We start from the raw sequence: 70,761 nt of genomic DNA on the forward strand, positions 1-70,761 counted from the left end.
GGCCCGACCCATGAACAAGTCTACTTGGGTTATATGAAAATAACTTTTGATAAAACGTCATCTTCACATTTCTTGCAATGGAGGGAGCTTTTTTTTTCCCCTTTTTACCTTTGTGATGCCTAATGGTGCCTAATTGGCCCAAATAATATTATAAAAATATGTCCAAAACTTGTAGTGCTTTATTGAATTCCAACAAGGGCGGAGCCAGGAATCTTTTATAAGGGGGGCCAAAACCTAAAGTGAGTGGGGAATTAGAGAGGTGAATATATATATAAGTGGGGATTTCTGGGCCATAGGGCGCGGGCCATGGCTCTGCCCCTAAATTCCAAAGTGTGGCCGTTTCTTGTGAAAATGGCAATGATACCAAACAAGGCTATTATGATCAAGATCAAAGCGGTTATAACTTGTAAAGGTGCCAATTAGCTCACTTGGTAAGGTTTTTAACTGTTGTAGTAGACACTTAGGCGCTGCATTTGGAAATGATGCAAATGGTGTAAATCCCAGTTCAGGGTAAATTTGCACTCTGGTTCACTTTTGTTCGTGTTTGACAACATTACATTTATTCATTGACAAATGCATATTTACATTGATAATAAGATGTAAAAGTACGTCAATAAAAAAAAAGGTAAATTTGCATTCAAGTGAGCTTTTGATATAAAAAAAGCATATGCTTTATTGGAATTCATGTTTGCATCCATTACAGCTAAAAGTTTGTTTGGTAAGAACATAAATCTATCAGTGTAAAACTAACCCAATTTTACAATTTATATAAATCGTTTTACACTCTACATATTTGCATTCACAGTTATTTACATCATTTCCAATGCAGCATTAAGATCAAATTTCACCCTTACCAAGGTTGCGGGGTCATTATGGGCAAGGAATGGGCTACCTCTATTTCTAGCCCATGAAAAAAAGGTTGCAACTTATTTCTTGACAAGAAAGGAACTTAGACTTGCATCTTACCTTGCCCATAAAATAAAAACTTAATATCCGTTGGTGTAAATGCACATACTAAAGATAAACGAGTAAAAATGAAACTAGAGATATTTTATTCATTTTTTTTTTGTGCATGGAAACCAATTCAAGTATCCGTATAGATGATAAATGATTGATTACAAGAATGGTGCTTAGACTTATATATGCTTTTGCCAAGAAAATAAAGATTTAATATATGCTAAGTACCTACCCTTTGAGATGTAATAATTCCTAGCATTTGGCAAGTGCCAATGCACAACCAATGCGAATTTGTACCCTTGGCACAGTTTTGCAAGTTTTTTTTTTTTATTAGAATGTGTTTTTGTATTAAAATTGAAAGTAAACATGCCTTTTCAACCGTTTTTGCCTTCAAAATGGAGGCAAAGTTTGTATGATCAAATGTAAAAATAAGTTGCCTTTAGCCTTAAGATTCATGTTTGCAGTCATTATAATCAAACAAGACAGTAATTTTCTCATTGCAATCCAAACCAAGTTTCCATCCTTCCATTTTAGGTTGGGTTTGAGTTGGTTGAGTCAATTTTGGGTCAGGTTGACAAAGGCTAGATTTTAGCCTTAAATATTTAGGTTTTAGTTGGATCCATAGATCAAATGGATCAGTGGTTCAATCATCTGGGTCAGTTGGCTTTAAACCAAGTCAATGGACCATCCCACCTGATCCAAAACAATGTCATAATGTCATTTAGGTCAATGCCTATTTTGAGATATGCCCGGTTTTTTTAATAATCAGCTGTACATGGGTGTTTGTTGAAATGCCTATATGGATCCGATAAGACATGCTTTTTTTAAAAAACGTCCATGATTTCAAACATTTCCTAAATTAACATGAATTTGAACAAATTGAACGATCTAAACATTAAACTGAATTAATCCAAAATGATCAAAAATATTCATTAGACTGTATTGTATGATCGGATTGACCAAAATATATTTGTGTATGTAAGATTTATTTTAAAAACCGTTTCATTAAAAACAATGTTGCAATTTTTTTCATGCATTTATTAAGCTGAAGATTAGATTGACATATTGTAATATTGGGTTGAGGTAGAATTGGATTATCAAATTGAGTGTCAGATTGGTTCTTGGGGTTGGTTTTCTTTACCCTTCCTTGCCCCTGAATTGATGTCAGCCTTCCCCAACTTGGACCGAGTTGCACTCAATACTGACGAGGGTATTTTTGTTATTTAAAAGGAGGGTATTAAGGTAAATAAAATAATAAAAGGTTGTGTGGCATGATGAAATTTTGTGAGAAACAAGGGGTTTTTCTTATTCTTATGGAAATTAAGGAAGCCTCGGTTTTAGAAGAAGGCGAAAAATCCCGGGCTTTGGTTGGACATTTAGGCAGAGAGAGAGAGAGAGAGAAATAACGATTTTTTTTCTCTCTCTAGCTCGATTGTTGGGTATGCAAAAGAGAGATTAGAGAGAAGAGACGGGGGTGAGGATAGAGAGAGAGAGAGAGAAGACTCTGCGGAAGAGCTTTGACCCTCTCTCGTCCATGGCGGGTTCACACCCAGTATTCCTCCTTTCATCCTCTTCTTCTTCCTGAACTCTTCGTTCATTCCATCAAGACGCTATTTTATCTTCTGACCCACCTCGGTTTTTCTTCAGGTTTCTCTTCCTCTGAATGTTAATTGATAAATCTTGTGGGTTTTCTGAAATTCGAAATCCAAGTCCTGCTTTGTTGATTCAAGAGGTTTTAACAATTCTTGCGAAAGGAAGATCATTCCGTTGCTCGTTCTCTTTAGCATTTCCTTCCTTCAAAACCGTCCAAAGCTCAGCGAAGATTTTGGGTTCTTGTCGGTATAGCTGGATCTTCAAACCATCTGCAAGAAAAAGAGAAAAAAAAGTGAGATTTGAAGATTAGTTTCTTGAATTTTTTTCTGTTGGAATCTACGTTGTCCTGACCTGATTTGGATGTTTTGACATTGGAAAGGAAAAATCAATTTTTGCAAGTTGAATACAAGTTAGGTTTTCTTGGTTCTGGATTTTTTTCGTCTAGGAGCAGAAAGAGAAACAATTTTCGGAAGATTTTGATCGATCCGTCCCAAACTTTCAACAAGTCTGTTCAAAGATCACAAAAAAGTTGGAAATTTGAGGATTTGAAAGATGGGAAATTGTTGTACGACGACGGGATCTATTTCGGGCAAGAAAAGGGGGAAGAAAAAACAGAACCCGTTTTCCGCTGATTATGCAGGGAGTTATTCATCCGGAGGTGGGAATAAACTATCGGTCTTGAAAGATCCAACCGGTCGCGACATTGGGAGCACATACGAGCTGGGTCGCGAGCTTGGGAGGGGAGAATTTGGGATAACGTATCTTTGCACCGATAAATCTTCAGGGCAACAATTCGCCTGCAAATCGATTTCAAAAAAGAAGCTGAGAACAGCAGTGGATATCGAAGATGTGAGAAGAGAGGTAGAAATCATGAAACATTTGCCTAAGCACCCAAATATCGTGAGCTTGAAGGACACATACGAGGATGACAATGCCGTTCATCTGGTGATGGAGTTGTGTGAGGGTGGGGAGCTGTTTGATCGGATCGTCGCCAGGGGACATTACACCGAACGGGCTGCTGCTGTCGTTACTCGAACTATTGTCGAAGTTGTTCAGGTTAGATCTCAACTACCCTCTTTTAGATGAATTGGTATCAGATGCATTAGATCTCACGTTTGACTTTCAATTTCTTTCCTGGACTTCATGGGTCTTGATTTAATTATGTTCGGTTTTAATACCGAGGAGGTTCTTGTTGATTATTTTAGTTTAGGAGAATCTTGAGTTTCTAATTATTATAGAATCTTTGTTTGTTTATTGCTATTAATCTTGCTAATGATGAGTTTTATTTTGAGGAATAACTTTTTAATTTGTAGGAAATAAAATCCTTTGGTCCTCTTTACTGGTTTCATATATTCTATCCTTCCATAGAATCCATTTGGGTAATTTTCTCTTTATGCTTTCTGCTTTTAGCCTATATTGAGTAGTTTCCCGAACTGATTGTGGTCTTCCAATGATCCTTCCTACATTCTTTAGTATCGCATCACTTAGAACTACTCAAAGAGTTACCTCTTCCTGCTTTCTTCACATACCATCGCGAAAAAGTGAAACCTTAGACTTATTTTGTCTTTCTGTTACGTCTTCTGTAGTCAATTCTGGTTATCTTCAGGCTATTCACAATTCCATGTCAGAAAATTCCCACTAAGTTATGTTCTTTATTCCTTATTCTCTGGTTTTGTTTTATTTGTTCCCCTAACAACCTTTAACAAACTATCATGTTAGTTGGAACCTTCTCATTTATTTTTGCAATGCCAATTGTTTATTAGCAACTCCCAAGGCTGCTTTATTATGATTTCTTTTTCAGTCCTTCACAGAAATAATAGATGTGATACTCGAAACAGTATCTGAATCTTCATCTTGAGTCTCCAATATTCCATGTTGGGTGTTATCACCAAATATTCAATGGGCTAAAAATATAACTGAGTTGCTAGTTCTGTTCTTTGTTACCCTCTCTTAATTTTTCACCTGTTTAAGTAGTGCTCTTTACCGTCTTTATGGTTCTTCTAACTATTTTCTTGTTTTCTTAAACTTGAGACTGAATTCTGCATTCGGCTTAATGTTAAGAAAATTGTATTTGGCATGTTTGGTAAAATGGAGCTAAATTAATTGTTTTTGTCATTATTGCATCCCAGATGTGCCATAAGCATGGAGTGATGCATAGGGATCTCAAGCCTGAAAACTTTTTGTTTGGAAACAAAAAGGAAACAGCACCCCTGAAGGCAATTGATTTTGGATTGTCAGTGTTCTTTAAACCTGGTAATGCCTTTTAAATACTAATACATTTCTTATTCTGTTTTGTGTAATTTACTTGGTTGCTTTAGGTGCTACAATTTTGTTCTTGAGATTTTTTTTTTCTTTCCCTGGATTGTGGTTGAATTTTTGTCATTTTCTACAGGTGAACGGTTTACTGAGATAGTAGGAAGTCCTTATTACATGGCTCCAGAGGTGCTAAAACGGAATTATGGCCCTGAAGTAGATGTCTGGAGTGCAGGAGTGATCCTATACATCCTACTTTGTGGGGTTCCACCTTTCTGGGCAGGTGGGTTTCTCCATTTCTAAGGGGCCAGGTTGTTCTAGCTTGTATGAAGGAATACAGGTTGGAAACAACAAAGGTGTCTATCCATTCATCAGTTTGTAAATGAAGTTCATTTTGGAAATTTCCTGAGTTAGAATATACAAACTTGAAAGAAAATGAAAAATGAGCAGTTGCATCTTTTTTTTTTCATGGGGCTAAAAGCTATTCTATCTGTTCCCAAATTATTTACACAACCACACACTTATAAAGTTATGGATTTCTTTTCATTCATCACATCTTATTTTTGGATGTTATCCTTTCTGAAGATTCTTCTGGTATCTAATGCAGAAACTGAACAAGGAGTTGCACAGGCAATTATTCGCTCTGTGATAGATTTTAAGAGAGATCCTTGGCCCAAAGTTTCTGATAATGCAAAAGACCTTGTGAAAAGGATGCTTGATCCTGATCCAAAGCGGCGGATGACGGCTCAAGAGGTGCTTGGTAATGTTCAGTTCTTTTAAACTTGTACTATTTTATGCTCATGGAGTTTAATGTTTGAATGCAAAAATAGGAACTTTTTCCAGTAAGGACTAGACGGAAACATGTACAAATTAAACTTTCTTCTCTCTGAATGCAGATCATCCTTGGTTACAAAATGCAAAGAAAGCTCCAAATGTGTCTTTGGGTGAGACTGTGAAAGCAAGGCTTAAGCAATTCTCTGTAATGAACAAACTTAAGAAAAGAGCTTTGAGGGTGAGGATTCCAACTTTGGCTAGATTACTTATTGATGACTATTTGTGTATTAAATAACATTTGTGAGGCACCCTTTAATGGTTGTTGTCCAAGAATATTACAAACTTGATTGATTACTGACACTTCTTTGGCATTTTACCCACACAGGTGATGGCTGAGTTTTTGTCTGTAGAGGAAGTGGCTGGTATAAAGGAGGCATTTCAAATGATGGACACTGGTAACTGTGGCAAGATAAACCTTGATCAACTGAAAGTTGGTCTGCAAAAACTTGGCCAGCAGATCCCTGATCCTGATCTTCAGATTCTAATGGAAGCTGTAAGTAATATGTCATAGCCCCCAAAATTTTCCCTCTTATGAGCTGTCATTCTTATAAGTTTAATGTGTACAAACCAACAAGCTTCCCTTCAAATTCTATCATCACATTTGAGTATTTGTATTTTTATTGATCACTTTGCTTCCAATTGACATATTTCATGGAGCTGGTTGTTTTTCTGCAGGCTGATGTAGATAGGGATGGATATTTGGACTATGGGGAGTTTGTTGCAGTTTCAGTTCACCTACGAAAGATGGCCAATGATGAGCACTTGCGGAAAGCCTTTGATTTCTTTGATCAAAATCAGAGTGGATATATAGAGATTGAAGAGCTACGGGAAGCCTTGGCTGATGAAGAAGGTGCCAACAACGAGGAAGTCATTAATGCCATAATTAATGATGTAGACACAGACAAGGTTGGTGTTGTATCATCATCATCATCATTCTTTCCATTTGAGCCATATTCTAATTCTTGGTGTTTGAAATCATGAATTATATTTATATGCCCAGTTCTTAGTTCTTATTATCCATAATATGCAGAAATACAAATTCATACCTGTTGCATTGTCTTGCAGGATGGGCGTATTAGTTACGAGGAGTTTACTGCTATGATGAAGGCAGGTACAGATTGGAGGAAAGCATCAAGGCAATATTCACGAGAACGGTTCAATAGTTTGAGTTTGAAGTTGATGAAGGATGGGTCTTTACAACTGAGAGTAGATGAGACAGGAAAACAAAAGTAATTGTGAAAATTTTCTAGGAAAGAAATTTCTTTCTTTTTGGTGAGTCTACAAAATTCTTTCTTTTTTTTTCTTTTTCTATTTTTTGTTCATTTCTTTGATTGTGATTTTTCTCCTATTTCTTTTTTCATCTAGAGGATGAGTAGGATTGGGGGATTGGTGTGTTTGTGTGTGGCTACACATAGCAAATAGCTCTTTGTTTCTAAGAGAATTGCAGAGCTGCTGGAGAAAAGAGAGTAAAAGGCCCAATGTTTGTTATGGTGGTTGTAAATATATCAATTTGGCTGATAGACTCCCCTTTAATGAAGAATCATTGTGTGTGGGTGCTGCTTATAGCTGCAGCCCATGTGTACTGTTGGCCAAAGAAACAGCACATGGAATTGTTTGGTTAGTCGCTTTACTTGAAGTTCTATTACTTTTCTTTTGGCGTGTTTTGAGTTTTATGTGGTCTCAACTTGGACTTTGGTTTGTTGGCTTCAGGATCAGTTAAGCTTCTTCTTAAAGTTTAGCTGTAGACTTGTCCTGGTCGTCCTTCCTCTGTTCATGTTCAACCTTTTCGGCTCTTCCATTGAAGATTCATCTATGTATTTGTACATACTGTTTTTTATTTTTCATTTTAACCAATCCAAACCAAATGCTTAATGCTTAGAAGTTAGAATATGGCGAAGAGAAGGAAAAAGGGTAAAGTAGGATGTGTGACTTGTCCGGGGACGTAACGTAATGGGGGGGGGGAGGGATTGAACCTCAGCTTTGCAACTCTAAATGGGATCCAGTTAGTTAATTTCTGTTACAACGGTCACAAATGGCAAGTAATACTTTCGGTTTCAAGTTTCAATGGTCGCAATTTAAGCTGGATTCAGTATGTTTGGACGAGCTCTGTACATTAGGAACATCTCAAGTGGGTACTGTATTGGATAGGATTCTTGTGACAGGAGATCCGGAGTCCGTTTGGACTCGGAGAGATGTTCCCCTTTCGAGTTCCTCCATTTTATGTTCCTCTCATTAAGAAAGTTTGGCGTGATGTATTCAATTGATCATACCAGCGCTAGTGCACCCCGTTTCACATCAGAATTTAGCTTAGCCTTGATCCATTACTGATCTATCAAAGAATAAAAAAAAAGAAAGAATTTAGCTTAATCCTGCCTACTTCACAGGCCACTATATAAATTTGTTTATTTAACATAATAAACACTGAATTGAAACCAAAGTGAGTACAAACTGTCAAATGAATCAGAGGGATGTCATCAAACGAAAACAGAGGTTAAGATTTGTGGCATTAATTTCGAGTTGGCATCTACCCCAACTGTATGGTGGAGCTAAGATTTATGGGGGTGGACTGAACAGTAAAAATCCCTTTTTTGAATCTCCTATAATGAAGGAATAAGCCTGGAGTTGACTTGCTAGTTTATTAGGTTCCAAGCCAGCCCTCATTTCAGCTATTTGTTATTGAGGCGATGCCATCTGGACCCATGTGAGTCTTAATCAAATGCCCCTTGTGATCCTTAGATATCCATCGAAATGCACGATTTCATCTTTTTCTTAAGCCATCAAAGTTTATTTTAAGGGTTTTTACTGTTCGATCCAACTCCACAAATCTTAGTTTTACCGTATAATTGGGGTAGGTGCCAGATCGAAATTGATGTCAATATACGGACAGGTATTGGTGTTTAGGTGAAGGTGTTTAAAATTTTGAATTGTTATAGGCCTGGGGTAGAATTCAGAATTCCGAGGTGGAGTACAGTCTATTTATCCCTTCAAAAAACAACTTTTAAAGCTCTTCAAGATCAAGGCAATACCACGTGGAGAAGATTGCAAGCAAATTGATCGAGAGTATCATCGTCAGGTTTCATATGCCCATATTCTGTGAGGAAGACAGATCGAAGGTCATTCCACCAGCTTTTGAGATTGAAGACTATTCCATGGGAGTTCTGATTTTTTGGATTGTTCTTTTACTGGTCTGTGTTAGCCTTGGTGTTTCTTTCTTCTTACCAAAAATAAAAAAAAAAAGAAAAAAAGAAAAACAATTTGCATTCCGAACAGTTCAGTTTTGCAGGTATTTGGTGAACACATTTCTTCATTGATAATCACAGTAAATTTGTTCTTCTGATATATTTGCGTTTTAAATTCAAAACTGGTTTGGTTGATGTAGAAAGCTAGATTCCACTCTTGAAATTCTTGTTCGTATTGGTAACAAGTAACAACCAAATACATTTGAATTTAAAACTTATAAATAAATAAAACCTGCCTCACCCCAACTTTAGTGGTTTAGAATGATTCGGACGTGAGTTTGTGGGTCAGTTTTAATTCGCAAACTTACTTTTTTTTTTTTTTCATGAAAGAAGATTAGAAGAGTAGAAGAAAAGTGAAAAGGCAAATGGGGAGAAATAATTACGGAGACAATTCATTCATGGAGATAAGAACATCTTATCCAAAAAGGAAAAGGTGTATTAAAGTTTTTAGAGACGTTACTGGTGAAAAGTGACTCTCGACCCTCACGAGTGGGACACGTACTGGTAAACGTGTCCGGCAAACAAAAAATGGAGAAATGTCACAGATGACAGGCAAGAGAAGAGACTAAGAACGATACATTTTTCCCAGAAAAAATGGCTTTTAAGGTTTTTTGTCGGAAGAGGTAAGCGGAGAAATCTATTACTTATTGTCTTATTCACAAAAAAGATTTACGGACGGTGAACCCAGAAACCATGAGCTTCCTCTGAACAACTCAAGAATGGATGCAGAAATGGTTGTAATGGCCTGGCTCGTTGTCTCACTCGTTCCTTTTTAACTTGTTAACTTGGTTTAAAACATGAATATATGCATTGTTCTGTCGATCAGCAGAACAGAGGCGGCCTAGCTCATTTAGATGGCGAAAGAGTAGAATCCTCACGAATACGCAGTGGACGAAAGGAGTCAACAAATTTCTTGCCTTTGGGGAAATCATCTTTCATCTTCGGTAGGGGTGCTAATGAGTAGGGTGGGCCCGGTTTGGATACTTGGGTTCGGCCTGGTTTGGATTGGTCAATCAGGTCTGGCAAAATTGCATAAGCCAACAAATTTGCATATGCGTGCATGCGTCTATGTATCTGATTGACTACTTGTGTATGTGTGTGTATAATTGGGCAAAGGTTGGACTGGGCTTCGGGATTTCGGTCCCAGACCCATCCAGAAAGGTGAGAAATGTTGGGCCAAGCCTTTGCAAAATTTTGGGCTGGGACTGGGCCAGGGTTGGGCGAAGGATAGACTCAGACAGAGTTGATTATTTAGTAGGAGGTTCTAGCCTCTGGATATATAATTTTGTCATGATTAATAATCGGTCTGGGATTAGGGGTGCAAATGGATGGGATCATGATTCGATTTGGATCACCCCTATCCGATCCAATATATTATTTATATTGTATTTTTATAAATTTATTATATTATTTATTTTTTTTATAAAAAAACATATATATGATGAAAATAATTAAAAAGTACTTGTATTTTTATTTTTTCTTTATTTAAATTAATATATTTTATTTTTAATAATTTATTAATTTTTAAAGAAAACAAGTTGGATCAAATTAGATCTAAAGATCCAATAGGATTTGAATTCAGATCGAGTCCTATCAAATCCAATCGAATTTTCGGATTGGATCAGATCTGACATGAACAGTGTTGGATCATATTCGAATCCGATCCGATCCATTTGCATCCCTATTTGTGACTGTGATACCTTGTCCCAACCCAACCCTATATCTTTGATAACTCAGTGAAACTAATCAACCAAATTATGTCCTCATTTTTGCGTTTGATGGTAGTGTAAACCTGAACCAATACAAATTTCACACCCGGTTCAATTTTGCATCTCTTTCTTTTTTGTAACTACGACTTAGTATGGAAGGGGCACAAATACAAATATGCAGAGTGCAAAACTTTAGGCTCAGTTTGGAAGCAGTACAAATGCAAATATGTACAGCATGAATACATATAAAATAATACAAAATATAAGGTTTTGCACTCTACATTTTTGCATTTGTACTCCTTCCAAACTCAGCCTTATATTTTGTATTATTTTTTATGTATTTGCACTGTACATACAAAAACGCAGAGTGCAAAACATTGTATTTTGTATGTATTTGCAACGTATATATATTTGTATTTGTACTCTTTCTAAACTGAGCCATAGTTTGGAAAGAGTACAATAAATGCATACAAAATAATACAGAATACAAGGTTTTGCACTCTATATATTTGTATTGGTACTCCTTCCAAGGTTTTAGGGCCACACCATCATCCTTCCTTATCCTACCTCACTCTCAAACAAATAACCCTCCTACTTCCGTTCTCTTGCATATATGGTGGGACCATACCATTTTATTTCTTATTTTGCTTTCACAAACAAACAATGCAGGGTCAAATCTGAAGCAAAAGTAACAAAGTTTGTACTGCAACTAAACACAATCTTAATAAAAGTATTAACTTTTTGTATAAAAAAAGTATTAACTTTACCTTTCAAAATATATGTTCTGAAATTGCCAAAATTATTCTTATTTATAATTTATTAAATACATTTTTTTATCTCAAAAATTTGATTATCATGATAGAAAGTTTTGTTCCTTAGAGGGTATTCTCTTGCCCATTTGACTTCGTTATGACTACATGCAAAATGTCATATGATTTGTCTCAAAATTTGATTTGGGCACATCACACCATGGTTGATCTAATTTGATATGGACACACCATCATGGGCAATTTAATTTGACATGCCCATACCACACTTTGTATCTGGTAATGCATGGGGTAGTGATGGAAATATCAAGAAGACTATTATTATTTGGCATAAAGCTATAAATAGATTCAAAATTTTATAGTATAAGTAGACCCAAATTTGATTCATTTATATTCAAATTAGGATCTCATCTAATGGAATTTGGTTCTAAATAAGTTAAACAGAAAATGACTAAAATATTATATATTAATAAAATAAACTAATAAAAAGAGGGCATATCATAATAAAAGTGATATAATGTTTTGCGAGTTTGATTAGTGTTAGGCCATGTTTGGGAGTGCTTAAAAATAAGCATCTATTCAAAATAAGTGCTTATTTGGGCCTGAACCACACCATTAAGCCCTCATTGGTGTTTGGGTAATAAGCGCAAAATAAGTGCTTATTTTAAAAATAAGGACTTGTTTTTTAAGTTCAAATTTCAGATTTTTTTCAAGCATTTATTCAATTTTTTTCAAAATTATCCTTAGTTGAATTTTATACATTTATAAAAGTACTTCCACTGAAGTGCTTTTATAAAAATACTTTCGTAAAAATGTTTTCATAAAAAATACTTTTATAAAAGTGCTTTCATAAAAATTGAAAGAAAATGAAAAAAAAATAGTCACAATTACTTATTGGAGGAAAAAGCTACCAAACGCCCAAGATGAAATAAGTACTTATTTTTTATAGTAAGCACTTAAAAAATTAGGTGCCAAATATAAATAAGTATTTATTAGAATAAATACTTGTTTTTAAGCACTTATTGTTAAATATGGAATGAACCTTTTGGTAAGAAAGCGTCAGCAATGGACAACCCACCAAACATTTTGTCACAACAAGCTCCATATGTTATTAACCAAATACAAGACCATGCTTCGTTGGCCACCTCAGTTTCAATCAATCAATCAATCAATATATATATATATATATATATATATATATATATAGGGAGACCAGATCTGCTCCTCATACTTGACGCCTCACATGCATTGGGAACATCTTCCATACTTATTAGTTATAATTCACGGAAGATGTTTCCAATACATGGTGGATGTGCCTGTGAGACATCCATTTGTGAGAAGCAGATCCCATCACATATATAGGCAGCTCCAGTAGCCAAAGGTCTTATCTAGTTTTCTACTTTCTAGCTCCTAGCTGCTTTACTACTTGTGTTTGTCTTTGAGTTCGAGGAGATATGAATCCTCAGCATGGTTATAAGCTTTAGCTACCCACCACAAATATCTCTGTCAAACATTATTATTCAAATTAAATTGATTCATTCGGTCTATGCATGACATAGTGGCATAATATGGCTGCAGCAAATCTGTTGAAAAAGCTTATCGCCAAACAAGATACATGAGGGAAAGGAGGTGGCCAGCCACAGCCCATAGGGCAAGATGCTTCTTAAATAGATTAATTCTTTAATCCTTAGATTGAGTTGAGGGAGAACTTTTTAGACGTCAGATTGGGATTTACTGTAACACCCATACCCCACCTTACCTTGTCACATGACCCATCCTAGCTACTTCTTATACAAATTAATCCACTAATCAGAAAGTTGCACCTAGCATAGCCATATGGATGAGCCCTTAAACATCAATTCTTTGTATAATCACCCTTCAGGCTTCGATCACCTCTTAAATTCACTTCATTAATAAACTAATAAGAATTTCCCAAGGTATTTATCAAAGAAGGGAAGACAATAATCTCACAAACACAGCTTAAAACAGTGTGTGTGTATTTTGTCTGAATGTTTCTGCTTCTAATGTGCGACTCCAAACTATTTGTCAAGCCACAACATCATGTTACAGGCGATTTGTTCTCTACCTACCACTTGACTGGTACAAGAAGTCCAGCCCATGAGAACGACACCAGCACTGAACCTAAGCTGATGGGCTGAATTGAATGACCTGAGATGTAGAGGACAATTTTGACTTGGGAATAACATAATTCTATACTTCATGGGAACTCCCGACCCCCTGTTGATTTGGGCCAATCATGATAAGCCACATCAGCTACATATGCATGGGTCCCACGTTTCAGACGTACATTGTGTATGGTGATGACCTGGGATCACCTCACTATTAGGAAAAGGAAAAAAAAAACTAATGAACCTGGATATAGATGTTTGGAGTTTCAAGTTGGACCCGGCTGTCCTCCAGCTTAAAGCAAACAAATCATTCAAAGATACTCTTGAGGATGGTAACAATTTTTAAGTCTCTATGATATTTGTTTTTTCAATAATTTATTTAATTATTATGATTCGTGATGCCGTATGCTAATTTTTAGTTAAAAAGCCTGATTTTATTTTCCTTTTTTTATCTTATATGAGGCTGTGCATTGTCCACCAAACTTTTTTCAACGATAAAAAATGAGAATATCTCGATTTTACTTTCCATCTTTACCCTCAATAATTTTTGTTTTCCAATATTTTTGTTTTTTTATCATTCAAGTAAGTATTTGATCTTATCATAACGGTAGTGACTTTGTTGTTATCTACTATTTTCATTTAACTCATTGCAACCATCCATAAATTCTCATCAATTACACACATGAAACATAAGGACTACTAAATGGTGATTGGATATCTCATAACCAATAATTTATCGTTATTTATGTTTTCACTGAAATCATATATCAATCAATTATTCTATAAATTCACCCTGATATTTAGAATAAAAATTAAAAATTCATGAATCTCACTTAGGATTAACATAGTGCACGTGAAATCATCTAAACACCAAAACTTGAAAAGAATACAAAAGACACCTCTTATTGATTTAATGTTAATTTTAGTTAGATAATAAGAATCCTATTATGGGCTTAATATTAATTTAGTACTAAAAGAAATGAGAATGTTGCAATTGGTTTGGTCAAAACACCCTGATTTTATTTTCTAACTTTACTCTCAACTTTCTATTTTCTTCCCATTGTATATATTGCAATTGCAAAATAATTATGAAAAACATAAAATGAAGAAAATAATATAAATTACAAAAAGCAAAGAAATACATAGAAAATTTACAAAAAAAAAAAATATAGAATTCATAGAAATTTCTATACCATACTAAGAATTTGAGAATGTCGCAATTGGTTTGGTCAAAACGCCCTAATTTTACTTTCCAACTTTACCCTCCACTTTCTATTTTTTCCCATTGTATATATGTCATTGCAAAATAATTATGAAAAATCACATAAAATGAAGAAATAATATAAATTACAAAAAACAAAGAAATACATAGAAAATTTACAAAAAATATAGAAAATCATAAAAGTTAAAGAAAATAACATAAATTACAAATCTACACCATACCAAAAAATGAGAATGTTACAATTGGTTTGGTCAAAAAACCCTGATTTTACTATCCAACTTTACTCTCAACTTTCTATTTTTTCCGATTGTATATATTATCATTGCAAAATATTTATGAAAAAACACAAAAAATGAAGAAAGTAATATAAATTATAAAAAACAAAGAAACATACAGAAAATTTAAATATATATATATATAATCATAAAAATTGAAGAAAAAACATAAATTACAAAAAACAAAGAAAAACTATGGATTACAAAAAATGAACAAAAATTATGGAATAAAATAAGAATTTATATCTACTACCATATATAAAAAAATGAGAATGATTCATTTAGTGTGGTCAAAAGACCCTAATTTTTCATACCAATTCTACCGCTTAGTTTTTTGTTTTTTCCAACATATCCCAATTCTATATGAGGGTGCATGATAGTAGTTGGAAAAAAATAACCATTGTCTTTTCTAAAAAGCCATTGGGAGGGCACCTAACCCATCAACCCGTTAATGACCCATTTTGGGTTCAACCCAACCCAACCTGCCCAACCCATTAATTTTTTTCATAATATATAAGTTCTAGAAAAATATAACTATAAAAATACATAATATACAAATAAAGATAGAAAATGTAGAAAATAACATAAATTGAAGAAAAAATAAAAAATGCAAAATAATTATGAAAAACATAGAAAATGAAGAAAATAATATAAATTACAAAAACAAAGAAATACACAAAAAAATGTAGAAAATCATAAAAATTGATGAAAAATAATAGAAATTACAATAAACAAAGAAAACCATAAGTTACATAAAAAAATAGAAATTATAGAATAAAACAAAAAATTATAGAAAATATAAAAAAATGAAAAATTATAACAAAAATACAGAAATTTCATTCCATGGGCCCTAGACATGTTTGTTAGTTGGACCCACGTCTTATAAGGGTATTTGGCCACTGGGACTATATGTTATCATGTGTGTGGTTGTTAAGTAGGGCCTACAACTCATGTCCTCAATCGTTTGCAACACTGTGATACATTATGAATCGTTCGATTGTTTTATTTTTGGAGAAATGTGCGGAGGTGATCAACGTGCCTAATAGTGGTTGGTAGATAAATTTTGCTTCAAACTAATTTCTTTATCTCCTTTTAGTTAAAAAGTAAGAAGAAAATGTTTTTAGGCTTACATGTAAATTATTTAATAGTTATCTTAGATAATGACTTCTGCTATTCAATAGTTAATTGAGTAAATTAACATAATAGCTTAGTTTACTTCTAACCATCAATAGTAATTATTTTCATAGGTTTTAAGTTATTACGAAACATGAGATTGGTTAAGAGTGGCATCTCCAATTCTCCATAAGTTTTGTGTTTCATTGGGATGAACTATATCTATATATAATGTTGTTGAATGTAAATTTATCATTGATTTGGTGCATTAATGTTTCAATCTAATGCATTTGCAACCAACATTTTATAATTATAAAATTCAGATCTTGGCATTTTATAATTATAATCGGTTGACCGGTTTGGTTAACCATCAGTTCAATTTGTCAGTTTTTTATTATTTACAATATATATTATAAAAATATATAATAAACTATTAGAAATATATATATATATAATATTATATTATAAATAATAAATAATATATTATATTATATATATATATTTATATATAAATATATGTATACCGGTTGGTCAGTTAACCGCTGGTTTTCTATTTTGGTTAACTAAAACTAAATCGATACCTTTGGTTTTTTTTTTTTAAATACCAAACCAAAATGGGCCGACTAGTTTGGTTAACTAAACTCTCAGTTTGGTTTCGGTCAGTTTTTTGGCCAGTTCGATTTTTCTTGCTCACCCCTACAGAAAACTGGTGTATTTATTTTGCATAATTTGGAAGGAGTGCAAATACAAATATGTATAATGCAAATACATCTATTTATATAAATATAACAAAATAGTTCACGTCACCATGCCTCTCCTTGCTCCAAACCCCCTTCCTAATTTTCTTTTTTTCTTGAATTATTTATTTTTAATTCCACATAATTACCCATTAAACCAATAAGGAAATACCATAGGCTTAACTATTTCTAAAATCCATAAAGAAAGAGGGATTTTGCTTTTCTAATGCTTAGCCAAGTGGCACCACTTTTCCCCATTTTCTCCTAAATTCTCTCTATTTCCTATTTATCTCCTAACTTATCTAACTCCTATTTATCTCTTAAACTATCTCTAATTCCTATTTATTCTCTCCCCCACTTTTTATCTACATCTATCTAAAGAAAGTTTCAATTAATTTCAGAACTATTTAAATATTATAAAGAAATTATATACTAACTTTAAAATATTTATTCAAAACAAAAAATTAATTATAATAGATTTAATAATATTCAAATTATTAGTAATTCTATATTTTTACAAAATTCATCATGAAACAATGTAGTGACAATATAAATTATAATTTTATGAATTATTCAATTTAAATGTTATTCAAATAATAAAATTTTAACATTAAAAATAAAACATTATATAAATATTTTAATAACTAAATATCGTTAATAAAAAAACATTAAAATAGCTAAATAATTATATAACAAAATATTTAATATTATGTAATAACATTAAAATAAATAAAAACTTTAAATATTTTACATACTATATAAATAACAAAATATAACATGATTAAATTTTAAACAGCTAAAATAACAATATTATGTAATAACAATATTTTACATACTATATAAATGTTTCAAGTGGGCTTTTGATAAAAAAAGCATATGCTTTAGAATAAACCCATTAATTTACTACTGATGTGGAATCTCATCATTGGTTCCACAGCCCAATGAACAGTAAAGTGTTCAGGTAATATGAATTCTTTGTTTTTCTTTTCTCCTGTTCTTTTTCTGATGTTGTTGTGTTAATTGGTGTTATAACGAATCTTTGGTTTACTAAAAAAAGGGAAAATTCCTGATAGGTACTTGTACTTTAGGTCGAGAGCCAATTTAGTACCCGAACTTTAAAACATGACAATCTAGTACCCAAACTTTCATTTTGCGAGAATTTAGTATCAGGCGTTAACTCACCCTTAGTTAGAAGAATCACGTAATACCAGGTGCGGGTTAAAAATTTTCAAAATACCAAAACTAACCTTTATCAAAATATACAAACCATTTTACCTATACTGAAACACGCTCATCATCTCACTATTCAAGTGTTGTATCAATGGCGGTGGTGTCGACATTCCTCTCCTTTTCCTCTTCCTCGAACCCAACTTCTCGTTCTCTTCCTCTTCCTCACATCCACCCCCTCCTACTCCTCCATGCTCACTACTATGGCCCCTTCCACCATTTTCCATAGATTCGTCATCGTCGTCTTCGCTGTCGAAATCCTCCTCCTCTTCATGGCCGCTTCAGTCCTCATCTTTAACCCCTCGGTCTCCCCCCTTCTTAAGCCTTTCGGGTTGCTAATAACAAAAGGACCCTCGGACAAATGGAAGCAATTTGTTGTTGCTGATGATTTGCCAATTCCGCTGCCACCTCCGACGGATGGTGGCCACCGCCAGCTCCACCTCCCAGACCACCACTGCCACAGCTGTTGTGGTAGGTGCACATCTCCCTGAAGAAGAGATGCTTAGAATTGAGAAGCTTCTAGACATCCTCTTTCTCCCGTCTGCTCCACCATCTTCCCCCGCGAGTCCTTGCTCCTTCTTGTCGCTCAATATTAGTTGTTGCGGCTTCGCTTTGGTGGCATAAGGAGGGTATCCATGCTGCTTCATAGACTGAGACTACGAATGATGATTGGCATCTTGACCTGCAAATGACACCATTTGGGGGTGCTGCTATTGCTGGTGGCATTGGTGAGGATGGTGCTGTTGCTGCGCTTGGTGCAAAGGCATCTCCAGCCCAACCATCCTAGGAGACAAATCGGAGATCATTCATCCCGCCATACTATTAACCTCCATCAAAGATCAAACCACTACTACAGAGATAAAACAAAGGAGCTGAAATATCCAACGACAAAAAGCTCTCTCCTTTTTGTTTCTATTTCTTCGTTTCAAAGGATAATCTGAAAAAATAAAACAGAACCCAATAACCAAATCTACCTAAAAGACCCGGCAATGGAGGATTAAGAATTTGGGGTATTGAGAACTCAATTACTTTCTTTTTAGGTGTTTCCTTTCTCTTAATATGATCGGAGGAGCCTTAGTTTGATTGTTCTGCAAAATGTTCTCGGAGTCGATTGTCTTTATTTGTTCGATTATCTTCTTTTCTTCTTACTTCGACGATTGCCGATTCTGATGTGTTTACTCTCTCTCTCTCTCTCTCGATGGCTCTATGATTGTTTAATGTTGCCCCTATGGTGCAAATTTTCTATCGGTGTCTTTTTTCTCCTCTGTTTTTTGATGTCCTTCTTCCTTCTAGTTTCCTGATTAGGTGATTCAATTTGATCAATCTGATTGACCTTTTAAATAATGGGAAAAGTATGAATTTTTATTTCAGTTTCCATATATTCCTTCTACATTTGCTTTTTCGCATTGGTGTGGTGGTTCTGTGTTGAGGTTTTAATCGTTGGACCATATAAAAGTTCTATTCAGATTAGCAATCCTTGTTTACGAGGTTATTCTCCAACTCCTTATTGCAACTTGAGTCGTGCAGGATTTGAATTCTATTGAAACGTTTCTTCCTAGCCTTGAAGCTAGGAATTAAATTCAATGGAAAGTCAGGGGCAGAAGTGAGTAGAGCTGGTAGATCAATTACCCGCAGATAAGCGAGCTTGTAGCTCGTTGGACTTCAAGCCCGGTTCTTCGAGTTCATTTGTTCAAACCCGGATGGCTTCTACCAACTCTGCCTCTAAAGCACCTGACTACAAGATGGAGACTTCATCCTCTGCTTGTCGATCCGAAGGAGAAGCCGAGAAGGATTCTGCTTTTGGGTCTTGTGATTCCGATGGATTGGATGACCCAGAACAAAGACACAGGAGCTTTCGTGAATATCATCCTTGGATATCGTTCAGTGACCAAGCCAAATTCAAAATGAAAGTTCCAAACTGCAAGTCGGAGATCGTCCATGAATATCATCCGCAGTAATCGGATGTGCTCATACATGTACGGAGCACATAAATGTACAAAGCACATATAGTGAGAGATCGCCCAGACCACCACTGCCACAAGTCGAGCACATACATGTATGGGAAGTAACTGGTTCACTTGAAATAGCGGGTATTTAGATCTCTTTGTCTTTTAAATTGTTGTAAAATGAAAGTTTGGATATTAGATTTTTTTATTTTAAAATTCAGGTACTAAATTAGTGCTCGACCTAAAGTATAGGATACCCATCTGAAATTTTCCCTAAAAAAAATACAAAAAACACAGACCATTCAAAAAAAATATTTCAGATTTTAGAACATCCCCTTAACCACAACGGTTGGATTAGAACATCAACAATGCATCGTAAATAATAGGGTAAATTACAAAGACCCTCCGTACTATGGGGTCTGTGACAAAGACCCCCTCTACTTTGTTTTGCGATAAAGATCCCCCTGTACTGTTTTAAATCCAATGGGTTTGATTGGTCAATTACATGAGAAATTGCATCTACACGATTTAAAAATCAGTTTTTCTTTTACAAAAACCCAGTTTTGAACTTGTCCCACATTGAAAAATTATAAGTTTTGCTTTCAGTATTTCAATAGGAGCTGATTTACACTCCTTAGAATTAGTAGAGGAGAGTATGGGGATTTGATACCGCGTAATGCGCGCACACGCCACTTTGCTCGCATTTCGCGCACACCCGCGTGGCTTGCGATGGGCGGCTCTGGTTTTGGTGTGTTGATGATCGTTGATCACCGTTGATGAGATCAACGGTCACGATTCGATCGGGTGTGATCAAGAGGCACAATTCAAAGTTAATAGTCACCAACAGTCACAATGTTTGAAATTATGACTGTTCAAGGTGCCTTTTCTAAACCAGTACCTACCTTTTCCTCATACCTTTTCACAAATTATTTAAGGAGCATAAATCAGACTACAAAACACACAATTTCGAAATTCACTCTCTCTCTCTCTCTGTCCGGTCTGCTACAGTCTCACAGAAGGTTTCTTTGGAGACTCTTCAACTTTACTGGTTGCAGATTCTCGCCCAAGACTCTGTTGTATCCTCGGAACAAATTTGCGTATAACCCAATAGAAAACTCAGTAAAACTGAGTGGGGACAGATAACGTTCTAAAGACGGTGTCTTCAGATGCACCTCAGAGCTTCTCCTCTAAAGTTACAGTGACCCCGTTCTCCCCAACATGTACTATGACCGTGAGACAAACATCTCCTTCTTAGCCTTCGATCCAAAAAGGCCATTGTAATATTTTTTAATCCCTATACTATCCTTCGACGATGAGAAAAATACTGTTCATCTTCCCCAACCTCACACACACTCTCTCTCTCCTCTCTCTCTACCCTAAGCGAATGTTAACTTCCGACTGTCCTTTATGGCTATCAGAACCGAGACCCTTGCATAATTCCATGAACGGTACGAGCATTCCTCCTCGCCTCGAAGATGAAACAAGAGGAGAGTGCTTATTGGCTACCATCAGCCACCATTGGTTTATGGTTTAAAGTAAATTTCGATGCTTAATTTGTTTAGAGAGAACGACGGCAAGGCAAGATTAGATTGGAATTGGATCATGTTATAAGAACCTAGCCGGGAGTGTTGTTACTCAGAGGGGCCAATGCTCGCTCTGTTCTTCAGAGAAATTGGGTCAGGCGTTAGCTATCAGGATTACGGAAGCTTACTGCAAGGCAAGATTAGACTGGAATTGGATCATGTTATAAGAACCCAGCCGGGAGTGTTGTTACTCAAGAGGGGCCAACGCTCGCTTTGTTCTTCAGAGAAATTGGGTCAGGCTTTAGCTATCAGGACTACGGAAACTTACTACAAGGCAAGATCAGACTGGAATTGGATTATGTTATAAGAACCCAGCCGGGAGTGTTGTTACTTAGAGGGGCCAACGCTCGCTCTGTTCTTCGGAGAAAATGGGTCAGGTGTTAGCTATCAGGATTACGGAAGCTTACTAATGGAATCCAATTGCTAGGACCAGGTGCTGATCTTCATATTCCATGTTCAGAATGCTTGAACTGCTCAATCCGCTTCCCATCTTTCCCCTTCCCGTAGAATATTACCCAGTTGTCTAGTAGACGAATACAATATTTTTCGCTTTTTAATGGGTCTGGGTTGGGGTAGACCCGCTGCCCAGCTGATAAGTTAATAAGAACCAGTCCCAAACAAGATTGTCTCTGCAATCTTCACTGAATTTGTAGTTTCTGATTTGGGTTCCCGCTAACTCACCGTTTCTTGTAGGCTATGATGATGCTACCTCTCACTCTCCGAGGTTAGAGCGTCTCTGTAGGCAGAAGAGCGGCTTGGGTTTGGAGGGGATGAGAAGAGAATCCCTTCTCATGGCGTTAATGAGAGTTGGAAGAGAGAAAGAATGAGAGAGGACGGTGAGGGAGGGGAAAAGAAGAGAAGAAAGGGAAAATAATAAATTAAATAAATTTTAAAAGAAAAAGGACAAAAAAAAAAAAGAAAAGTTTAGTGATGTATTTTGATAATTTAACGTATTCTGTCATCTATCTTAACGGTTAACGAGATTTTTTATCTCACGGTTATAGCACAAGGTCTTTCTCGCAAAACAAAGTACAGGAAGTGGACCCTATAATACAGAGGGACTTTATAATTTACCCTAAATAATAACACGTACGTAAATAACTAGTATTTCCCAAACTGACACGAAATATCTACGGTTTTCATACAATGGGCCCACACTTCATACTTGCTGTCAGTCCCACAGTCGAAGGGTCTAATCTTTATCTACCACATCAATCATTTAATTACCGGTAATAATTAGACGGAACCCAATAGGCCACGACAATAATTCACGGACTGGATGTGGTTTATAGGGGGAGAAGGGTAATAGTAGGGAGCTGGAATTCAGAATTCTGCATCGGGTGTTTCCTTCTCCGTAAGAATAAGGGGAGAATGAGAGATAACCCCGATGTAAATAAGAAATCTGCATTGGTACTTTTCCGTAAAAACAAGCAAAAGGGTAGATGGATGAGACCGCCCCCACTTCTATCCATACACGTGTCCTCCCACCTTCGGACTTTCGTTCCCAAATAGTCCCTTCTTCTGCATAAAATAATCAAGCTATCCACACTCGTACGATTAGAAGCCCACGTGTCTGTTCTGTACAGGGTAGCCATGTCAGAATCTGACTTGGATGACAAGTTACGTGGGCCACCCTCCCACCACCCTTCTTTGATCCATGTGTCTCGATGTCGTCTTTCTCAAGTTTAATTTAATATACACCGAGAATTCATTCAAAGCTGTCAAAATCATGGATCCCTTGGTTGAATCACAACCGCCCATTTGCCAACCATCAATCATTATTCTTTTCCTAACGTAGTAATCACAAACCAATTTAAACCAATCATTTTCGGTAAGAATTGATTGCTTTAATTAATTTTTTTAGGGGTTTTTATGGTTCAGTTGTTCACTCCACGTCAGAATTTATAATACAACGACAATAGGATCGTATTAATATCATGGTGTTTACAAGGGGATGGTGTTTATAATTATAAGAGGAGATATAAATAAATAAAAATTTGACCTATTCTAAGGTGGACTTAACAGTAAAAATCCCTTTTAATCTCAAAGAAATGATTAATGATTATGCTCTCCACCTCCTGCTTTACATAGAAAGTCCTACTAATTTGATCAATGCGGGTCCCGCATAAAACGAATGCTCTGAAACGTCAGATGAGAATCCACTTTGCTTCTGACGGTGGAACTGTATAACTGGTTCAGGATTTGAGTTTCCTTGCGACAAGAAGAGTGTGAAGAGAAATTGTCACATTTGCAACATAGCATGTGAAGTTAAGTGGGAATGTACCAGAGATATTTTGTTCTGTAGCTGCGAGCTATCGTGTTAGCTCCAAGTTCACCTACCCACTCTCCACGAATCTACGATCTCCGTCTACCTACGGAGACTACTCCATACACTTCAAAAGCCAAGGCAGACTACTTCGTCTCAACTCAAACATGTGAACCCTGAACTTATTACGTGTCCTTCAAAGAATGGCCTACGTACAGTCATCCCGGGCCCCACGAGGGACACTCACAAAGGCACAAAGCGTTGGCGCCTTGGCGGTTCCACAATATTTTGGAAACCAACATGACCAAAAGCCAATTAAAAACTTATCCGATATATCGGCATCGTCAAGTCTGTTTCCTCTTAACCTGGAATCTTGCTAATAGAGAATCTGTTCACAATCTGTACATCGGACGGTTAAGAACAATCCAGAAGTGTGTTACTTATAATATGGTGAGATGCAAATCGCCTTAAACTTCTGATGCAATTAATATTGTCGGTACGTGATTCGGAGTCGACTTCTGAGTCTGAGCAGCTTGTGAATACTGAAAAAGATTTTAGCTGGCGCTAAACTTTTGGAATTTACTGGGATTCTGCGAGGCTCGACTTCCCATGCGATTAAAATTATTCGGTACATCTCATCACACGAACTTGCATACGCCAAGTCATCTACACTGCACATCGTTAGCCACGACCACGAGTCCGTGTCCTGCATCAGGGAACATTGCTTCTAGACCGAAATAGGTATTCGCCAATACATTGTCGTTGATGGTGTCGCTTACACGTTTGTTTCTTGCTGCCTAAATCTGTCTTCTTACTGTAATTTCATTACTTGCCACGTGTCATATTGTGATAATTTAGAAAAGAAAGATGCTCGACGTTTAACGCTTGGGACAATATATAAGGGGGGGTTGTTCGGCTTCCAACTCGCTGCCTTCGTATGGTCAGTCGTCACTGAGTTGTGCTTCAAACGAAGAGGCATTTCTTTGGAATGCACTTCTGTTGAGTGTTTTATTGGCTTTGTTTTTTCTTGTCTTCTTTGTTATTTTTTTTGGAATAATTCTCTCTCCTTCTCTGTCTCTGTTCGTCGATCTAAGCTCAGTCACAAGGCTTTGCACCTCCGGCTTAAGGGTTATAAGGTGAGTTTATATTTGAAGTATAGACCTCCATGCTTGTGATTTATTGTTTTGGCTTGGATTTGAGTGAATTTCTTGGAGGATTTATGAGTCTTGTTTAATAAGTCATCGGCTACGGAGAACTGGAAGATCGACATCTGAGGTGTGTTCTTTCCGTTTATTTTTTAGGCTTTACGTGGAGAAATGCAAGGCGATTGTGATTTCGCTTGAAATGATTTGATGTGTGCTTTTGATGTTCGGTTTGGAGATTTTGACTGGTTGCTTTTGGAGTTAAATTAGATTGTTCTGTGAACTCTTGGTGATTATTTTGCCGTTGCGAATGTTATGATCGAATGATCGACTTGAGAATTCTGTGTAGTTCTGGAGAGTTTTATGTCATCAATTGGTAAATCTGATGACTGAAATAGAAATCGATGATTGTGAACTTGCTGTGTTAATGAAGAGCTCTAGTACTCTCTTCGGCTCTCTGTCTCGAGCGAGTTCGAAGATTTCGGTTGAAAAGTTTGAACTCCATCTCTAATTCTTCATAGATCAGACACAGGGGTTCTGGAATCTGGACTTCTTACGGATTACACTGGTCTTGCACTGAAAAATAATGTCCTCTCTGAACATTGAAATAAAAATCACTCTGTTAACGGAAACATTTTTATTGAACAATAATATCTCGAGAATCTTGATCTTTAACATAAAAAGTTCGTAATTTTAAGCTATCGTACTCGAATGTGGACTTTTGATCTTAATCATTCCTTTCGTGAACAGGTCCATCTAATCATTGTTTCTCTTCTCCCGCCTCTGGTACACTAGCTGGAATTTTCTTACCCTTGATGAAGTCAGTTCTCTGTTGGGAAGAAACCCGGCTATTCGTGCCGGGTTGGCCTGAAACCCGAAAAGGTTGAAGTGGGTTGGGTTAGAAAGTTGGGTTCAGGTTTTGGTGGTTTAAATTAAATTCAATTTAACTTCTATTCGACCCCATTGTAATTAACCTTAGCGGGTTGATCTTGATCCTATCAGCCTATTTCTAAATGAGAGAACATTTTCTCTCTTTAAGAATGAAAAGAAGTGAAGAAATTGGGTTAGCCCGTGCACAGGCGGGTTCGGTTAGGATTAGGGTTTGAAAAACGGTTCCGGTTAGTGTTGTCTCAACTGGATCTAATCCTTTTCGACTTGCACCCCACTAGATTCCCAATCTTTCCGCTCGACTTTACCGAATCTGAAAACAGGTTTCTGTTAGTAATTTGGTTCACTTTTTATTTTTCTGGTTGCCTTGCCCTTTTATATTTTGCTCGCTTTTCATCATTGCCTGGTCAGCAATAACGAAAATAGCCCAAGGTCAGGATATTCATGTTTTTTTCCTTCTGTTCGCCTTGCCTTTTTTTTTTTATCTTTTGAAGTCGCTTTTGCTCACTTTTCCCTCTCCATACTGAAAAGCTAGTGTAATACACTCCATAGTCCCGGTATCCCACTCTTTGACCCGTTCGTTTATAAATTTTTCAAATAAAATGTTTTATAAATTTTTATGGTAGGTGATAAAGTTATTTATCGACCTGCTATAGGTGGATGAGTTTTATCGAGTAAATGAAATTCACATAATGTTAAAAGAATACTGTAAAATTGGTTAATAGAAAATAGATACCTATCAACTTCCCTCTCTTGTTTTAGTAAACAAATGAGACCTTAGTAAACAATTTTTACATAAAAATAAAAGAATAGAAAAAGAAAACAAAGGCTTCGTAACCATAAAAATGAATGGAACTATTTTCATCCTGCAAAATGAATGGAAGTTTTTGAAAGGGCATGGGTTATCAAAGAAACAAAACCCTGCTCTTAATTTGGTTGGAAGAAGGTATGGGGTCTATGTGATATGAGAGCTATGTTAATTTTGGAATAAAACCCCTAGACCATATCTTTTCACATTACCCTAACCAAACCTATGTGGTTGAATTCTTAATCCTAATCAAAATAGGTTTGTGCTGAGTTTGGATTAAGAGTGATCATGTTGCTGAGCAAGATGCACATTAGTTGTGCTGACCTTGCCACGGAGAGCCTATAGTTACATGGGTTTGACTCTAAGATGTCACATTTGAAGAGATGCTTGGTGACCATGTCGGCTAGTGGGTCATTTGGTTCATTGGAGGCTTATGATTTTCGATATATGATATATTAAGTTTACATATTTTATAACATAATGTAGGTCTGGCCAACCCGTAAATGATCATTTTTAGTTTGAATTTTAAATTTATTTTTTTTAAGTAAGTATTAATTTTATATGATATTTGAATTTAATTTTTATAACTTACACAAAATTTAAAGCATGTATATCTTTTATATAGTATAGATAATGAAAGAATAAGATCATTAAAGGGCCATGATAGCTGCAGTTTGTTTTTCAATAAAAGAAAATAACATGGTCTTTTTTGATTTCCATAGTGAAAATTTTATTCTCTATTTTCTTTTTGATGGTTCGTATGATGCTAATGCTATTTGTTTTTATTGGAAGCCTATATTAACAAACAAAGATGACGGTGACACCGAATATCTCCATCAATGATGGGAACTTGGTTGTTCATGGGAAAACCATATTGACCGGTGTGTCGGACAACATCATCCTAACTCCCGGAACTGGTGCTGGACTTCTCGCTGGTGCTTTCATTGGTGCCACAGCCTCCTCTAGCAAAAGCCTTCATGTTTTCCCCATTGGTATCTTAGAGTAAGTCCACATTTTCAATCTTTGATATAGAATTGCACATTATCCCATGCTAAAGTCTTAATAGGTACAAATTTTCTTCATGAAGGCTATTTTGGTCATTGCCTCACCTATCATTTCAAAAGAAGATTATGATTTGAATCATTGTCTATTAGGTTCAGTTTGGTTTGTGCTATGGGAAGAAAAAAAGGAATGTTCTTAAATATCCTTCCCATGTCTGGTTTGTGAGATGTTATGAGCTATGGGATGGGAAAAAGTTGGGATTTCAATTCTCAATTTTTGAAAAGTGGAATCACACCATTTTGTTGTGAAACAAGTGGGAAAGGAGGAGGAAACTTTTTTAACATAATAAAAAAAGTACATTCCTTAAAGTACTTTTAAGAGTTAATATTAGACTTGTAACCAGTTAATAAATTAATAATTATTTAATAAAATAATGGAATAACTGAATTAATTGATTAATTAATAAATTAATAATTATCACTAATAAATAATAAAATAGTAAAGTTGTTAATTAATTACAAAATAAACTAAGAAAATTAAAATATTAATTAATATCTAAATAATAACCATTAAAAATATATTAAATAGGAATAAATATTGTTAATTAATTAATTAGTAATTTTTATTAGAGATAATTTTCCCAACCAAACAATCGAATGTGAAAAATTTCCCAAACTCTATGATACCTCTATAAATGGATCTCTTTTTCATGCATCAATACATGTACTTTTATGTAGTACTTCCCATAACTTGTCTCTTTCTTTTATGCTGTACTTCGAAAAATATGATTTACGCTTGTGCACTTAACGGTTAATTAACAAATTCTTAATAGGGGTTTTCGATTCATGTGCTGTTTCCGATTCAAGCTATGGTGGATGACTCAGAGAATGGGAACCTGCGGGAAGGATGTTCCCTTGGAGACCCAGTTCATGCTCATAGAAAGCAAAGATACCGTCGAAGGGGGAAACCAGGAGGAATCCCTAGTCATCTACACCGTCCTCCTCCCTCTCCTGGAAGGCCAGTTCCGTGCCGTTCTCCAAGGCAACGAGAAGAATGAGATCGAAATTTGCCTCGAGAGTGGTGAGTATTCAAGAACTAGGGCTGTTCGTAATATATTGTAAATCGATTAAACCGATCAAACCGAACCAACCCGACCTAATATTGTCATTTCTAAAAAACAGTCGATTGGTTTTAGTTTAAAAAATGGTAGAACCCGACAATTTGGTTCAGATGCGGTTTTTGACCTTGTAATCCGACTTTAAACCTATCCGAACCGATGGAAAACTTTTCATGTATATGTGAAAAATTAAAAAGCATAATGATTTTAGTCTTTTCTTAGTTTTACAGCCACTGCATTCCATGTCCAATACATTTGACTATTTGACTATATTGACACATTAGTAAATCTGGCGAAGGACAATTTTGACAGATTTTTTCCATGACGGACTGTCGACTAACATGTAATTATAGGTATAGTTTGCATAGTTATAGGCTAGCAATAATTGTAGGCATAGCCCTTAAAGGTTGGGCCAATCAACAATTGACCTTTTTAAATAAACATTAATTACGGTTCGATTTAATTAAAACCGATTAAACTGATTTCAGGTAAAATGAAAAAAGAAATCGGTTTTCTTTAGTTGTTGGTCGGTTTCGATTGCTCTTAATGATAACCCGACTTTTTTGGTTCGGTTGATAATATCAAGTAAAATCAAACCGAATCGACCCGTCAACAGCCCTATCAAGAACCCATCCAATTCATGATCCATTCTAGACGAACCGTCACGACATTGGGGGAGGGTTGAGCTGTCGTAACACTTCTTACTCTGTTATAACATGCCTACAACAACAACAACTATTCGAAGTTGAAGAATTCAATCAATCAAATAAGAATCAAATTTATGGAGACCATAGGATTTAGTTAGTTGGACTGTTGGAGAACAAATTAGAGGGTGACGTTTGAATGAACCGGAACGACTGTATTTTCTGTGTCTGAGCTGTGATTGTTTTGCAGGAGACAATGCTGTTCTGACCAATCAAGGCCTTCACCTTGTTTACATGCATGCTGGGACCAACCCCTTCGAAGTCATCAACCAAGCTGTAAAGTAAGTCCGTTTCATTGTTCTTCCAAATCACTAGCTTTTTCACTTAGAAGGGGAATTTCATTATTTTTTTTGCCCTTTCAAATGCAATTGTTATAATGTTTTATTGTCGGCAAATACAACAAATAAAAACTTCATTGAAGGATATTTCTGAATATATTTACATCCAAGCCTTGAGGCGGTAGTTGATATTGCAGATTGATTCCCTCCTTGCAGACTTTATAAGCTAGTGTGTGAGTTAGATCATTCTGATTTCTGTTTACATGTATGACATATCATATCTCGAAGTATTTAATCAAGTTCAGAAATTCATCCCTGTACAGCTTATCTCTCCAAGCAATGCTTAGAGGGATGATTTAAAACATGAACTATATACATAGCATCACATCGAATTTGGAGGCACTTGATATGCATTTCTTTTATTCCCCAGATAAAAGCCAGCCATTCTGCTTCAGTAGGAGTTTGGGCTGAGGTTCTTGAGCTCTGTGCTGCTATTACTTTGCATGAACGTTTTATTAAGACACTGATCTATGTGCACTAGGCATATAGCTAGGATCCATCAGTATAAAGAATGGTCTCTTCTGAGTTTTGTTGTGTATGCCTTTGTAATTGTTATAATGTTATAAGCCTTGTATATATGGTACTCATTCTTAACGAAGCTTTCTTTTGATGTCACAGGGCCGTGGAAAAACACATGCAAACTTTCCTTCACCGAGAAAAGAAAAAGGTATGAGCTCCTTTTCTCTATTTCTTTGATCACTCCATCAAGGCTCTTACTTCGGAACAGAGCAAGGTTAGAGAGCTTCTAATTGATATCCTTATTGCAATTCAGTTGCCATCTTTCCTTGACTGGTTCGGTTGGTGCACGTGGGATGCTTTCTATACTGACGTTACAGCTGAGGGAGTCGTTGAAGGCCTCACAAGGTATAATCAGAAAAATAATTAATAGTGGGAAAATAACACAATAGGTGTCAAAAATATTGTTGACCAACTTGATTCCTAATTATTGCAGCCTGTCCGAAGGAGGGACCCCTCCACGTTTTCTTATCATCGACGATGGTTGGCAACAAATTGGCAGCGAAGTAAAGAATGATGTTAATTGCGTCGTCCAAGAAGGAGCACAGTAAGCTTTTTCTTCTCTCTTGCGATTGCGGCCCCCAAATGCAACATAGTCATGCCAGCCATGGAAATAAATTCAAGACATCACGGCTCTTGTTTTTATGCTCGTACTAATTAATTTGTTTCCTAGCTAATAATTTGAATTTTTTATGAGAATATGAGATTCACTGCTAAATTGATTCTTGCCAGATTCGCTAGCAGATTAACAGGAATAAAAGAGAATGCAAAATTCCAAAAGAATGACAAGAATGGCGAGCAAGTCTCCGGCCTAAAGCATGTTGTGGAGGAAGCTAAGGAACATCACAACGTGAAGTAAGTTCCCCATGATTTTTTTTTTTTTCTTTTGTTTTCTTCTGTTTGGCTACACATTTTTTAGTCCACAGGCTGACCGGCCGAGTGCGTAGAGGGTGTTTGGCCACTAGTATGTCTAATGAGTCCTCGTATAGCTATCTTTGACTTTGGGTTTTGCATTATTACGTTATCTCCTAGTTGTCCCGACTCCAGAAAGAAAAAAAGAAAATTTCCCATTCTGCAACCGGTGGTTTGGTGGTTCACGGCTTACTGGTATAGTTTCCCATTTGAATTGGAAAAAGTAAAAGGCAAGGGCCCAAATGAAAAACAAATGGGATAGTGTAATTGCGCTTTGGGCGTTATAGAGAAATACTAGTGTTTGGGAGAATGCTCCCGCTTGGTTGAACTTATCTTTTGATTATCGTCTTTAAAAGTTTACTTATAAAAAAAAATATATATATATATACTAGTGTTTGATAGTCTTCAATATAAATTTAAAGCTTACTTATTAAGAAAAAAGATATACCAGTATTTGATATAGATTGCCCGACAAAGGTTGTTAGCATTACACTGTTTGGAATTGGAAGAAAGGACCAAGAATGTGAGATCGTAGGGGTCGGGTTTAGCACCTATAATAAGGGCTATAGCCTGGGCCTGGGCCTGGGCCTGGTCCAGCCCATATCCAGACATAAAATATATAACCTGGGGGAAGGCTTATATGGGCCTCGGCTGGGCTTTGGAGATATGCCATTACATACTTATAATGTAAATATATGTATAAAAACTTTGTTTAAATTTTTATATTCTTCTTAACGAGCTTGAGCTGTTGTGCAGATTTGTTTATGTTTGGCATGCTCTAGCTGGTTACTGGGGTGGTGTGAAGCCAGCTGCTGCAGGCATGGAGCACTACGACAGTGCATTGGCATACCCAGTGCAGTCACCAGGAGTATTGGGAAACCAACCAGACATTGTCATGGATAGCCTCGCTGTGCATGGGCTTGGACTCGTACACCCAAAGAAGGTCTTCAACTTCTACAATGAGCTTCATGCCTACCTGGCTTCATGCGGGGTAGATGGTGTTAAGGTTGATGTACAGAACATCATTGAGACCCTTGGTGCTGGTCATGGTGGCCGTGTCAGTCTTACTCGCAGCTATCATCAGGCCCTTGAAGCTTCCATCTCTCGCAACTTCCCTGATAATGGATGCATTGCTTGCATGTGCCACAATACCGATGGTATATACAGTGCCAAGCAGACTGCCGTTGTGAGAGCATCTGATGACTTCTACCCTAGGGACCCTGCTTCTCACACCATCCATATCTCATCAGTGGCGTATAACACCCTTTTCCTGGGAGAACTCATGCAGCCTGACTGGGATATGTTCCATGTAAGTTCTAATGGATCACATAACATGTCCTGAAAGTATACTACTATTAGTGTTCATTAATTTGTTTTTGCTTCAAATTTCAAATTGAATGGTATAAATAAGTCCAATTCTTCCATTATCAACAAAACTAACGTCAACTTAGTAGTCCTCAACTGATAAGTAATAGTTCTAGAGGTGGTTCAACTCCATGGTACTGACAAAGTGAACCCCTTTACTGTGCCAGAGTCTACACCCTGCTGCAGAGTATCATGGTGCAGCTCGAGCCATTGGTGGATGCGCAATCTATGTCAGGTATATTCACTACAGAAGAGACTAAACTTGGCTGCAACGTAAAACTTCATTGTCTGTGAACTTTTCAACTGAACCTGAAGTATATGGTGCCTTGTGACTATTTACCTTACAGTGACAAGCCTGGCAACCACAACTTTGAGCTATTGAGGAAATTGGTCCTTCCTGATGGATCAGTACTGCGTGCTCAACTTCCAGGAAGACCTACCTGCGACTGCCTCTTTGTTGATCCGGCCAGAGATGGAACCAGGTTTACTGCTCTACATTTTCATAATCCCATTTTCACCATTCACTGCTATTCAACATTTCAGTTAACCAATACTTGTTAAAACAAAAGCAAACTAAAGGTGTGGAAATCTACCATGTGCAGCTTGCTCAAAATTTGGAATATGAACAAATGTTCTGGTGTGGTGGGTGTCTTCAACTGCCAAGGTGCTGGGTGGTGCAAGATCGCCAAGAAGACATGCATTCACGATGCATCTCCTGGTACACTCACTGGGTCTGTGTGTGCTACAGATGTTGACCTTCTTTCTCAAGTTGCAGGATCCAATTGGAATGGTGATGTTGTCGCGTATGCACATAGATCAGGTGAGCAAGGTTTATCTGTAGCTTACCCACCATTTATTTTCTATTTTGAGAAATTATTAATATTAGTTATTTCATTTCTGCATTGCAGGGGAGGTGGTTCGGCTACCAAAAGGTGCTTCACTGCCAGTGACCCTCAAGGTTCTGGAATTTGAACTTTTCCACTTCTGCCCCCTCAAGGTGAGCCCCACCCTAATCCCATCTTAGGTTGAGCTGACTTCTATCATTCATCTTACTTGGTGTATGTGTCAGGAAAAGCTAATTCTTTGCTCTGTAATGTAGGAAATCACATCCAACATCTCCTTTGCACCAATTGGCCTGCTTGATATGTTCAACACCGGTGGAGCTGTGGAGCAATTCGACGTCCAGATGGCTACTGATGACAAGAAACCAGAACTCTTTGATGGTGAAGTTCAGTCTGAGATTGCAAGTTGCCTCAGTGAAAGCCGGTCACCAACTGCAACAATAGTTCTCAGAGTCAGGGGATGCGGCAGATTTGGTGCTTACTCGTCCCAGCGTCCACTGAAATGCATTGTAGAAAATAAGGAGACTGAGTTCAATTATGACTCCAACACCGGACTACTGACATTTAACCTTCCAGTCCCAGACAAAGAGATGTATAGATGGCCTGTAGGAATCCATGTTTAAGTAGTAGATATGGAAATAACGATTAAGGAAAATGTTATCACTGTTAGAGAAAAAGGTGGAGGTCATGTAGGTGGTCTGTTAGTCAGCAATGGATGTATGATGGCATGTATCTGTTTTTGTTTAACTGATACTATATATGTATGTAGAGATAGAGAGAGAGAGAGAGAGAATGGAATAACTAGAGAACTACTTTGGTTCTTTGTAATAAAAGGTGTTGTGTTTGTTATCTTTGATATTTCATTTTTTTACTTTTATAACTAGAGAACTACTATTGTCAATTTAGCGCATTTGGATACCATGTGGGGCGAAATGATTCCATTCTGGTTTTCTGAGAATGTTTCAGGATTTCAGTAAATGAACACACCTCCCCAGCCCTTATGAACAGTCGGAAAGTAACTGCATTTGTGTGGTATATGCTGCAAAGGACTTTCAAATTAATGTTCAGATACACAAATCTATGCCACCATCATATCATCATGAACGCAAATTGCTCCAATTCATTCAGAGTATGATGAGTACACCCGTGTTGTTGAAATCATCATAGTCTTGACATAGTATGAGTACTTAATTGATGCTAGTGATCAATAAGGTTGTACCTTGTACGTCAATCTCTAATTTTAGCTTTTGAGAAGAACAACATGCGCGCAGGTGTTTGTACTTATTGTTCATTGATATGCCCACTGAACTTGACAAAAATATTAAGTCTTAAGTTTGTCATTTGTATCTGTTTGCTCCATATACGATGTGTTGTTTTTTCATATCATCTGCAGGCTTCTTGTCAGTGTCAAATGAGAGAAAGAAGAAAAAGAAAATAGTTTAACACTGTATTCGCCTTTTTGAGCATGACAAAATTTAAGAATATCATCTTCAGGTTCGCCCCACTCAGTATTTTTCAATCTATTAATTAGCCTTTCATTAATTCTACAATTCTTCTCTTCTCTCTTTCTGCAATCTAAGCTTAATTTCTTTGTATAGAAAGTTAATGAGGCTTTAAAATTAAATGTTGGATATTAATTGCTGATGCCGACTTGTGAATGTCTCCTGTTTTATTTTGAGTTAGATTCACTACTTCACATCCCCTTTCCCCAATAAATTTTTAATAAATAGATAATCAAGATGTGTGCTTCATCATCAAAGACTACTGATCATCTTAATTCGCCTCTGTTGTAAGATATTAAATATCAAAATTTCTCCTTCATAAATGGAAATATATAACTACTGAAATTCTCATAATTATCAATAATAATGCCATTGATAAAGAGAAGATCACAAGGCATTATTAAAATATAGGGATGCCCATTTTCAAATCTCAAATCCACTTATCATTCTGCGGGGCTGTTTAGTTGGGTAATTAGCTTTCATGAAAGTCTCAGTAATTTTGTGAGTTCAAAATTTATTCAGTCCAAACTCAAATATTTCCTTCACACCTACCGAAAGTTATTTAACATACTATAATCATATTAGATCGAATGATTATTATTTACCATTCCCTTCATTCAATAAAGATTGTCCTTTTTTTGGGGGGGGTGGGGGGCACATAGACGTCATCTTCTAATGCTAAAATTTACCTATGCTTCGTATATTTAGTTAAAGTTCTTTATTATGTAAACTGTGATTTAATGGTTGATAAGCATTCATTCTTAAAGGTGAAAGTACACTTTGTAAAAAGTGAACCAATGAAAATTAAGTAGATTTTAATATGATTGGTTGAGATTTATATTTAATATCTAATTAATATTAATGAATATACTGTAGTTGAATGCTCAAATTTAGTATGAGGTATATTTGCACTATTCAATTTGTTACTATAAATAAATGGGTAGGTAGAAATTTATTCCTTAAGAAGTTGTTCTAAAAAGGCAAAAACAAAGCAAAATCAGCTGGTCTGGAAACAAATTAATTTTTAAAACGATCACACAAAAATCATGTTCTTAATTGGTTATATATGTTTTATTTTTATTTTCAAAACCGGGACCTAAAACAGGTTATTAGATTTCTAGTTCAAAGAACATGTTTTCATTTGGCTACTTAAATATAATGCTACATAAATTATGTAATTTGCATATTACATTTTTTTTTGGTTATAAAAAACATCAGTATTGTCTTCTGAAATAAAAACCAACATGTTTTTTTTTTTTTTTTGCTTTTCAAAAAAAAAACACAGTTCAATAACATGTACTTTTCATTTATGGCTGATGTGGCAATTTCAAAAACAAATGAAAGCAAAAACATCAATGTTGTAAAAATACAAAAGGTTTGGAAATACCATCCACAATGTTTTTGCATTAAACATATTTGTATTTGCACTCTTTCCAAATTTTGTACAAATACAAATTTGTAGAATGCAAAACCTTGTATTTTGTATTATTTTATATGTATTTGTACTCATTCCAAACAGAGCATATAGAACAAAAAATCTAGACAGTTCTTATTTTCTAATTGAAGCAAAACATGTTCAAGCGAAAAAAAGAGGATGTGAATGGCTATCACAGTTTATGTATATATATATATATATATATATTCCCCCATATATATTTGCTTTTAGTTTTGTATGGGTGTGAAAATTAGTGTCATTATTTTGTTCAAACATATACACAATCAAAAGGAGGGGAGATGTTTAGTCTTTGTATGGGAACAAACTTCTGCTGTTAACTTGAAAATAATCCTTAATTGTCTTACTTTATCTGTGTACCAAATCCAAAGCATCATTCTGGCCTACTATGTACAAAGCACAGTTTTTACCATTGCATGGGTGCTATTAGAAATAGAACATGTAAATAAGTGTTTCATCAGGCTGACATATTCAACTTAAACAAGCAATGTTATAAATTATAATTATTCAACCTTTTTTCATGCTTCTTTGATCTACTTTCTGCATTTCTTTCAATTTTACAACTTCAAAATAACTTTCATGGTTTGCATTTGAAAACAACTTCCTATTGAGTCATTTAATTTTGTCATTATTCTGTTGATCATTCAAAAGTAAATTAGAGATAATTTTTTTGTATTCACATCTGTTTGTCATAGAGCGCTCCCCACAAGTGCCCCATAGCACATCCCAACTATGTATTAGGAATCTCTCTTGAATGTGAGAAGGGAAATGTTCCTAATGCACGCTGAGATGTACATGTGCTGTGCACTCTGTGAGGATGAGAGATAAAACTATCAATCGTCAGATTTGACCCACCTCAGATAGACTGAATACAGACTCCAGATGAAGAGCATCTTTTTCTTACATGTTAATATGCTTATTATGCACAGGAGATGTGGAGATAGTGTTTTATGGGTAGGCCTGGGTAGGAGAGCCGGAGTCCTCTTAATCAGGTTGGAATAGATTAAACCTGTCTCAACTCTACCATAATCTAAACTCAAAATGTGGATCCAGAAAACCAACCAGTTGATAATTGAAGCTCAAATTGTAGACCCAAACTTTGTTTCATAGTATTGCGTTGATTGGATTGGGTCAACTCTAATCACAGGAAGATTGTAAAAGGTTACCAAGCATTGAATCCTTTAATGCATTGCCTCAAAAAGCCTGAATCCTTTCATCAAAATCAAGTTTTACTTTACCATTTCTTTATCATGCAAAGTACTATTTCAACTAATCTACTTTCAGTCATGTGAACTAACTAATTCGACTATTACTTTCTACAAAACATATCTTACCATTAATATTAAGAGCTATTAAAATCGGAAAGTGTCCAAGGCCATAATTCTTAATTGTTTGTTGCTACTTTCCCATTCCTTTTTTTTATTTGACTTCATTCTGAAAAGCTCTGATATCGTTTTCCAATTTTCCTGATGTTAATTGCCGAATTTCTATTTTTGGTGAATGATCAGGATAGAAAACTAGATTAAAAGGAAGCTTTTAATCTATTTGTTCAGAATTCACTAGTTCACTCCCTTAAAAAGAAGGGTTCCAATCTACGGAAATTTCGAAATACCAAGGATGTCCCAAGGTTAGAAAGCCCGCCAACACTCCCCCCACTAAATTAAATTCATTCCTGCTTTGGCTGAGGCCTTCATCAATTCATCCTCATCCTCTACCAGATTTCGGCAAAAAAAGGAAACGACCAGAACGTTACTATAACAGTCAAATCACCCCCTAGCCACGTGTCGATCATTCTGAGAGCTCCCGCTCCTTTTTGTAGCTGACATGGTTTGCTTTGGGTTCCTTACAGCAGATTGGCATACCAGAACCCAAAGTAGTGAAAGGAAATTGCAGCTGTCCGAAGGTATACTCAGAAAAATCTTTTTTTTTTTTGGTTTTGTTTCTTGTTCATTCTGTGTTTTATCAAGCTGAGACTAACTAGAAACTAGGGTTTCTTGCAAATGTATTGTTTGTCTTTTATTATTTTCTTTTTGTTAGGGAAAGTTGGATTTGGATTGTAGCATCAATGGTTTCCAGTGGGCATGAAAGCTTTTTCTGAAGGTTAGGGTTTATTTTTTGTGCATTTCAGTTTGGGGTCTGTTGTATTCAGAAACTTGGTTTTTGTTCTGGTTTTGGATTGCGTTCTTCTATTAGGATTTCTTGGGTTGTATTGAACTATATTTCTGTTCATTTTTTTCCCGGTTAGTATTACTATAAACTTTGTTGTACTTGGGATTTTCGGCAATATCATTTTTCTTTGCTCGGTAGAGCACTGAAAGCTATTTCGTATGGTTTTAAAATTGAGTCCTGTAGTTTCATGGTTTTATTGTAGCGATAAGTTTGTGAATTCTGTAAACTTTATTTATTTATTTTGAAGAGAAAGATAACTTATATTCAAAAAAAGAGGGGAGGGATGTACAAACAGGCCAGAAAAAACAAAAAGAAGGGCCTGTAAACTTTAAAGGTTTAGGGTTTTCTAGAGTTTGGAATTTGGAATATTTTTGAATTCTATTGGGGTTTTGATGTTCCTAAAAGTTAATTTGTTGAGTAACCTTACGGTATCTTTTGCCTCTTTTTTGGGCTTTGCAGGACTGGGGGTTTATCTGGTTTTCTTTGCTGGGGTTATATGGAAGCTTATTGATAGATAGGCTTGAAGTTTGATTAGTGTAGAGTTTTAGAGATGAAGAGAAAAGGTAGATCGGTAGTTAAGAAGGGAGCTGGTGGTAAAAGCACAACAGAAGATGCAGAAGCTAAAGCACAAGAAAAGATATTGATCGAGCATGAGAAGAGTGGTGACAAGGTTGCTGAGGATTTAGATAGAAATAATAGTGAAAGTGATAGGTCCAAGGGGAGCAATGCAAGTGTGAATACCAAGGAAGAGAATGATCTAGGTGTTGGAGGTGATAATTTGAAGGGTAAAAATGCTCCAGGGGGAGATAATGGGTGCAAAATGAAAGGTGAAGGTGTAGTTAAAGAGGCTAATAGTGAAAGTGATAAGCCTAAGGGGAGAAATGCAAGTTTAAATGCCAAGGAGGAGAATGATTCAGGTGTTGGAGGTGGTGATATGAAGGGTAAAAATGCTCCAGGGGGAGATAATGGGGGCAAAATGACAAGTAAAGGTGTAGTTAAAGAGGCCAAGAGAAATAAGTCCATGACAGGAAAAAGCAGTTTAGTTGATAATTCTAAGGTTGGTAAGTCTGAAAGTTCTGTAAGGGAATATGTTCCCAAGGTGGAGAACGTGGAGGTAGCAAAGACTCCAACAAGAAGAAGTAAACGAGGTGCAGATGCTGAAATAGCATCATCATTCTTGTTGTCATTAGAGAAAGGCACATCTAGGCTACGGCCAAGAAAAGATGTGCCTTCCTTTCAGAAAGTTGTGTTGAGTGAGAGTGACTTTGACAGGATAGTTGGGAAGAGAGTGAAGATTTTCTGGTCTGGATCAAGAAGATGGTTTATTGGGCGCATCAAATCGTTTGATAATGGGAATAAGCTCCACAAGATTTTCTATGATGATGGTGATAAGGAGGAATTGGATTTGAAGAAAGAGAGGTTTGAGCTTGAGGTTTCACCTAGTGAGGCTTTCACCCTATTGTCCAAAACTGAGCTCAATGAGAAGAAAGGAATGGGTTCATATGGTGATGGGGTCAGAATAAAGACAAAAAAAGGAGGGCTTAAGGTTAGTGATACTGCTGAACCTATAAAGCATGCACAGAAGAAGCAAAAAATGGAGTCAAAATATGAAAAGAGGAGTTCGAATTTGCCAAGTGGAAAAGGTACTGAGGATTTGAAGATGGATGACCCGATTAAAGATATGGAGTTGGATGCACATGCTAAAAGCATTAGTGGACAAAGCAGATACCAGGTCATTGGATTGCCTGGTGAAATCAATAATCCAGAGAAAGAAAAGGGTATTAGTAACAGTAAAGATAATGATGGGGCTGAACCAGTGAAAAGGTGCACTGGCACTAAGAGAAAAGTTGCATCAAAAACTGCAAAAAGTAGACATCCAAGAGCGACGGCTACAAAAGATACTGGGAAGGACGTGGACAAACCAGATACCAGTATGGATGTGGATATACCACAAGAAGTTGAGAAGAAATCAGTGCATGGTGAAACGAATGTGGAAAAACCCGAGGAAGACAAGTGCCCGAAAAATCCTGATGAAGTTGTATTTAATTCAGAAGTACCATCTGAGAAAGCCAATGGAATATCTGATGAAGTGAAAGCATCCAAACCAGAAAGCAACTTTGATGAAAAAGATTCCAATGTTGGTAAGGTAAGTGGGAATATTGTGAAAGCAGATCTGCTTAAGGTGGGTGAAACTGAACCATTGAAGAAGCTGGCTAATGTAAAGAAAAAACTGGCAGTGAAGGAAGCAAAAGACGGTGTCTCAAAATCTTCAGGTGGAAACAACAATGATGATGTGAAGTCAAAAACCACAGTTTTAGATATGGAGGTTGATGTACTTGCTGGCAAAGCCAGGGAAAAGGTTGTAAGTGGAGAAATTAATGTGGAAGACAAGGCTGATGAAGCATCAAATGAAGCACCAAGTACCAAAAACCTGACTGAAGAGAAAAATCTTGAAATCTTGGAGAAGCAGAAGATCCAAAAAATTGAAGCTGCAGGAAATAGAGCTGAATCAGGAGAGAAGAATGCCTTGGAAGAAATGAAAGTGAACACTCAGTATGTACATCAGCCAGAAAATCCTGTCAGAAAGACACGAACAAAAGTTAGAGCAAAGTGAGTATGGTTATTTAGATTACTGCTTAGTTAATTTGTTATTGGAATTTATTTTTGATACTTCATATAATTATTCCATGCACATTTTGGCAGAAAATAGCGTGCTGCTTATGTAAATGGGAGTTTTTACCATCTTAAATGGGTATGTCCATTTAGCTTCTTTAAGAACTTAATAATGTATGTTTTTTATTGTGCTGTTGGAACTATTTTCTATAGTTGGTGGCTAAAAGTTATTTCCCTGTTGGCTACAACAATAAAAAGACAAAGTGGTGAACAATTTCCTTCTATTTTTGAAGTTCATTCATAGCTTATCTTATTGGATTTAATTTCCTTCTCATAACTTTCTTGTTTTCTTGATGTTACTTTTTTTGGTAAGTGTTCTGGTGATGTTACTTTTCCAATTATTTTTCTTTATCTTGCTCATCATTTTCTTATGCTATATGATCTGTTTTCATTAACTCTTGTTTTTTTTTTTTTTGATAATTGAATCATAATTTCATTAATCAGATAAATATAAGCTGTTACAAGTATCCCTTGGAGAGGGATTCCTAGATATTACAGTGAAAACAGAATAAACCTTATGAATCTATGGATCTCCCTGAGTCAGCATACCGGGTCATTGGATTGACCAAGTCTTATCGTAAGATGCAACCACTTCACCACTTATTAAAGGTGGTACTTTGGTTGTTTTATTCATGGTGGGAAAACCTCATGAATCTCCTTGAGTCAGTTTACCAGGTCATTGGATTGGCCAAGCTTCATGGTAAGATGCAACCACTTTACCAAGGTGGTACTTTGGTTGTATTTATTATTCATGGTAGGAAAACCTTATGAATCTCCCTGAGTCAGTTTACCAGGTCATTGGATTAGCCAAGCCTCATGGTAAGATGCGACCACTTTACCACTTATTAAGGTGAGAAGGCTTGGCCACTTCTTAATAGAAGCTGTGTTTAATTACTGACAGCTATTTTGTATGGGATTGAATCTCATCCTTTTCTAATCAAAGGAAAAAATCTTTCTGATTTAATGTAAATATGCTGCTATGGTAAGATTCCAATGGAAATAAATTTGCAATTAGCAATTGAGAAACCAAAGGTTTAATACAACTTAGTATAAATTTCCAATATTAGTGCATCCTCTAAAGATTAATAAGTAGTTAGTAAAGACAAAATACAAATACATGCTGAATATTAAACGAAGGTGAATGTATAATAGTGGTTTTCTTTCTCATCTCAAGTTTTAGATATCTTAAGATATAAATTATCTCCAAATACAACCTTTTCTTCTGTAAACTACTAGTGCTGTGGATCTTGACTTGCCATGCCAAGGGTCTTTTCCAAGCCCACTTCATATGTTTTAATAAATGGGGTTATTCACTGAGTTTTTTTCCATGGTTTCAAAAATCAAAACATGTCAGAAATGTCCGCTAAAATTTGTCATTGTTGTATTATACTCTGTTGAATGTTGCTTCTGGGGTTGGAGTTGTTGGTGCCTTGGTGGGGCTGTGCCTTTCCTTTTATTTTCCTAGGTGATTTTATCATCTATTCTTGAGTTTTTCCTTTTAATGAGTTTTCTTTACTATAAAAAACACTTATCATCAAGCCTTATCCCAACTATAAAAATACTTGCACCACTAATAAGTCATAGGTGGTGCCATGGTGATACAATCACTTGTTGATCAGAGCAAAACCTTAGATTTAAGTTAGCCTTTCAGGGGTATATTTAAATGTACTGAATGTGGGAATGGCTACTAATCTGATTAGTTTCAGACATTAGTCACAATGCTTCAGATTTTGAAGTGCCACTTTAAGTAGTGGTAGTTCTTTCCCTGTTGTTTTAGTAACTATCTAGTAATAAGATTTAAGGAGAGAACTTGTGAGCCTAAAATAGATATTAAAGCTTTGTTTTGGTAACTAAGTTGTATAGGTTTTAATGTTATAGGGAATGGTATGAGGTGAGGTCCGTGAGGACATGTTTGCTTTTAAATCTCTTTCTATTAAGATCCATGAAAAATTCTATTTCTATTAAGAGGATGTATAAAAGGTTGTCTAGAGTATGTGTCAGATTAAAATGTTCTCCATAAAAATAAGACTTATTTTGCAGATATGACAAGGTCTTTTGGGTGGAAACACTTTATTTTCCATGAATAAACACTTTATTTTCCTGAGCTGTTTAGGGAATCTCGCTAAATGGTTAGATCATTTAATGAAGATATCTAATCATTAAGGAATGCCCAATGTGGCAATTAGTTGGGGGGGGGGGGGTCAAAAGCAACATGCAATTTCCTCTGGCAAACCTCTATTCATGGGGCAAATTTCAGCCTAGAACACTTACCATCTGTACACAATAAGACCTTTATGGGAAAAATTGGAGCAATCATAATCATGAGCTTGGGTATAGGGTTGATGTAGACTGGAGGATTAAACACGTGGACTATCCAGAGAATCCCCTACATTAGATGGTTTGAATCTGCCATATATGTTTATGATTGCCTTAGTCCCTATGTTATCATACTTCCACACATTTTACTCTTCAAAAAATAAAAAAAAACTCCACATTTCAGTGATGAAATATTTAGTAATCTGAGCTTTGCTTGAAATCTTGAAAGATTGGTGCTCCCTTTGCAACCTTATTGCAGAAGTTGAGGAACTGTGTTCCCTTTGCATCCTTGTTGCAGAGGTTGAGGAACTGGGATTTCATGCCAGATTGATAGTAGGCATTCTGAGGGATGTTGTGGATATTATAACTGTAATTGTGGTATTACATGAACCATCTAGCCATTTGACCTAGTAATTCTTATCTGTTTTCATATTGTCTGAAGTGTTTTAATTAGTTCTGGGTGCTCCCCAGGTTTCTTGCCTCAATCCAGCTGCCTTAAGACCTGGTATCCATGTTGCTAGAGCTTTCTTATTATCATAGTTTTTGGAATTGTTTTTTCTTTATTTTTTATTTTTTATTTTATTTTTACTGTGTTGTTTAAGTTTTGCTGTCTGAATCAAACTGTCTTGGATAGGCAAGGTAGCGGTTTATTCCTAGATATAGGGAGGTTCTTGGTAAGTTGGTTTTTGTTTCAGCAAGGTAGCGGTTTATTCCAAGTGGGAGTTGTTCCATCTAATTAAAATTTTGACCTCATCATATGCTTACTTGCTTCTGTAAAGATTTACCCATCAACTCCTGAAAAATATAGAGCCTCATCAGATTGTGCATCTGGTTTCCTATTTATCACTCACTATTTCCTATTTATTTTTGCTGTCTATTATTCTTTTATTACTCACCATGTAAGATTGTGCGTCTGATGCATCTGATTGAAATATAGAGCCTCATCAGATCTGCTGCAGGTCCTTACCCAAAAAATCTGTTGAAGTAATACTGGAAGAGATTGGGATTTCTACATCTTCTCAACTTTGTCCAACTGGTTGAAATCTAAAATTAATTTCCTATTTAGTCAATGAAATTCTTCTCTGTTGTTAGATCGTTAAATTCTTTACCAGTTTATTTGGTTTTATTCAGTGCACCTAATTTGTGAGAGATCTAGAGGAACAGGATCTAGTAGTGTATGCGCCCTCTAGGAGAGTGTCTACATGGAAACCAACATGATATGTGTACCCATCCCCAACCTACCGCAACCATCCAATTATTTATGTAAAAAGCTCAGTTGAATTCATTTTCGAAAACAAATTTTTCCCTGCCATCGCTTAGGTGGGACCTATTAATATTCTCTGTTTCTAAGGAGAAGGGGAAAAACAAAGTCCCGACTTGGGAATGGAGAAAAGGTTCGTGGAGGCAGGAAGATGGAGAAGAAATCTGAAGGTTGAAGCTAAGGTTTTCCTGTTTGAGGAAGAGAAAGGTAGAGGAAAGCTGAGTCTGAAGATAAGGGAAGCAAGGAGGGCTATTGTTCTGTTGTCTGGAACAAAAGTAGTGGAATGGTTGCAGAAGTTTGTGGAAGGGGCTAGTTTGAAAGGTAAGCAAAATAACAGTCAAGAGCTTGCAGTTGATGAAGGTAAGAAATATACTGTTGAAAGCAGAAAGAATGTGAAAGGGTGCTACATAGCTCTGGCTGAGTTCTTTGGTGGAGGAAAGAAACAGCTGGTTTGTTTCCCAGCAGGAAAACAAAACCAGGGGTGGAGGGATGTGCGTAAGGTGCTTCAGGAATTTTTGCTCCGTGGAGTAACAAGAACAAAGGAGAGTTCAGGAAAAGAAGATGGGGTGGTTGAGAGAGATACCTTAACTGGAAGCATGGAGCAGGGATCTGTAATCTGTAGAGAACACTGATGTGGGCCCCACAGCTGTGGTCCCACTCTGTCCGTAGGGTAGAATGTGCCCTAGTCATCCTAGGGTTAGCTGATGGTCAATCTGTTATTCCAGTTGTTATTTATATTTCAGTTTTATATTGTTTTATGTGTTATGTAAATACCAAGGGCAGATTTGTCCTTTCATGTAACTAGTATAACCTATAAATACTAAATAGAAGTGGCGGCGGCAGAACATTCAGATTCTGTCATTCCTTTCAATTCTTGTGTTCTACTGCTCTCTCTTTACTCTTTCTCCTCTCTCCTCTATACCTTTTTTCCTTTTTCGAACCTGAAATCTATTAGGGTTCAAGACTGATAGCAGTCTTGAACATCTACTTGGTATCAGAGCAAGGTTAGGGTTTCCCATGTGAGTCTAGTCCAGCCGACCACATGAGAATCCCCTAGGGCTGGAAGCTGAGAAAGTGGAGTTCGTGGACTGATTCTTGGAGATCGCCAGAGGGTTTAGCAGCTGTTGAAGACGTGTCACGGTTGCAGAGTGTTGGTGATCAGGAAGAATCAGAGAAGACTAGGGTTCGGGTAACCTTGGGAGGCAGCGAACAGTTTTTCTTGTAAGTTATCTATTTTCTAAGAGAAGTACTATCAAAGAGGATAGGTTGGACCTATCTGGAAAGGGCGGCCGAACCATTCTAGGGTTTTCTCCCTTCTATTCTCTAGGGTTTTACAGCAAACCCTACTGTTGGGCCGAACTGCCTTAGGGTTCTTTTCTCCTACTCTAGGGTTTGAAAGTGATCTTGCGGCAAACCCTAATAAGCTTGCGGCAAGCCCTAATGGTAGACTGAACCCTGCGATTTACCTGGAGCTGTCCTCAAGTTTTGTTAGCATTGATCAGCTTTTAGGGTTTCATATTAACCCTACTACAAGTCTATCTGTACGGTACTGATTGGAATGTGCAACTGAAATGTTTTCTTTAAGGACTGATTAAAACCCTAATTCTGCCAAGCATATCAGACCTGCTTCTAAGCTGATTTTTCATATCCTTTTGGGGTTTTCGAACTCTCTTAATGGGTGAGAACTGTACGGACTATTGTTGTTGTGTTTGCTAGTTGGTTTCAGATCAGATTTCTACCTGTTTTGTGCACATACACTATGAATACAGATTGGTCCTACATTGTTTTGATTGTGATTGGTAGTCCAAGTGCTGTTTTTGAGACTTGACCGAGATGGAGTTTAAAAATCAGGCAGAAGGCAGTTTTGGGAACAACAGTTATGGTAGTGTTTCTGAGACAGGTGGTCAGATTATAACCATAAAGTTTGATGGATCAAACTATTTGGAATGGGCCCAATCAGCCGTGATGGCTATTGGGGGAAGAGGTAAATTAGGGTACCTCTTGGGAGATGTGAAAGAACCCCCCAAGGGAGACCCTACGTATACCATGTGAATCCAAGAAAACTGCTTGGTTATGACATGGCTGTGTAATTGTATGCAGCCTCATATTAGCCGAAATTACTTGTGGGAAAAGACAACTAAGGAGATATGGGATGTTATGAAAGAAACTTATTCCCAACCCCTTAATGTTGTCAGAGCATATGAGTTGAAATGCGAAGTGAAAAACCTTAAACAAGGAGAGAAACCGATTTCAGTATACTTCTCTACCTTGCAGTCTCTGTGGCGTGAGATTGATCACTTAGATACTCTTGAGTGGGAGAGTCCCAAAGATGCACAGATATATAGAAAGCAGGTCGAGACAAACCGGGTGTTTGAGTTTCTGGCGGGCCTAAATTCAGAGTATGATATTGTGCGGCAACAAATTTTGACTAGAGATGGTGTGACTCTCTCTCAGGCATACTCCTTAGTACATAGTGAAGAGACTAGAAGGAAAGTTATGATGCAACCTCAGCCTCTCACACCAGCCTTTGTAGCTATTAAACCCAGATCAGGGGGTGATTCAGAGAAGGACAGGAGGAAGGAAGACAAAAAGGATGTGGTATGTGAACATTGTAAGAAACCTAAACATACAAAAGAAACATGTTGGAAACTGCATCCTCACTTGGTTCCGACAAAGTTGAGAAGCAAGAAGGGCAATGCTCATGTGGCACAAGAGGAACACCTTTAGAGACCTTAGCTGCAGTTCGGGCTGCCCTAATACAGTTAGAAAAGGAAGTTGGAAGTTCAACTCAGCCACCGCAGTCACCACCAGCTCCTGCCACATCTACCTTCGTACATTCAGGTACTCGAGCCTCAGCCTACCATGCCTCAGCTCCAGGTACTACTGAATCTTGTTGGGTAATAGATTCAGGTGCATCTGACCACATGACTAGCTTGCCTTCACTGTTTACCACTTACCATTTGTCTTCGGGTAGGGATAAAGTATCTATTGCTGATGGCTCCCTGGTCCCTATTTCTGGGAAGGGTGACATTAAGTTATTAGATACTATCTCCCTGTCATCTGTTTTGCACGTTCCTAAGCTTGATACTAATATTCTTTCAGTCAGTAGTATTACCATGCATATGAACTGCTCAGTAACCTTCTTCCCTGACCGATGTGTTTTTCAGGACTTGGAGACGAAGAAGGTGATTGGGACTGGCCGTGAGACGAATGGGATCTATTTGCTCGGGGAGAGGTCTCGTCAGGAAGAGTCAGTAGAGAAGATGTCTTTTGTTTCTCAGAGTGTGAGCTATCCTGCATTTGTTTCCTGCTTTATTTGAGTCTATTTAGTTGTCTCGGTTGCAGTGTGAAAGTTGTGAGTTTGCTAAACATTGTAGAAAGTCTTATTTATTGAGTAATAAAAGGAGTAATAATTTTTTTGATATTGTGCATACTGATGTTTGGGGGCCCTATCACATCCCTTCCATGGGTGGGTACAGATATTTCTTGTTATTTGTTGATGACTATACCCATTTTTCTTGGGTTTATCTCATGCGTTCATGAGATGAGGTTCCTGCCCTGACCCAAAACTTTCACCAAATGATCCTAACCCAATTTGATGCCAAGATCAAAGTTCTTAGATCTGATAACGCAAAGGAATACTTTGCTAAACCATTGGCATCTTACCTTCTTAATCATGGGGTTATACACCGGAGCTCTTGCCCTCATACACCTCAGTAGAATGGAGTTGCAGAAAGGAAGAATAGGCACATCTTGGAAGTGGCCAGAAGTCTTATGTTTACCTCCAATGTCCCTATTTGCTTCTGGGGTGATGCTATCCTCACGACGGTATATCTTATTAATCGGGTTCCTTCCCGGGTCCTTGATATGGGATATCATATTTCCCTTCTATACCCAAGTGAGGAGTTGTTTTCTATTCCCCTTAAAACATTCGGTTGTACCTGCTTTGTTCAGCTTCTCGGACCCCATCACTCTCAAGTTCGAACCCAAGGCCTCCAAATGCATTTTCCTTGGTTATGCACAAACTCAAAAGGGTTATTGCTGCTATGATCCTGTCTCAGGAAGGAAGTTTGTCTCCATGGATGTCACTTTCTTTGAGGAGACACCCTATTATCCTCGGGTTTCTCCTCAGGGGGAGAGCAGTAAGAGTGGGGGTTTGAGTCATTTTCTTCAGGGGGAGAGCAGTGAGAGTGGGGGTTTGAGTCCTTTTGTTCAGGGGGAGAGCAGTGAGAGTGGGGCAGTTCCTTTACCTATTCCATTGGGCGATGAGAGCTGCAATGGTGAGGGTGGTCAGAGGGATTAGGAGTTGAGGGTCTATCACAGGCGATGCAGGCAGGTTGATCCCGGTCATTAGCAGTCCAGGCTAGCTCCAAGTCCAGGTATTATAGTCCTAGGGCCCACAGAGACTTCCTCTATTGTTGCCATTTCACCTCCTGCAGATGACCTTGACCTTCCGATTGCCATCCGTAAAGGGAAACGACATTGTACCACATCTACAGCCCACTGTATTTCCCAGTTTTTATCCTATGATCGCTTATCTCCTACCTACAGGTCCTACCTTAGTTCCATTGCCAATGTCCCTATTCCAAGAACAGTGCAAGAAGCCTTGTCCGCCCCAGAATGGAAAGATGCAATGCAGGTTGAGATGGATGCCCTGTTGAAAAATAACACCTGGGAGCTAGTTGATCTGCCCAAAGGAAAGAAACCAGTTGACTGCAGATGGGTATTTACCATGAAGCACAATGCAGATGGAATCCATTGAGAGGTATAAAGCTCCGTTAGTTGCAAAAGGGTTCACCCAGACTTATGGTATAGATTACTTGAAGATCTTTGCCCCGGTAGCCAAGATGACCACCATTCGAGTCCTATTATTCCTTGTAGCAAGTCACACTTGGCCTTTATACCAAATGGACGTGAAAAATGCTTTTCTGAATGGAGACCTGCAGGAAGAGGTTTACATGCGTTTGCCTCCTGGATTCTATGATGCAGAAACAGGTAAGAAGGTTTGCCGGCTCAACAAGGCTTTGTATGGTTTGAAGTAGTCACCTAGGGTTTAGTTCGATGGATTTAGACTAGCCCTTGTGAAGTTCGGTTACGTACAGGCCCAGTCAGATCATACTCTATTCATCAAGAGGGTAGAGTCCTCCTTGACACTACTTGTAGTATATGTTGATGATATTGTGGTGATAGGGAATGATAGCCATGAGGTTGAGTCCCTTAAACAACTCCTTCATTGGGTATTGAGGTTGCTAGATCCAAATAGGTGATCTTTATCTCTCAGAGGAAATATGTCCTAGATTTGCTGGCAGAAACTGGAAAGTTAGGTGTCAAGCCTGCGGATACACCCATTGAACAAAACCACAGGATTAGTGCAAAGAGTGGGGAGCCTCTTGAAGATAAGGTTATGTTCCAGCGATTGGTAGGAAAGCTCCTATATCTCTGCCTTACTCGGGTAGGAAAGCTCCTATATCTCTGCCTTGAAGATAAGGTTATGTTCATGCGGCAGAAAGGATATTAGCATACTTGAAGAGATGCCCGGGTAGGGGTATATTGTTCAAAAACAATAACCACATGAAGGTGGAGGTCTATACGGATGCCGATTGGGCTGGGAGTGTTGATGACAGAAGGTCTACTTTAGGATATTGTGCTCTTGTGGGAGGTAATCTGGTCTCTTGGAGAAGTAAGAAACAAAGTGTTGTCTCCCGATCTAGTGCTGAAGCAGAATACAGGTCAATGGCTAACGGAGTGGCTGAAATCCTATGGCTGAGATCTCTACTTGAGGAGTTGGGTATTGAGTATGAGAAGCCCCTGATGCTGTATTGTGATATTCAAGCATCTATTAATATAGCACATAATTCAGTGCAGCATGACAGAACCAAACACATTGAAGTTGACCGACATTTTGTACGAGAGAGGGTCTCATCTCAAGAAGTATGCCTCCCTTACATTACATCCAGTATGCAACTAGCATATATCCTCACTAAAGCCGTATCAAGAAAGAAGCTAGAGACGGATCTATCCAAGTTGGGAATGATAAACATTTATTCCCAACTTGAGGGGGAGTGTAGAGAACACTGATGTAAGCCCCATTCTATCCGTAGGGTAGAATGTACCCTAATCATCCTAGGGTTAGCTGATGGTCAATCTGTTATTCCAGTTGTTATTTATATTTTAGTTTTATATTGTTTTATGTGTTATGTAAATACCAAGAGCAGATTTGTCCTTTCATGTAACTAGCATAACCTATAAATACTAAATAGAAGTGGCGGCGACAGAACATTCAGATTCTGTCCTTCCTTTCAATTCTTGTGTTCTACTGCTCTCTCTCTACTCTTTCTCCTCTCTCCTCTATACTTTTTTTTTCCTTTTTCGAACCTGAAATCTATTAGGGTTCAAGACTGATAGCAGTCTTGAACATCTACTTAATCTTAGCAAAAGCCAATGGTCAATGCAGGGTTTTGGATTACTCGAAGAAGGAAGAGTGGGAGAACAAATTTATAGTAGAGGCCGGGACGAAGAATGTTGAATGGAGGAGAGTTGCAGATTATTTAATATTGAACCTGAAACTGAAGTATGAGTTTATTGTGACTCCCTTTGATAAATGTAAAGCTGTAGTTGATTTTGGGGAGAACAGAGTAGACCTCTCGGCTGTCAACTTCCAGACTGATCTGGGGACTGTCACAGCATTCAAATGGAATCCCCTCTCTAATGCCAAGAACTTCTCGATTGAAGATGGGGTTCTGATAAGGATAATAGAGCTTCCATTCCATCTGTGAAGGGAGGTTGGATGGTGCTTACTGGGGGGACCTCCACTCTGCGGTTATTCTTCTCAATGGAGTGAGGCCTGAAGATATACCAAGAAAGGTGGAGATTAGAGTGGAGGGAGTTTTCGTGTCAGTCTGGTTGGCTTCCTCCATTGAAGCAAGCTTGTGGAAGGAAGGAAGAATGGGGGGAGGAGAACAGGTGGAGGAAGCAGATTGGAAGTCTCAAAAAAATCTGGGTCTTACACGAAAATGTGCCAACAGCTTTTGGGGAGTCATAAAAACAAGGGTTTTTGGAAAGTCAGAGGGTTAAAACACAAGTAACCCCTCTGACATGCAACATATCTTTTTCACAGGTGGTTGGGAACATGCCACAAAAAGTTTCAAGGTTGGGGAGGGGAATAAAGAAGAGGTAAGTTTTAAGAAGCCAACTTTTGGGCCAACAAAGAAACTAGGTGAACTGGGGGTGGGTCGAAATGGTGGGCCTAATATTCAGGTGGGGTCGGACAAGAATGCTGAGCTTGTGGACCCTCTTATTTCTCCTGGGCCAAGGGAGAGAAAATCTTATTCAGTTGGGCCCAGTTTTGAGCCCATTTCTAAGAAGCCAAGGTCACATGACCACTTAAGTCCACACGTGACCACAGGGAGGTCACATGGTCACTTAAGTCCACATGTGACAGGGAGGTCACATGATCACTTAATGCAACACGTGAACAGTGGGAGGGAACCTCTGATAAACAATGTTAACCGTCAACACTCAAGTTGCTCCCTGCAGTGGATCCCAGCAAAGAACCTGAATCGGCTGTCACCTGAGAGGCGGAATCCAAGAAGCAACAAGCGGTCTGTGTTAGAAAGGCTAGAATCTGGTGTTTGGCCTGGAGAAGAAAGCAGTAGTGATGAGGACTTTGAGTCAGATGGAGCCTCGAGTCTGGGTAGTCTTGATCCGTGCACAAGACAAAACTTGATAGAAACAGGAAGCTTGAATACAGAGGTTCTGTTCTTAGAAGAAGAGGGGACTGTTGCAGACTATTCCAAGGAAGAAAGAAGTACAGGAGGCGCTGCAAATGCTGGACAGCTCCTTCTATCTCAAGCTAAGGAAGTCAACGTAATCTCTCAGGGCTCTCGGGATTTAAATGGAAAAATTCAACCCTCTCTATTGAACTTGGATAAGGATGAACCAGAAAGGGGAGTACTGGAGTCGGGTCTTCAAGGGAGTAAGTTAGGTGTTGCTGTTAACTTTACCATGAACACTTTACAAAAGTTCCCTTGTAAGGAAATGACACCAGACTCGGTCGTCTATGGCAGATAGTCCAGTCCTAGCTTCTCGAATGCTCTCCCTAACCAATCAGGTATGATTGTCAGTTTATTTGTGGATACTAACCAGTGTGATATGCCTGAAACAGATGTACCAGCATCCCATCCAGAATGTATGACAAAAGTATGCTTAGAGGTGGAAGAAGGGAGAGTTGGGGAAGGCAATCTTGAAGAAAAGAGTAAAGAATTAGATGAAGCTTGGAGACTGATTTGCACAGAGTTTGAGTTAAACAAAATGAAGAATATATGGATGGGCTCAATGAAGTGGTCATGGGTAGGGGAAAGGAAGGGGATGACCCTGTTAGAGGAGAACTTCAGACCTCATTAGTGGAGGTTTTTGGTGAGGGAGGTCAGGCTGAAAGGAGTGAACAAGTGGAAACATTCAATAAGAGGAGGGAGGAAAAAAGAAAAAAGAAAAGAAAAAAAGGTCAGAGGTGGAAAGATTAATTTGTGACATAGAAGGGAACTTAGAGTTTAGTGGTAGAGGAGATAGGAGAAAGGGATTGAAGTAAGGAGTTGTGGTTTAAGGTTGAGGGTGTTCTATTGGTTTGTGCCTATGAGGATAGTTAACTGGAATGTTAGGGGTTTAGGGAGTGCAAGGAAAATGAGGGTGATTAAGGACTTACTTAAAAGGGAAAGACCTGACATTGTTATGTTGCAAGAAACAAAGTTGTCAGAGCTGGATAGAAGATGGGTGAGGAGTGTGTGGAGGTCTAGAGGAGTAAGATGGATTTCAGCCCCATCTTGGGGAGCCTTAGGGGGGATTGTCACACTTTGGAAAGATGATATAGTAGAGGTAGTGGAGGAGTTAATAGGGAGATTCTCAGTTTCCATCAAATTTAAGAATGTAGAGGATGACTTCACTTGGTTGTTAACTAATGTCTATGGTCCCAATAATTATAGAGAAAGGAATGACATGTGGGAGGAACTGTATGCATTTCAAGGTTTATGGGAAGGTCCATGGTGTTTGGGAGGGGATTTTAATGTGATAAGATTTTCTGAAGAAACTAATAACTCCCAACAAACCATCACAACTAGCATGAGAAAGTTTAATAGCTTTATTGCTGATTGTGAGTTAAAGGAGATCCCACTAGTGCAAACTCGATTTACTTGGTCTGACTTACAGGAAGTGCCCTTGTGGTCGAAGTTGGAAAGATTTATCTTTAATGTTGACTGGGAGAACTATTGGGGAAACTTGGTGTCTAGAGCTTTGCCTAGGGTGACCTCAGATCATTGTCCTATAAGAATAGGTGTGGAAGATTTTATCAGTGGACCTAGACCCTTTAGGTTTGAAAACATGTGGCTAACCCACCCGGATTTTGTGAATAAAGTAAAGTTTTGGTGGAATGAGGAATTGAGGGGGACAAAATGGAAAGGGGTAAGATTTCACAAGAAACTACAAAGGATAAGAGCCAAAATAAAAGTTTGGAATAAGGAACATTTTGGAAGACTTGAGGAGCAAAAAGTGAATCTAATCTGTAGGATAGAAGAGTTGGATGAAAGAGAGGCTCAATCTAGAATGGAGGAGGGGGAGAGTGTTCTGAGGGGATAGTTGAAAAAGGACCTAGAAGAGGTCCTACTGAGGGAAGAAATAAGTTGGAGGCAGAAATCGAGGCATAGATGGATTAAGTAAGGTGATGGGAATACTAAGTTTTTTCATGATGTAGCAAATGGGAGGAGAAAAAATTTTGTGTCTAAGTTAGAGGTAGGGGGGAGGAATTCACTAACCAGGATGATATTGCTAGGAAGTTTGTGGAATATTTCAAATCGATTTATAGAAGACCCTTGGAAGAGAGGAGGGAAATCGAAGGGATTGATTGGTCAAGGTTGGAGGAAGATCAGGTTAGGTGGTTGGAAAGAAACTTTGAGGAAGAAGAGATTAGGAAGGCGGTGATTTTGATGGACAGGTCCAAAGCTCCAGGACCATATGGTTTTACAATGGCTTTTTACCAGGATTGTTGGGAGGTGATAAAAGATGATCTTTGTGAGGTTTTTAATGAGTTCGCAGAGAAGCATATAGTCAGTCGAGGCATTAATTCCACATTCTTGGCCCTAGTTCCAAAGAAAGCTGATGCTCTCCATCCTAAAGATTTTAGGCCAATTAGTTTGGTGACTAGTATTTATAAAATCCTGGCCAAGGTCTTGTCTTTAAGGATTAAAGAAATCCTCCCCTCCATTTTTAGTCAGGCTCAAGGGGCTTTCATCAAGGGCATCAAATAATTGATCAAATTCTGATTGCCAATGAATGTGTGGAAGAGATGAAGAGGTCCAAGCAGAGAGGCTTTGTTTGTAAGCTTGATCTGGAGAAAGCCTATGATTTGGTGGACTGGCAGTTCCTACTAGAGGTTTTGAGGAAGTGGATGACTGGTTGTATTAGCTCTTGTCACTATTCCATCCTAGTAAACGGGGTGGTGAGGGATTTTTTTCCAGCTAGTAGGGGAATCAGACAAGGGGACCCACTTTCACCCTTCCTCTTTACCTTGGTAGCTGATGTGTTTAGTCGAATTATCACTAGGTTTGATAGGGAAAATGTGATAAGGGGTTGGAGAGTAGGCACAAACCAAATTCCAATCACTCACCTTCAGTTTGCAGATGACTTGATGATCTTCTTTGAGGGAGGTTTTGGTGAGAAGGTGGAAAATTTGAAAGAATTGATTACAGTTTTTGAAGGAGTCTCTAATTTGAAAATCAATCTAGGAAAAAGATGCATAGCCGGAGTAAATTTAGTTTTTGAGGAGGTTGAGGCAATTGCAGGCTGTTTTGAGTGCTCCATTTCCTCCTGGCCTTTGTCTTACTTAGGGCTTCTGTTGGGAGCAAACCCTAGGGAGAGTAGGTTCTGGACCCTAGTCTTGGAGAAGTGAGAAAAGAGACTAGCTGTTTGGAAGAAAAATGATCTCTCTTTGGGTGAGAGGATCACTTTGATAAAAGCTACCCTCATGAATCTACCTACCTATTATCTCTCTGTCTTTAGGATACCGTCTAGGGAAGCGAAGAAGGAAAAATTGATGAGAGATTTTTTGTGGGAACCAGGAGAAGGTAAAAAAGACCATTTAATTAAGTGGGGGGTTGTGGGTAGAAGCAAAGAGGAGGGAGGATTAGGGCTCGGGAATGTGCTTAAAAAGAACTCAGCTTTGTTAGGGAAGTGGTTGTGGAGATGGCCTTTGGAGCGGGATAGACTCTGGCACGAAGTAGTGAAGAGTATTCATGGATGTTCAAAGAGTGGTTGGGATGCTTGTTTAGGTAATTCTATTCGGTTTTGGGAGGACATTTGGGTTGGAGATCTTTCTTTGAAAGACCTTTTTTCTTCATTGTACTCTGTTTCCTTGTATAAAAATGAGGTGATCTCAAAATTCCTTCCATTGAATTTATCCTTACTAACTTTGTCTTGGGATTTTGGTTTTCGTAGAGGATTAAGGGATGAGGAAATTGAGTTTTTGTCTACTCTTCTATGTCTCCTTGATAAGGTTTGGTTGGATCCCTCGAAACCTGATAAAAGGATTTGGGCCATTCACCCCAAAGGGTCTTTTTCTTGTGGTTCCTTTTTCAAGTTCCTCTGCCAATCTCCCTCTCATCAGAGTTTCCCTTTCAAAGAAGTCTGGTGTAGGCCGGTCCCCCCCAAGGTTATGGCTTTGTGTTGGGAAGTGTGGCATGGTAAAGTAAACACGATGGACAACCTACAAAAGAGAAGACCCGTCCTTTGTATTTCACCAAACTGGTGCATTCTTTGCAGATCTCATGGTATTGTAATCATCTATTTTTATCTTGTAGTTTCACTGTAGAGCTTTGGGCTTGACTTCTATCTTTGTTTGGGTCTAGTTGGGATATGCCAGCAGAAGTAAGCACAATCTTTAACCCTTCTTTCTTCTCTTGGCCCCGTAAAAGAGGAAGGAAAATGTGGAGTTGCTCACAAGCAGCATTGTTATGGACCGTATGAGAAGAAAGGAATGCCAGAATCTTCCAAGAAAAAGGAAGAAGCAGTCAAACCTTAAAGGACTGCATTTTGTCCAGGTCTTTACATTGGTTAAAGACTCTAGAATTATTTAACCATTTTACTTTTGCTGATTGTTGGAAGGATTGGAAGTTGGTAGCAAGCTGTTCCTCCTACAAGGGAAAGGCGGTGACTAGCTGGGTCTCCCCTCCTCTTGGTTCTTTGAAGCTGAATTTTGATGGGAGTAGCCAGGGTAACCCGGGTCCCTCTGGGATGGGAGGTGTACTGAGGAATGAGGCTGGAGAGGTTGTCTTAATCTACTCTGGCCCTTTAGGAGTTGGGAACTCTATCCGGGCAGAACTGCTAGCTGCAATACAAGGAATATTTCTTGCAAAAGAAGTGGGCGTGGAGCAGTTTCTGATTGAAGGAGACTCTAAGACAGTGGTGGACTGGTTAAATAATCCAGAGGATGTCACTTGGGGCTACAAAAATGAGTTAAAGAAATTCAAATGGCTGACAAGAAATATGTCTACAACAGTACAATGGGTTGGGAGATCAGCTAATGCTTTTGCTGATGTCTTGGCAAAACAAGGGATAAATAGGGAAACATTGTTCTGGGCACAATTGTAACTATTGTTTTAATTTCAACATTCATGTTTTCTCTGTTGTAGTTTGCGTATTTGCTGTTTGGAGAGGCTGCTCCTCGCGCCTCTAAGGGGATCTTCTTGTATCTATTCATTATTTTAATGGAATTGATGTTATTTATCAAAGAAAAAAAAAACTCTGTTTCTGAATCTCCTTTGTCATGTGATGCTGTACTTGAAATGGTTCTGTGGTTCTGTTACAGAATGTTTCTTTTATGCTGCTTAACCAGATTTCTTATCTTATTCCTGGTTATGATGTTACAGGTAGTTCATAGTTGGTGCATAGTGGTATGATGAAGAATGGGAAACATTGTGGTGCAGTGGGGGAAAACAGGAAGCATATTGTTGTTGTGGGTTATTAACAGTTTAAAACCGATACAGAAAAATGGTAATATTTAAGTGGTGATGATCAACTTAAGCTTCATTCTTAGCAATCACGCCTGCATGCGTTATTTTCATTAGGCTTTGTTCCTCCATGAAATGGACATAAAATTCTTTAGACTGGAATATTTCAGCTATTATTACCACCCCTTTTATAGCGAAAACTTATTTTCATTGTAAAAGTGGTGAAAACATAGCTCGTAAATTTCAACCTAAAAAATTTACTGCATTTTGTGTTGAAATAAATAGTCTAAGCTACGCTTCCATTACTTTATAATTTGTGTAGACAAGTAATAACTCTTTATCCCACAAGATCTGGAAAGAAATTTCACAAAAATGAATTTCTTTTAATAAAACATACTTTCTGAAAATCAAAAGCTTGTTTTTGTGAAATACACCAAAGTATAAAAGCCATTGTGATCATTTTTTGATGTACGGAGAGACAATGACAGTGGTGATGGCCAGAGGGATGATAGTGGAGCTTAATATATTTTTTTTGGAGTTTACCCACCCCAACCACTACTCCCATAAAGAAAAGGGCAAAAAAAAAATGAAAACATTTTAGATGGCCGGAGAGGCAATGGCAGTGATCTTCGTAAGTAGAAAGATCGATAATCTATCAAATTGATCTGCCCAAGAGATCTCTTTATATCTGATGATTCTTATCTTTTGGTGCTCAAATCGATAATTAAATTGGTGTCGCCTGTTGAAATGTTCCATATCCCTATTATCATTTGGGTAGAAGACTGGAAGTTATAATTCAAGGCGAGCCAAGCTTTGAAAAAATGATGCCTGATTAGAAGGTTAGTCATAGGGTTGGGTTGAGGTGTCAGGGTGGGTTTGGTCGTGCGAGTCAAGATGGGTTGGGTTTATATTCACCAAATTTCAAAAATACAATAGTTGAAGACTTGAAGTGACTCAAATTCAGGTCTCTTAGCGCATACATCTCCTTATAAATCGAAACCATCAGTGTCATATTTCATTTTGTGATTATAAATGAAATAAAATAGATTTTATTAACTTTCATGTTCAAATGCAATTTTACATGAAAATAATTTTATAAAGTAATTTTATGAAAAACACTTTTACAAAAGTACTTACATGAAAGCACTTTATAGAAGTATTTTTATAAAAATACTTTTACAAAAGTACTTTTATGAAAGCATAAAAGTACTTTTATGACCACATTTACGAAAATACTTTAGGGAAGTACTTTTATAAAAGTATAAAAGTACTTTTATGAAAGCATTTTTTTAAAAGTTATGCATTTTTTAATTTTCTGTAATTTTTGGTATTTTCTGCAATTCTTTGGTATTTTTTTTACTTTTTTTTGAAATTTTCTGGTATTTTTCTGCGTTTTCTACAATTTTTGGTTTTTTTCTACATAATTTCTGCATTTTTTATTTTTTCATGCATTTCCTGCAATTTTTATAAATTTCTGGTATTTTTTGTAATTTTCTACAAGTTTTTGGTATTTTTGCATTTTTTGTATTTCCGCATTTATCTACAATTTTTGCATTTTCAGGTATACGGGTTGACCTAAGCTGTTTTTTGTCATGTGACAGTCTTGAGAGATGATTTGTCAAAACATTTTTTTTTCGGGTATACGTGTCAACTCGACCCAATTCTTTCACGTGGAATCCTTGGGAGAGATTATTCTCTAAAAAATTGTTATTTTCAAGTATGTGGGTTGCCCCGACCCATTTCTGCCACATGACAATATTGAGGGATGTTCCTCTCACAAAGTTGTTATTTTCGGTATATGGGTCAACCTGACCCGTTTCTACCACGTGACAACTTTGAGAGAGATGTTTCTCTTAAAATTATTATTTCGGGTATACGGGCCATCCTGATCCAATTTTGTATTTATAAGTAAGGGTAGGTGGATCAGTATGGGTGAGCGTAGGTTAAGGGGTCAATATGCATGGATCAAATGGGTCAGGGTGAATTGATATTCAACCCTTACCAAATCCACCCATTTGGCACTCCTAATCATTTCCTCATGCTGTTAATCTCTCTTAGATGGATTCCATGTCTGGTGGATCTGGGTCCTGAATGGTGAATCCTGATCCTCACTATTGACTATCGTGTCTTGCTTTTGCAGTGCCGTTTGGGGGGATGGTTAAGTATGCGGTTATATAGTATAGTTCTATGACCCACTTTAGCCTCAGCGACAATCTACTTTTGGATGAAAATGGGTGCATGCATGGATGATTGCGAGTAAAATTTAAACCTCCATTGGAGGAATCATAAGTAGCCGTGGTTATTGGCTTAATGCCAAACGGCTGCTTATGTGAAAGCCAAACGAACCTGTTTCGAGCTGTCTGTTAAACAGAAGCAAGTCACCCTCCGCATAGACTAACAACCCAGAAAGTGGAAGTAACTCAAAAAACGATCTTTATCCATTTGATCATAAAACATCTTCTTGACGATCCCCATTTAAGTTGTATTGCAGTAAGGCTGTAATTTGGGCAGGGTTGGTTCGAAGGTTGGATTGATGTTCGGGTTAAGGTTAGGGTTCAAATTTATGAATCTAACTTTTATATATATATATATATATATATATATATATATATATATATATATATATATATATATATTTGGCCATAACATATCTATTATAAGTCATAATTCATAATAAATTATAGTCATTTCGAATACTTTTTTTTTCTGAATTTTGTACTTAAAGATCCAATAAAAACATCAATAAGCAAATACTAATAAAACATAGGATTAATATATGTAATGAAAGTTGAGTTAAGATCTGAGATTAAGAAATTCTATGAGATTTTAAGGGATGTGAAGAAGGTTGAGTTGGACCCAATTCGAGTCCAGCCCAACCCAAAGTTTGTCTTCGGATTGCATTGGGTTGGGTTAGGATTGAAGGAATTTAGTTAGGTATAGGGTTGGATAGATCGGGTTAGGTTAGGGTTAGGGTTGGGAGTTAGAACTTAGGATTGGCCTCAACCCAACCTAACCTAACCCGACTTGCAGTCCTATATCGTAGTGGTCTCAACCATTCTAGACATTGAATTTCTTGTTGGAGTGATGATTAGGGGTGGACATGAGTCGAGATTTTCACGAGCCATTCGAGCTCGGCTCAAATCGAGCTTTAAGCCAAATTCGAGCTTCTTATTATATTCGTTTAATTATCGAGTCGAGCCCGAGCATTCTGAAATTCGGCTTGCCTAACAAGCTTATATCTTTTTAATAGATTTTATTGGTGATACTATTTTATAATCGTGGTCCCTTATACATGGTGGCAATTTTAGAAATGAAAAACCCTTACCTTATTCAACCTACCTAGACCACTCGATCTCAGACCTCACCACAACTCTCAGTCTCTCACTCTCGCAATCCAACTCTCCTCTGTGGCTCTATCAGTCTGTCCTCTCGATCTCTCAATCTCAGCCTCTCACTGCAGCTCTCAATTTCTCACTCTCGCAGAGTCACAGATCGCAGTCGAAACTCGTAGCCATAGGTCGCAGGCCACAGCCTCACATAGCCACATAGTGCTAATTTCTAATGCACACTCATAGTCAGTCATCCACTACGGATGTCGGAGGCATGACAAAGACGAGGATCAGAACTAAGAACTTATTCAAATTGTGAAAGAGGGACAGATCTTGGTTTGCTTTTTCTTCTTCGTCTTCTTCTCATTTTGTTCTGGGTTTGAGGTTTTTTTTAGTCTTTATAGTTATGTGACTTTTTATTGTCAATTTGTCATCTTTGTTTCATTTGCACACATGTGATGATGTGCAAATGCCCCTTCACCTATCAAGTTCTTGATCAATTGGCTCAGATAAGACAAAGCACAAAGTTCTTGAATCTGGAGCAAACCATGAATTCTATGTGTTTCAGAAAGCTCGAATTCGAATTCAAATAAGCTTGGTTCATTATTGAGCTCGAGTCGAATCAAGCTTGAATACAGCCATTTTAGAATCGAGACGAACTTAAGCTTCTATTTCTAATTTGAATCGAGCTCGAGCCCCGAGCCTTGCATTTTTCCACCGAACTGAGCTCGAATACTCAATTATTCGGCTCCGCTAGGCTCGTGTCCACCCCTGATGATACTGGGTGGCTGAAATTTTAGACAGCCAAAGTAGAATTCTTTCAAGTTGTTTTACACAAAGATGATCATACCATACCTTTTTCTGCATGTTTCACCAATGCACCCATTAAATGAATTTTGCACGTACCAGCACGCCATTCAAGTTTGATTTGAAATTAATTTGTTTATAATTGAGTCGGATATGGATTCACCCGAATCATTTCCATCAATTTCATCAAAACTCACACACATGACATCACATGACTTTTAAAAAATTTTTGGGGTTTTTTATTGGTCAATTCACCTCATAAATCTTAGCATTCTTGGCGTGCTGTTGTAGGCACCCAAAAATAAAACCTATACTCATAAAAGTTATATGCAGTAGTGCGAGTAAGGATCGTTACCACAGAGAGTATCTAACTTGAATTATGTGCTACGTGAATCAAAGATGGAGGGGGGGGGGGGGGGTATGTAATGAAAACCAGATTTAAAAGAAAAAAAAATCAGAATTAAAGAGGACAAAATTTAAATGAGAAGCAAGGCAATTTAGAGTGCTGTAATTAACCAAAAGAACGAATCTTGGTCTAGGATAACATCTACCATCAGAATTTCACTACTGTTTATCGATGCAAAGATAAATCAATTCAGACTTTGAATATTCATCATAGGAATTATTTTCCTGCATCTTCCTAATATTAGTTAATCGGAAAACAAGCGATCCTCTTAACCCTTACTACTGAACAACCCCTAAACAAGTGTTAAAGATTTAATCCAGCAATAACATTAAACATTAGAGATCGATGAAGCTAAACAACACAAGCACAAGCGGTTGCATTTAATTCAGTCGAGTGTTCTTCCTAAGATCTAACAATTTCTGACGCAACAAATCATTAAACCCTAGTTGCTTCGCAGATTAGAGGGATCAAACAATTATGGATTTGATATCTAATATAGCAATATATTGTAACGAATAATAAACTAATAGTCATTCCTAGCAATCAAACGAAACAATCATAGACATAAACATAGAAGAACATTCGACATCCAAAGCATGAATCAAACAATAAAAACCAAATTAGATCTCACAGTTTGGTGGAATTCTGAGGCTTCTGCTTCCTTCGACCAAGTACAAGAGTTTAGCTACACATGGTCATGGTGAAAACTCCAAGAAAATCAGAGAATCAAGAAGAGAGGGGTTGAGAAAAGAGAAGAGATGAGAAGAGAGGTTCGGCTTCTACCAATCTGCTTGCCTTCCCTCTAGGGTTTTCTCCTTTTATCTACTTCCCCCAAGAGAAGCCTACAAAATCTCCTAAAATTCCTCTAGGTCAATCTACAAATCTGACTTATCCAAAAAAGACTCAAAAATAAGATAAAACAAAGTTCTTGTGTGAGTGGGAGAGTCGTGAAATCGCGGATGAAAGCTTCAAGGCTAAGGAATGTCTTCAACACGTCACCAATGTAGTTGCAGAGAATTCGGACCCGATTTTGACCTCGATTCAGTCCGAATCTATCCAAACTCAAAACAGAAAAGTTGTAGAATTTTTCCTTATCTTTCCAACGCATCTTAAATTATCTCAATTAGATTCCGGATGAGAAAGTTATGCTCAATCTACCACACGGCGCCGAAACTGTGTAAAATGACCCGATTAGCTTTGTTTCTCACCTAGCGCCTCATTTCGTGCCTTAAACCAAAATATAAGAATTATGAGTGCATTTGGGCATAAAATAAACATAAAAGGCTAATTATTAAGGGAGATCGTTCTCATCAACTCTACAGCTGGAATAGGTGCTAGTTCGAATTGATGCCAATTGTTGGGTATGAATATTATAGGTGGAGGTGTTTATAATTTTGAATTGTTGTAGGTGTGTGCAGTTGAATTTAAAATTTTGAGATGGAGTGCAGTCAATTTATCCAAAAATTTTTTAAATCTAATATTACCCCCGTGACCCCATCCCCTTCATTTTGAGGCAATAGAGAACATGACACCCCCTTCCTCCTCCGACCTCTCTCTCTCATCTTCCCAAGAACCCATCCTAGCCAATAGGAATCATCTATGTCCTTCGATGCTTTAACCAAATAAAATAAAAGACAGCAACATATAATGTAACTATAAAGGAAAAAAGAATAATAGTCGAGTTTCTCTTTCTCAAGAAATAACGTTATTAAGGGGTGCGGTGCGATTCTGTGTTGCAGGCGTCGACGGACAAGATGCATATGGGATTTTTGGATTTTGGCCGTTGCGAGGGATTTTTGCCGTTCTGTTGACTCTCCTACGCTGGCGGTGGCATTGGTGCCGGACACTTGCGCTGGTGCCATTGAACAGGGCTATGTTGACCCCACACAGGGACCTTCGACTGTAACTCATGACATTGAATAGGGCTGAGAATCGTCGGTGGTGTCTTCGGGCTGGTCATGAATAGGGACCCTCGTGATATCAGCGTTGGTACCTAATACCTCCTCCCTCTGTTTCTATCTTGATGATCGATTTGCAAAATAAAACTTATCAATAATCGCTTTTCAAACTGACAATTTGCGAACCTATAGCATTGCAGAACTGTGAAATTGAGAACTTGCAGAGATGAGGGTTGAGTTGTGCCACTTAGTCCTATAGTACAACCGGGTGATTGCAAATCGATCATCAAGATAAAACAACCCACAGACCATTGATAGGCGTGCATTCACTTATCAGGTCTCAGTGAACTACAAAGATTGATGCTCAGATGGATGTTTAGAGAAGAAACAGAAAAGACTGTGCATTGGTGTGTACACGTACGCACGTAAACGTACACGCACACACACCCCGTCCTGGATCAGTGCAAAGCACCCCCAACCCCCTTACATGCATGTAAACATCTTATCGGGCTTAGGCATGAAAAGAAGAGTTTTGTTTTGAAAATTTGAAGAATAGTGAAGGATAAATTTGATATTTTAATTTTTCGGTTAACGCTTACTGACGATGTCTATTGTAAAAAACAATAGCCATAGTTTAAGACATAAGGATACAATTTACCAATTAATTAAACATAAGAAATTTGCCCTTTTTTTTATTTTCCTGGTACGCCTTGGATTAAACTTGAACGACATACTAAAAGGTTGGGAAATGTATGGGCGTTGTGATGTTTGAATTAACACGACCAACCCTCTGTTTGGTTTCCTACATCTAATAAACTAATACACACTTTTCTGCAGGAAGCTGAATTTGCTTTTCATGGAAAAATAGCAAATTAATTTCAGGAAATCCTTCATCTTAATACATTATCTTAGTACATGCAGTCAAACAGTGCCTTACAGACTTGTTTGATAACGGCTCAAGTGGCTTCGTGGAAATAATTTTCCAATGTATTGTATAATCAATCCAACTTCAGTTCACTAAAAGCAATGGGTTTTCAATTCAGCCATTTCAGTTATCAAAATGACCCTTAATTTGACTCCCTTCTTTGTATGTGAAACTGATGGAAAGATGCTGAAATAAGGTAAAAAAAAAGTTATTTCTTAACCTTTTTGGTCTTAAACAGACCATCTCTTCGAACAGGGCCTCAAAGCCCAACGACAGCCTACTCTGGTCAATGGCCACTTGATCTTTCACCCCACCCCCACAAGGATCTATCTTGATCAGATGTACACTTCTTGTGACCTTACGTGGCTGTAGATGACAAAGATGAGAAATTCCCCTCGGTGCTGAGCTTCTCTATAATTCAAAGGAGAGAGAGCCGAGTGGCAGTCTTGTTATCAGTAACCATCAGCATCTCGTTCACTATTGATGGAAACCAGTTGGTGACAATTGACAAGTAATCTTCTTGATTTCAACCATCCATCATTGTTACCATTACCAGTGAACAAGATGCTCTTTCTCTCTCTCTCTTATTTGAGTTTCACATGTCATCATCACCATAGAAGTTACATTGCTGGTGTTGATTGTTTTAGGGGGGTTGAGGGGAAGGTTGACAATGGCAATTAATACAACATCTAAAGTAGAAGTTTCCAAAAATTGGCAGTTGATATGGGATCCAAACGAAATACAGCCTCAGACTTCATTAATGAACCAACCAAGGGAGTGTTTGGCGGTGCTTCTGCACTGATTGAGCCTCTTCAGACAAGTTACCTAAGATATCTTTACTGGAAAATCAAATTTTCAGCTCTTGTAAGTATTTTTTTTTTGGCTTCCCGAACTTTTTACCAAATATGCTTAATGGCTTTTGATAAAGTGGGATTTCCCCAGTGACCTTCTAACGAACTCATTTACTGAAGAAAAACTTAGGTGGCAGAAGCAGAAACAGGTCCATGTATTATTAACTGGGTGACCTTTTGCCTCTGTAATTTTCATGATACAGACAAGACCCGTTAATTGGACTCTTCTAATTAGACAACCATATCCATATTAGGTTTATCTTTTGATTAGTTTCGGTGGTAGATTTTCTTGGGCCATTCAGTTATAAATAATCAAAGCAGTCTTGAAAGTAAGTGTTCAACAAGGAAGTTCTACCTAGTGCTGACATGGACCCATGGATACAGCTGATACCTATCAAACGGTTCTGGTGTGGCTATGTCATTTCTAAGGCAATAGAAGACTCAATCCCTTCAGAGTGTGATTAAGATTAGTCAAATTTCCACTTAATTGGAGTTTAGAAACTTTTCCATGAAAAGATGTTATCTCCTCTGCTTTTTGCAAGTGATCGCATGTTTTCGAATCCCATGTCTCTAAGCAACATTGATAATTACCTTGTCTGAACAATTGAAATAGTGCAGGGGAACAACATAGAGACCAAGAGTTAGAAAGCACTTCAAGCCCAAGCTGAAGCAATGGGTTGTGGAGGTTGCCTAGGCCCATGTAGTTTGGGCCAATATTGGTCGTCCATAGAGCCCTATATATGTGCTTCCTTTTTTGGCAACTTGAGAACAAATCTTTGTAACAACAATAATGGTTGTCCTTGCTTTATAGGCCCATCCAATTTGGGCCAGCTTGGTTCTCCATAGGGCCCTTAGAAACCTGAGAAGAAATTGAAGCCCGTGACTTAATGGATGGGCCTGGGCCCTTACACTAGTGTGCCACACTCATCACATACTTCATCCTTTGTTCTGAAGATCACAACAATGAAAGGGAATTGAGAGCACTAATTGAGATTGATTTTCTTAGCCAACTATTAGTTATCTGATTCAGGTAGTTCAGCACTAGCTAAGGCAAATATCTAATCAATATATGTTCTATACGCCTTGATCACCCATAGATTCAACAAAAATAATTAAGAACAATCAGATCATGCAGATGCCACGTGTAACCTCGAAAACCAGAGATAACAACGGCACAATTCCCTCAGACAGTCCCATGTGTCAATGTCGCATTCATCATCTGAACGAACACGTGGCAAATGCGCTTAGTAAGCCCAAATGTACAAACCAAAAATTCCTATCCATCAATGCCATCCCATCTGATATGGGTAGTTATTTTGAGACCTAAGACTACCCAACCACAGTCATGTGACACAAGGAAAAGAGAGAAAAATAAATAAGGAGGACCATCCAGACAATCAAAGGAGTGGGAGATGCTCTTGCCTCTTAGGTCTCACCATTCATTATGTGACAAAGACAAGGCCTCTTAGAGCAACAAACCTAAGTCACAAACGACTCTACTCCAAACCCATCTCTCTTCATCTATTTCCCAGACACACCACGGCAAGTTTGGTGATGCTAATACTTTCTCATCCCAAAAGCACACGCAAATGCCATCTTACCATAAACTCACCTTCTTCTTTCTTACTCTATGAGATAATCACCCAAACAGTGCGAGAATTCCTAAGTCCTAACTCAATCCACCAAAATACACCCGTTGACATCATGCCCATAAGCATGTGTGCCTTGTAACGCCATGGGTATGTGTAGATAAATACGTCACCCATTAGCCTATACATGGCCTAGAATTTATCCCAAACAAGATAAAATAAATAATATCTTTTCAAACCCCACATGTGGATATAGAGAAACATGTATTCTTGACATATATATGTTAATGTCTAGAAAACCCATGTTCATATACACAAATAATGAATGTTTTCATGCATGGATATATGTATGTATACATGCATGTACATGTACAAGTATGTATATATGAAGAATGGCCATCAGGCTATGTTGATAATTGGGTTAAAGTATAAACTATGAAAGAGTGTATCTATCCATGCATGTCATTTGGTTAATTTGCATGCATGTTTGATTTATTTTAACTCTTTTTTCCCTTCTTTTTTCCTTTGTGAGGGGAGAGAGAGAGGAAGAAAATGTGGGACAAAGTTGGCGACCACTGGTGTGGAAATCTTTCCGTCTCAGTCTCTTGTAGCTCAATCCACACTTCTGAATCATGGATAACAGGATCCAAGCCTGAAAATTTTGTGTAGAAAAAATCTCTCTCTCTCTCTCTCACTCTCTCTCACAACTTTCCTGTACAAACATGCTCACTTTTCTATAAATACACAAGTTCATCATGACATGGGATCACCACCATACCTCTAACATCCGAGCAATCTTCCAAATCTCCTAGTTTGTTTTTTCTATCTTTTACAAGCTAAAAAAGTGAGATATAATGGCTCTACAGAGACACCTACTCCCACTTTTCATTCTGTGGGTCTTTTCTTCCTGCTTTTATAGAAGTTTGCAAGAGGACCCATTCTCTAGTTTCATTGATGAAACCTCTGGTTACGATCACCGCGCCTATCCTACATACTTTGGCATCATCAATGACCAAGAAGGAGAGTTGGAGCATAGGTTTGCGAGATTTAACGAGTATGACCCTGAAAATCTTAGTTACGAGATTTTGGCTAAAGTGGGTAGTCCGTCAACTTCAGCTCAAGTGTTTAACGTCGATGATTATGGGGCCAAGGCTGATGGAGGAGATGACTCAGAGGTAGGTGTCATAATTCAATCACAAATTAATGTTGATGAAATTGAAACTTGAAGTCTCATTAATTATATTAATCTTTATTCTTTAATGAGCTATATATTGGATGCAGTTTGAGGCTTTCCTTCATTTTTATTTTTTAGTGTGAAATTTATCTGCCTTATTTGCTCGATCCATTCAGGCATTCAAGAAGGCTTGGAAGGCAGCTTGTTCTTCATCATCAGCATCTACTCTTGTAGTGCCCCAAGACAAAAGTTATCTTCTAAAGCCTGTCACCTTCTGGGGTCCTTGCAAATCAGATGTTACAGTAACGGTATAATTAAGAAAAGCTAACCAACCCTTTAATTTTCTTCAGAAACCAAATTTTCTACAAACACAGTTATTTAAGACTCTCTGTTTACTTATTTATACATACATATATACCAGATTTCTGGTACAATTGAAGCTTCTGCCAATCAATTGGACTACAAAAACGACCGAAGGCACTGGCTTATTTTTGAGAATATTAAAAATTTACTGGTTGAAGGTGGTGGAACCATTAATGGAAATGGGAAGACATGGTGGCAGTCTTCCTGCAAAATCAACAAAACTCTTGTAAGCACTTAATCAAACAACTTCTCCAATTTCAGTTATTAAATCAAATTGTCTTAATATTGGTGAATGGACTAACTCTTCTTGACTTCTTGTCTGGATTTTTTGCAGCCTTGCAAGAAAGCACCAACGGTATGTTCAACTGCTTCTGATCTGCATGGGTGAAATTCAGTTTTGAAAATTAAACTTTCATCAATCTTTTTGTGCTCCAACATTAATTCGTTTCCTCTGCTACAATTCTTTTAAGGTTCTTCAATTCTCTTAATTGTCCTGAACAGGCTGTAACCTTCTATAATTGCAATAACTTGGGGTTGAAAAATATGAGGATCAAAGATGCACAGCAGATACATGTTTCCTTTGAGAAATGTTCCAACGTCCAAGCTTCCAATCTCATGATAACTGCACCAGAGAAAAGTCCTAACACAGATGGAATTCATATCACAAACACCCAAAACATCCAAATAAAGAGCTCTGTCATTGGAACAGGTATGGCAACGTCCAAGCTTCCTACATGATTTGCAAATTAAATGAAAAGGTTGATCAGTTCCTAAATGTAACCTGAAATCACAATCTGCTGCAGGCGATGATTGTATGTCAATTGAAAGTGGGTCTAGAACTGTTGAAGCCACGGACATAACCTGTGGACCAGGACATGGAATCAGGTCTCTTACTTGACACCAACCTGTTAACTTGCTTAATCTGGAGATCACCATTATATTATACAGCTTCAACTAAAACATTCCTACTTTCAAGGTTCGTTAAATAGATAGTTTCTCAAATCTTACTTCATCGATCTTAATTTTTCTTGGTGGGTCCAGCATTGGAAGCTTGGGAGATGACAATTCAGAAGCTCATGTTTCGGATGTAGTAGTAAATAGAGCCAAACTCTCTGGAACCACAAATGGAGTAAGAATCAAGACTTGGCAGGTAAGACCTATAATATTATTAATTATCAAATATATCCATTACCTTTCATAAAATAATGATCACTCCTTTCGTCAAGTCTCACATGTTTTAATTCCTTTTCAACCGTAAACCCTTGCGATTTATTGTGTTACTTTTTTTGTGTCCCCCTCTCTCATCTCGTTCTCCACTCTTTATCTTTATTTGTCAAACCCATATCTCCCCCTCTCTCATCTCGTTCTCCACTCTTCATCTTTATTTGTCAAACCCATCTCTCTCTCTCTCTCTCTCTCTCAATTTTTCCAGGTCAAGTTGACTAAACACTTAAATACAGTTAGGTTTTTATTTAATGAGGTGGTATGAGCCAGAATTGTAACAAATGCGACTCAGACTAGACAAGAAACCGGAAAACTCACTGGATCAGGGTGTTCCGGTTAATGGGT

At 37.5% G+C, this 70,761-nt stretch overlaps 5 protein-coding genes across 13 annotated transcripts in view; all 5 read left to right on the top strand.

Moving 5' to 3' along the window:
* The first annotated feature begins 2,306 nt into the window (after positions 1 to 2,306).
* LOC104597402 (calcium-dependent protein kinase 8-like) lies at positions 2,307 to 7,308 on the top strand. 2 transcript variants are annotated; one of them, XM_010258901.3, is made up of 9 exons: positions 2,307 to 3,606; positions 4,680 to 4,803; positions 4,943 to 5,086; positions 5,411 to 5,563; positions 5,700 to 5,815; positions 5,963 to 6,130; positions 6,313 to 6,543; positions 6,703 to 6,909; positions 7,003 to 7,308. In XM_010258901.3, the coding sequence occupies exons 1-8, from the start codon at positions 3,103 to 3,105 to the stop codon at positions 6,868 to 6,870; spliced, it is 1,608 nt and encodes a 535-aa protein (XP_010257203.1). In that variant the 5' UTR covers positions 2,307 to 3,102; the 3' UTR covers positions 6,871 to 6,909; positions 7,003 to 7,308. The 2 variants fall into 2 exon arrangements, with proteins under 2 accessions (XP_010257203.1, XP_088747298.1); XM_088891172.1 differs by having other exon boundaries at positions 2,328 to 2,509; positions 2,605 to 3,606; positions 6,703 to 7,308.
* A 17,463-nt stretch (positions 7,309 to 24,771) lies between these two features.
* Positions 24,772 to 34,333, top strand: LOC104597400 (putative galactinol--sucrose galactosyltransferase 2). 4 transcript variants are annotated; one of them, XM_010258900.3, is made up of 15 exons: positions 24,775 to 24,986; positions 25,152 to 25,368; positions 27,481 to 27,690; positions 28,523 to 28,770; positions 29,702 to 29,792; positions 30,468 to 30,516; positions 30,622 to 30,713; positions 30,802 to 30,912; positions 31,098 to 31,220; positions 32,034 to 32,586; positions 32,810 to 32,877; positions 32,990 to 33,124; positions 33,245 to 33,462; positions 33,551 to 33,639; positions 33,742 to 34,333. In XM_010258900.3, the coding sequence occupies exons 3-15, from the start codon at positions 27,500 to 27,502 to the stop codon at positions 34,105 to 34,107; spliced, it is 2,334 nt and encodes a 777-aa protein (XP_010257202.1). In that variant the 5' UTR covers positions 24,775 to 24,986; positions 25,152 to 25,368; positions 27,481 to 27,499; the 3' UTR covers positions 34,108 to 34,333. The 4 variants fall into 4 exon arrangements, with proteins under 4 accessions (XP_010257201.1, XP_010257202.1, XP_088747144.1 ...); XM_088891018.1 differs by having other exon boundaries at positions 25,152 to 25,281; XM_088891019.1 differs by having other exon boundaries at positions 25,152 to 25,204.
* Positions 34,334 to 38,096: 3,763 nt separating this feature from the next.
* LOC104597399 (uncharacterized) lies at positions 38,097 to 57,939 on the top strand. 4 transcript variants are annotated; one of them, XR_016078712.1, is made up of 6 exons: positions 38,097 to 38,342; positions 38,477 to 38,539; positions 39,068 to 41,218; positions 41,312 to 41,360; positions 48,026 to 48,142; positions 57,770 to 57,939. XR_016078712.1 is itself a non-coding variant. In XM_088891977.1 (5 exons), the coding sequence occupies exons 3-4, from the start codon at positions 39,159 to 39,161 to the stop codon at positions 41,316 to 41,318; spliced, it is 2,067 nt and encodes a 688-aa protein (XP_088748103.1). In that variant the 5' UTR covers positions 38,097 to 38,342; positions 38,428 to 38,539; positions 39,068 to 39,158; the 3' UTR covers positions 41,319 to 41,360; positions 57,770 to 57,939. The 4 variants fall into 4 exon arrangements, 3 of the variants coding, with proteins under 3 accessions (XP_088748103.1, XP_010257199.1, XP_010257200.1); XM_088891977.1 differs by lacking the exon at positions 48,026 to 48,142 and having other exon boundaries at positions 38,428 to 38,539; XM_010258897.3 differs by lacking the exon at positions 48,026 to 48,142.
* On the top strand, positions 53,490 to 54,485 carry LOC148790116 (uncharacterized). The gene has a single exon (XM_088891469.1). The coding sequence runs from the start codon at positions 53,490 to 53,492 to the stop codon at positions 54,483 to 54,485; it is 996 nt and encodes a 331-aa protein (XP_088747595.1).
* Positions 57,940 to 68,394: 10,455 nt separating the features above from the next.
* QRT2 (Pectin lyase-like superfamily protein) overlaps positions 68,395 to 70,761 on the top strand; it is a 4,745-nt gene continuing 2,378 nt past the window's right edge. For both annotated transcript variants that reach the window (XR_016078714.1, XM_088891985.1), the window contains exons 1-7: positions 68,395 to 68,830; positions 69,006 to 69,137; positions 69,251 to 69,418; positions 69,527 to 69,547; positions 69,694 to 69,901; positions 69,996 to 70,077; positions 70,234 to 70,342. Coding sequence is in view for 1 of the 2 variants with exons in the window: in XM_088891985.1 (XP_088748111.1) it covers positions 68,510 to 68,830; positions 69,006 to 69,137; positions 69,251 to 69,418; positions 69,527 to 69,547; positions 69,694 to 69,901; positions 69,996 to 70,077; positions 70,234 to 70,342 (1,041 nt within the window). In the remaining variant the exon portion in view is untranslated. The remainder of the gene's footprint in view (positions 68,831 to 69,005; positions 69,138 to 69,250; positions 69,419 to 69,526; positions 69,548 to 69,693; positions 69,902 to 69,995; positions 70,078 to 70,233; positions 70,343 to 70,761) is intronic.

This window comes from Nelumbo nucifera, chromosome 7 (genome assembly GCF_055504915.1).
Source record: "Nelumbo nucifera cultivar China Antique chromosome 7, China Antique-T2T, whole genome shotgun sequence".
Lineage (NCBI taxonomy): Eukaryota > Viridiplantae > Streptophyta > Magnoliopsida > Proteales > Nelumbonaceae > Nelumbo > Nelumbo nucifera.

Excerpts from the sequence above, each read along its gene's own strand:
- LOC104597402 (XM_010258901.3), top strand. The coding sequence starts at position 3,103 with ATGGGAAATTGTTGTACGACGACGGGATCTATTTCGGGCAAGAAAAGG. Across the intron at positions 5,564-5,699 it reads GACGGCTCAAGAGGTGCTTG|ATCATCCTTGGTTACAAAAT; the intron begins GTAATGTTCAGT and ends CTCTGAATGCAG. Across the intron at positions 6,131-6,312 it reads TTCAGATTCTAATGGAAGCT|GCTGATGTAGATAGGGATGG; the intron begins GTAAGTAATATG and ends GTTTTTCTGCAG.
- LOC104597400 (XM_010258899.3), top strand. The coding sequence starts at position 27,500 with ATGACGGTGACACCGAATATCTCCATCAATGATGGGAACTTGGTTGTT. Across the intron at positions 29,793-30,467 it reads GTCATCAACCAAGCTGTAAA|GGCCGTGGAAAAACACATGC; the intron begins GTAAGTCCGTTT and ends TTGATGTCACAG. Across the intron at positions 32,878-32,989 it reads GGATGCGCAATCTATGTCAG|TGACAAGCCTGGCAACCACA; the intron begins GTATATTCACTA and ends TTTACCTTACAG.
- LOC104597399 (XM_088891977.1), top strand. The coding sequence starts at position 39,159 with ATGAAGAGAAAAGGTAGATCGGTAGTTAAGAAGGGAGCTGGTGGTAAA.
- LOC148790116 (XM_088891469.1), top strand. The coding sequence starts at position 53,490 with ATGAGGATAGTTAACTGGAATGTTAGGGGTTTAGGGAGTGCAAGGAAA.